Raw genomic sequence first — 72,089 nt, 5'->3', positions numbered from 1 at the left:
AGGATCCATTTGCTTGACAATATGTCCTCTTCTCAGATACCTCTGACACCGAGATAGGCACTTTTCTTCCCCTCCCTTTCCTCTTTTTCTTCCTCTCTCTTTCCTCTTTTTCTTCCCTCTGTTTCTACCTGTTCTTTCCTCCTCCACTCAGATCCTAATAACATTTATCAGCTGCACACCAGGTATTGAGGAATTTGGTTGGGAACTTTAGCATGGCTTCTCAATCAATGCATCCTTGTGTATATTATTTTCATTAAACAGATAAGGAATCTGGTTCAGAAAAAGACCTTCCTGACCATTCAAGATATCTTTACAGGTACTTTCTTTCATGACACACTCCTTACTCCTGCTATATCACTGTCTGTTATTATCTGGCTTATTTGTTTGCACATTAATTATCAGTATTATTGTAAGAAGGAAAATTCTATGCCTGTCTCCTTCACTGCTGATTGACCAGCACCTAGAACCTGATACAGAGCAGGTACTTGATATATAAAGATATGGCTGTGGTCTCCAATGATTGGAAAAGGGCTCCCTAAATATGTAGAATATATTTTGTCTGGGCTTTGAAGCATTGGCAGGATTAGAAAAACCATTCTGAGCAGAAGAAACAGCTTGAGCAAAGGTGCAAAGGTAAGAACCACAATGCTTTTCTTCGTTCATATGACCACTTTCCAAAAACACACATGAGGGCTCTGGAATACGTACATGGATTTTTTCTAAAAGACTAAGTTAAAGCCTGGTAACAAGAAACTCTTAATGGCTTAGGATAGGTCGGAGAGTAAAACACTCTTTTGAACTATACTGAGTAGAATGGAAGACAGAGTACATTAGAACAGAATTTGAAATCCTCGCTTGGCCATACATAGCCTACAGCACGATAGGGAAGTTTAGGGCCTAAAGGGACCACAACCTTCACTGTTCATGTAGACTAGTGCAACTGCCTCTGAAGGGTGTTTGTGCTTCCATTCTTGCCCCCATTCCTATGAATGCCCCATTATCCAACAGCAGCTAGAGTGGTGTTTTTAAAAAGCTGAGTCTGATCAGGTAACTTTCTTCTCATATCCCTCCAATGACATCCCATCACCCTAGAGCAAAATCCAAAGTCCCCACCCTAGCCTGCAAGACCTACATGGCCTGGCCTCTACATTGACCTTGCTATTCTTAGAACATGTCAAGCACGTACCCACCTCAGGACATTTGAACTTGCTATCTGCTCAGCCTGGAAAGCTTTCCACCAGGTGTATGCATGCCTCACTGTCTGTCTTCAATCAGTTCTTTGTTTAAAAGTTACCTCTTCAGAGAAGCAATCTCTTATTGCTGTACCTCAGGGGTCCCCAACCCCCGGGCCACGGACCAGTACCTCTTAGGAACCAGGCTGCACAGCAGGAAGTGAGCAGCGGGTGAGTGAGCAAAGTTTCATCTGCCACTCCCCATCGCTCCCATTACCACCTGAACCATCGCACCTGCCCAGGTCCATGGAAAAATTGTCTTCCACGAAACTGGACCTTGGTGCCAAAAAGGTTGGGGACCTCTGCTCTACATAAAATAGCACCATCTAGCATAATGTCCCATCAGATGCTTTGTGGTTTCCGTTGTATTTATACATCTGATACTATATTTTCACTTGTTTATCTGTTTATTGTCTACCTCCCTAGCTAACATGTATGTTCCACAGGAATAGTTCTGTTTGGTTTACTTCTGTTTAGAACAATTCCTGGCACAAAGTGGGTATTCAATAAGTAAGTGTTGAATAAGTGAATAAAACCAAACTCCTTTAATTTGCAGTCTTAGAATAAATGTATACTCTCATTTTGCCACTATTTCACAGCCGGGTGATGCCTGAGCCAGAACTTAGGTACCCTGCTTCCCAATTCAGTCTGCTTTCTACTGCCCACAGTGATCTTGTATGTGTCTTTTCTTTATCTATTAAACAGGTATAATATCTCTACTCTGCCTTCCCTGAGAAGCAGTATTATATGGATAATGAGAAAGTTTCTTGCACAGTAAACAAATGCAAGTGGTCGTATGAGAATTTAAAGAGGTAATGATGGGGATAGTTTTGATTAGCTAGAAGGATGATTGCATTCCATTCCTAAGGAACAACGATCCTATGCATTTCACCATCCAATGCATCCCAAGCTCCCGAGACTATGCTACATCTATCAAGTAACCCCTGATGGAACAGCTAACTAGGGCACTAATTGTGGAAACAAGAATAAATCCAATTTGAATGAGACATATAGCACATTTTGGGAAACATCTCAAGAATAGTTTTCAAGTGGGATGGTGACCAGCTGTTCTCCCTCTCTGCTCAGGAAGGGAGGAACTACCATGGGGATTTAGGGACTAGGTGTAGGAGAGATTATGCTGATTCTAGGGAGCTGTGGTTTTTGAGAGGCAGAGAGGGAAGAGAGGGACGTGGACTTAGCACAAGGCTCACCCTCTAGTGACCTTTATAAAGCAAATCTGGCCACTGTGCTTGCAAGTGGGAGCAACCCTTCAGTGGCTCCTCACTACCCTTGGAATAAATTCCAAACTAATTATCTTGACACTAAAGACCCGCCATTAATTGACTCCTAGCATCCTCTTCAGCCCCATTTCTTGCCATGTCTTGAGTCACACTGTACTGTCCAATATCACAGATCTCCTTGTATTTTACACACACACACACACACACACACACATCCTCATTGCTTTCTTCCTCTGTGCCTTAACTGCTGTACTTCCTGCTTCATAGAGAAACAGTTACCTCCTCTTAGCCAGAATGACTTCTTCTTATCCTTTCAGACTTAGCTCTGCCTTTATTTCCCAGTGAAGCTTCCCTGTAAATATACACTCTACAAACAAAAAGGACATGTGCTCCACAATGTCCCATGCACAGCCCATAATTGTCATAAACACATTATATCTTAATCACCTATTTTTAATATCTCCCCCTCTCTAGAATATATGGCAGAAACTGAGTGTCTCTGGCTTTGGAACTTCCTGTATGGTCCCGGAAAGAAAACTGGTCTGGGGGCTAAATGTGTATTAGCACCCCAAATACTGATTTATCATTTCAGTAACACTTAAAAAGCAGACTCTTGATTACCATCAGGTAGAATCCGCTTTCTCACAGACAATGAGATATGTGGTAGCTTTGGGATCCTCACTTCGTGACCAGTAGCTGTTCATTCCATCAGGCCTCAGGGTCACAAGCAGCCTCAGGGCCATGAGATCAAACCATGGTTCAGAAACCTTGGCTGTCACTTCAGAAACTGCTCTCTTTCCCCAAACCTTCTCCTATGGCCATTCAGTTGCTGGGGGAACTGATGCCAACAGTGGAGTTACAACCAGGTAAGCAGCACACAGTGCCCAAATGCCACAACAATATCTGAAGCCAGAGTAAAGTGGACAGACCCATTTTGTATACCTGGACATTGGAAGAGGGAGGGGGATACTCAGAATAGAAGTAGGCAACTGGGAAGAAGGGTCCATGCATGAGAGGGCAAAGTCACAGCACTTATACTACAATTCAGGGGAAATCATTCCATTCCTTGGGTGTATAAAGATTACATAAAAGCTATATATGACCTCATAAGGAGACTTGGGTTACAGGAATAAAAACTGTGGATGTGGACCAATACGTAAACTGCAATAGGAACCAGGGCTCTGTGGCAGACATCCATGAAAGGAGGGTCCCCAACCCCCGGGCCACGGACCAGTACCGGTCCGTGGCCTGTTAGGAACCGAGCCGCACAGCAGGAGGTGAATGGCAGGTGAGCAACGGAAGCTCCATCTGTAATTACAGCCGCTCCTCATCGCTCACATTACCGCCTGAGCTCCGCCTCCTGTCAGATCAGTGGCGGCATTAGATTCTCATAGGAGCACGAACCCTTCTGTGAACTGCGTATGCAAGGGATCTAGGCTGTGTGCTCCTTATGAGAATCAAATATCTGATGATCTGAGGAGGAGCTGAGGTGGTGATGCTAGCGCCGGGGAGTGGCTGCAGATGCAGATTACCATTAGCAGAGAGGTTTGACTGCACAGAGACCATAATAAATCAATTGCTTCCAGACTCATATCAAAACCTTACCAGTGAGTGGCAAGTGAAAACAAGCTCAGGGCTCCCACTGATTCTGCACTATGGTGAGTTGTATAATTATTTCATTACATATTACAATGTAATAATAATAGTAATAAAGTGCACAATAAATGGAATGTGCTTGAATCACCTCGAAACCATCCCCCACCCCCAGTCCGTGGAAAAACTGTCTTCCACGAAACTGGTCCCTGGTGCCAAAAAGGTTGAGGGCTGCTGCATTAAAGAATATGAGTTGCTGTTCGTGGTGCTGAATCCTCTGAGCTGGAATGCAACCCACCCGCGATTCTCCACCCTGTCCCTGACAAGTTGTCAGGTACATGCTAGCCCTCCATTCATTCAGGCTCCATTGTAGCAATTACCACTATTTATTATACTTGCTCTGTTCACATTCTGTCTTTCTCACTAGATATGAACTCCCTGAAGCAGAGGATATTACCATATTTACCATATTTGTTTTGCTAGAATAGCACTAAAACCATCCATCCATCTGGCACATAAATATTTTAAGCATCTACTATTTACAGGTATGGTACTCAATTCTAAGAATGCTAGAAAAAAAACAAAATATGATCGCTAGACTCAGGAATCTTACAATCCAATGGGTGAGAAAAACAAGTAAACAGAAAGTATAATACCCTGTGGTTAAGTGTTATGATTTTTAGAAACTATCTTTTCTTTATTATACTTCTTACAGAGTCACTCCTCTCTTATTTATCTCTCTTTTTCATGGTGCCTAATATGGAACCTTGAATATTTGAAGGGTTTGGAAACACAGAGGAGGCGCCATTAAACCAGTCTTTAGACTCAGAAGAGGCTTTTTGGAAGATCTGTCATATGAGTTTAAACAGTAGTATATAATCACCCATAAGAATGGTGAAACTGGGGATAGATGGGTTGGGTACAAATTTCAGGAATGGAGAATGTCAAGTGTATTGGCTCATAGGCAAGAGAATATGGGGACAGAGAGTAGTTCAGGGTGTATTGCAGAGGAGCCAATGTATTTGTGATTGGAGAGATGGCAAGAAAAAAATTAATTTTATTCTGTGTATAATTGAAAGACACAAAATAGTTTTTTGCAGAGTAATGCATGAGTAGACTAGATACTTAATAATCACATGATATGTGTTTAATTCATATTTATTGAAAGCAAGAATTAATAAACGAACAAATGGATTTATTAAAATGAGATTCCAGGAATATTTTTCCTGATACAACATGTTCGGTGTTAATATATAGTTTCTGGAACAGGATGAAAAGGGGAGGATAAGTGGTGTAGCTTAAGCTCTAGAGGGTAAATGTGGGTTGTCTTTTGGGGCTTAGCTGCTGCTTAGGGTAGAGGGCAGAGGATAAATTAAAGGACCTCATGTGTTGCCCTACAATTCAGGCATTAGGCAGCAGTATACTAAGTACAGAACACATAAAGATGCTGAAAAATGAGATGTAAATCCCCTGCAGGATAGTTCAGTTTGGGTCTACCAAAAAGTTCAAGGCAATTTGGTGATCCATATTGAATTGTTCAGTGGAAATTAGAAAGGTCTTAAACCTATTCCAAACCTCAGAGGTGGCGACCCTAAGGAAAACATATACTTGTTTAGAATCAGTCCTTGGAGTAATCCTGGGATGGTATATCATATAGAATAGGTCCTGAGAATAGCAGAAGCTGACATTAAATTGAAACATTTCCCAAGCCCCTCAAATATTCAAGATTCCGTATTAGGCACCATGGAGGACAGAGATAAATAAAATAGGAGTGACTCTATACAAGGAGTTCACAAGCCCATAATGGGAGACTTTTAAGAAACACAATTATACAACTCAAAGTCCAGGCTGAATAGAATAAGAGGGAAAATAATAATGGAAAATTACTTTCTATTAGAGGAAATAAGAATGTTTTATAGTGAGGACATGACATTTTCCTGGGTCTTTAATGTAAGATTTTGATAGACTGAAATGGTGAGGTCAAGGGAGGGCACTCTGGGTTGAGGAAATTAGGTTTGCAAAGGCACATGGTTGAGAACGCAAAGGTCCCGTGTTAGAGGAGGAAAGGAGTCTGGTTTGACTGTAATGTAGGGAGTGAGAGTGGAAGTTAAAGGCAAATGAGCTTGGAAAGAAAGTTTGCAGTCAGACATGAAGGTTCTTGCAACTCATGCTTGGTAGTTCAGATTTTATTCTCCGGTTGGTCAGGGAAGCCACCAGATGTATCTGAGTATGAAACAAACACGGCTAGAGGATGGATGGTGAAAACACTCTTGTCTTTCTCTCTGGAAGTATGATGTGCATGACTCTGAGAAAAAGGTATTTGGACCCCTGGTTCCAGTTCTATTTCAAGGAGAGAGCTAAGGCTTAGAGGTGTGGGAACTGCTGTCCACTCCCTGGTTCTCCATACAGGCGGCTATGTGAGCCCATGAATTCTTGCTTCATTACAGAGGGACTGAAGCACCAAATGAACCATCATCTCCTAATGGGTCAGGCTGCATCTGGAGTCAGCCCATCAAACAAATTTATGAGCAGCTATAGTAAGGGCTTCTGGCCCTCCTGCCTCACACATCTGGACAACAAATCAGCATCAGTGGCAGCCAGAAGCCCAGGAGGCCAGCATGAAGATGGAGGTGGCAAGAGAAGAAAAGGCCCCAAGGGAGACATCCTATAGAGTTCATGGTGAATTTTCTGTAAAATTAGAAGAGAAGGGAAGGAGAACATCTGATGTACTTCCATCTTTCAGTCCCCATTTGGGAGAAGCCACACACATTATGGGTGGAACCATGAAGTCTTTACTGGACTACAGTGGCCCAAACATTCAGCTGGGAACAATTTTCTCCAGAATGGGGAAACAGGCCAGGTGCTGTTTATCATTCTTACTTCTCGGACTCCACTTCTTTCTCCAAAGACCCAAGGGGGCCAAAATATGAATGGATGACAAATGATCCCTTTCTCCAGGAATAATTCAGAGTTTGGCCACCACTGCCCATACAGAGATTGTTTCCCTGAGGCCTCAAGATAGGATGCAAATTCAGAAAGGCAAAGCAGTCCCACCCTTTAAGGGAATTAACATCCAATCCTGCCAAAGTCCCACTCACTTTCAACTAATGGCTTTATATTTGCGCACCTATTATACGCCAGGGACCAAGCCAGATGTCATCACATACCTTTTTGCACATGAAGAAAAAGATGTAATAAAGGCTTGGTCAAGCACAAAGAAACTAGGAGAAGATCTGGAGATCTCAATGAATCCCAAGCTGAGCTGAAAAAATTAAAAAATTGTCCAGCTTGTTCAAATAAAATTCCAATTCTAGGATATATTGACAGAAAGTCATAAAGTAGACTGAAAACAATTTTACATACTAACAGACCTCATGGGAGTATTGGGATCTGTTTTAGCCTTTTTATTTTAATACAGAACATGGGCGTATTTCTAATTACAGAGTACAAGAGTCTAGACTTCTTTACTCTAAAGATGCAAAGAGTTAATGATTTAACTGGAAGAGGAAAACCAAGATGTGATAATGTTTTCCAACATGTGATGACATATTTTTCCAGCTACAGGATAGAGAGTAAACAATGAAACCCAATATTTTCTAATGTTTTACTCCTTCTATAAAAATCTCTAATCTAGCACTGCAGGACAACCCTATGTCCCTATGGACTCCATTATGACTTCAATCCATATCAGAGTGCCTCATTCATGGAAGTGAAGTGAGGTTGGGGGTCTTGACCTTCTTCTCAAGGGATACTTTACTGTGTTTCAGAATAATCCGAGGATCTTATAAAATGCATATTCCAGGTGCAACTCCAGAAGTTATACGGGATATGGCAAATTGGTAGCAGAGTCACCCAGGATTCTTGATTCCCAGTCCACTGCTCTTCCAGCCACATACTGCTGCCCAGACCTGGCCACCCTGCAGCTCTGTTCCCTGGGGTACATTCCAACGTTTCTTCTCTCCTTTTCCTTCTTATTTTTGTAAACAAGGCAGCTCCAAAAGTGAAATTGGCTCCTAGAAATCAAGCCAGGGAATAACCTATTTCTTGATGAGAAGTAATAATTACGGCCCTGGAAGGATGCAATCTGCATACATTATTGCAAGTTATGCCAACAGAATGTCAACATTTGTGTCAGGAGAAATCTCAAGCAGCAATTACTCCAGGTCCTGGCTGGCATTCTGAGACAGAGTTGGCGGTACTAATTGCAGAGGAGGTGAATTGGCAAATGGCGGATGGTGGGTTACACAGAGGGGAGACAGATGGGCAGCCACAACCTTGAAGGTCAGTGTGTGGTGGGGACAGAAATGAACTTGGGACTGGATGTGTCACAGGAATAATGGTGATGGAGCTGTTCTCTACTAAGATGGCAGGGAGGCTAGTCATAGGCACATTTACTTTTTGACTCCAGGTTTTTCCCTACTGTCAAGGGTCCACTTTCTCTTAGACACTGAGGGCATCTAAAACTAATTTCTCCTTTGTAGGGAATGAGGGCAAAGTGATACATTCCATCAGTGTATCCATTCATGAAGCCATCTGTTTACTGAACACCTACACACACCTGCCACTGTGTCAGGAGCTGGAGATTCAGAACGGAAATAGGTTCAGTCTTCACTCACAGTCCAGTGAGGAGACAGACCCATAAACAAACCATTATAACACAGTATGCTAAGTCTTAAAACAGATAAACTTATAAAATGCTCTGAGAGGGTGATGTCAAAGGGGAATTGGTGCCAGGGAGAAAGAGGGGGTACATTTTGTGAAGGCGTTAGAATTTGAGCAGCAATTTAAAGAATGAAGGATTAGAAATTTACCAGTAGCAGAATTCTTAGGAGGAGGGACGGGATTAGTTTACATGGTAAATAAAAATGCAAACTCCACCACTTTTAATAACCAATAAGAACTAAATGTGAGGATGGGCAGTGTGATGTAAAAATATAGAAATATGCATCCAGAGACGTGGCTTAAGTGGATGGAAAAAGGAGTTTAAGAGCTTACTTGTACCCCTGCCGCTGCCACATGGGAAAGGTGGCTGGCATTTACTAAGTAACTACCAAATGCTGGATATTTTACAGGCAATATCTTACTGAATAGCCATACAATCTTGTCTTAAGCCATTTTATACTTGGAGAAACTGTTTGGAAGAAGTTAAAATTTTTGCCCCAAGTAACATGGCTGAAAAAGACAAATCAAGAGCAATTTCTGGATTCCAAAGCCCATGCTTTCCCCCACTATCCAACGTGGCCTAGACAAGCCACCTAAATGCCAAGACTCCTTTTCCTCATTTGCAAACAAAATGATTACATCAGTTTAAGGTTTTTCACGTTTCTCTTAAAGTGCCACTAAACTGCAGGGAATAAGTGAAAGCTACTCCTGGGGGCCTGGGGAGAGGTCAGGAAACAAAGTAGCCTGCCACAAACAGATGCTTCTTTGAAATCTCATGTTTTATTCGCATTAAAAATTCCTGAGAGGAGCAGAGAATTAAAGCTCCACCATCAACTTGATGTACCTGCATCTGTGGAACACCTGAATAGACAACGAATCATCCCAAATTGAGGAGGTGGACTTTGGGAGCAAAGATATCTATGTTTTTTTCCCTTTTTCTCTTTGTGTGAGTGTGTATGTGTATGCTTCTGTGTGAGATTTTGTCTGTATAGCTTTGCTTTTACCATTTCTCCTAGGGTTGTGTCTGTTTTTTTTTCTTGCTATTGTTTTTTTATTAATTAAAAAAAATAATTATTAAGAAAAAAATATTTTTTTAATTTTAATGATTTTATTTTATTTTATCTTCTTTCTTTCTTTCTTTCTTTTTTCTCTCCCTTTAATTCTGAGCTGTGTGGATGAAAGGCTCTTGGTGCTCCAGCCCAGTGTCAGGGCTGTGCCTCTGAGGTGGGAGAGCCAAGTTCAGGACACTGGTCCACAAGAGACCTCCCAGCTCCACGTAATATCAAACAGTGAAAATCTCCCAGAGATCTCCATCTCAATGCCAAGACCCAGCTCCACTCAATGACCAGCAAGCTACAGTGCTGGACACCGTACGCCAAACAACTAGCAAGATAGGAACACAACCCCACCCATTAGCAGAGAGGCTGCCTAAAATCATAAAAAGTCGGGCTTCCCTGGTGGCGCAGTGCTTGAGAGTCCGCCTGCCGATGCAGGGGACACGGGTTCGTGCCCCGGTCCGGGAAGATCCCACATGCCGCGGAGCTGCTGGGCCCGTGAGCCATGGCCGCTGGGCCTGCGCGTCCGGAGCCCGTGCTCCGCAATGGGGGAGGCCACAACAGTGAGAGGCCCGCGTACCAAAAAAAAAAAATAAATAAGAAAAATAAATAAATAAATAAAATCATAAAAAGTCCACAGACGCCCCAAAACACACCACCAGACGTGGACCTGCCCACCAGAAAGACTAGATCCAGCCTCATCCACCAGAACACAGGCACTAGTCCCCTCCACCAGGAACCCTACACAACCCACTGAACCAACCTTAGCCACTGGGGACAGACACCAAAAACAACGGGAACTACAAACCTGCAGCCTGCGAAAAAGAGACCCCAAACACAGTAAGTTGTGCAAAATGAGAAGACAGAAAAACACACAGCAGATGAAGGAGCAAGGCAAAAACCCACCAGACCTAACAAATGAAGAGTAAATAGGCAGTCTACCTGAAAAAGAATTCAGAATGAGAGTAAAGATGATCCAAAATCTAGGAAATATAATAGAGAAAAAAAACCGAAACGTTTAACAAGGACCTAGAAGAACTAAAGAGGAAACAAACAGTGATGAACAACACAATAAAAGAAATGTAAAATTCTCTAGAAGGGACCAATAGCAGAAGAACTGAGGCAGAAGAATGCATAAGTGACCTGGAAGATAAAATAGTGGAAATAACTACTGCAGAGCAGAATAAAGAAAAAATAATGAAAAGAATCGAGCACAGTCTCAGAGACCTCTGGGACAACATTAAACACACCAACATTCGAATTATAGGGGTCCCAGAATAAGAAGAGAAAAAGAAAGGGACTGAGAAAATATTTGAAGAGATTATAGTTGAAAACTTCCCTAATATGGGAAAGGAAATAGTTAATCAAGTCCAGGAAGCACAGAGAGTTCCATACAGGATAAATCCAAGGAGAAACATGCCAAGACACATATTAATCAAACTATCAAAAATTAAATACAAAGAACAAATATTAAAAGCAGCAAGGGAAAAACAACAAATAATACACAAGGGAATCCCCATAAGGTTAACAGCTGATCTTTCAGCAGAAACTCTGCAAGCCAGAAGGGAGTGGCAGGATGTATTGAAAGTGATGAAGGAGAAAAACTTATAACCAAGATTACTCTACCCAGCAAGGAACTCATTCAGATTTGATGGAGAAATTAAAACCTTTACAGACAAGCAAAAGCTAAGAGAATTCAACACCAACAAACCAGCTCTACAACAAATGATAAAGGAACTTCTCTAGGCAGGAAACACAAGAGAAGGAAAAGACCTACAATAACAAACCCAAAACAATTAACAAAATGGGAATAGGAACATACATATCGGTAATTACCTTAAATGTAAATGGACTAAATGCTCCAACCAAAAGACATAGATTGGCTGAATGGATACAAAAACAAGACCCATATATATGCTGTCTACAAGAGCCCCACTTCAGACCTAGAGACGCATACAGACTGAAAGTGAGGGGATGGAATAAGATATTCCATGCAAATGGAAACCAAAAGAAAGCTGGAGTAGCAATTCTCGTATCAGACAAAATACACTTTAAAATAAAGACAATTACAAGAGACAAAGAAGAACACTACATAATGATCAAGAGATCAATCCAAGAAGAAGATATAACAATTGTAAATATTTATGCACCCAACATAGAAGAACCTCAATACATAAGGCAAATACTAACAGCCATAAAAGGGGAAATCGACAGTAACACAATCATAGTAGGGGACTTTAACACCCCACTTTCACCAATGGACAGATCATGCAAAATGAAAATAAATAAGGAAACAGAAGCTTTAAATGATACATTAAACAAGATGGACTTAATTGATATTTATAGGACATTCCATCCAAAAACAACAGAATACACATTCTTATCAAGGGCTCATGGAACATTCTCCAGGATAGATCATATCTTGGGTCACAAATCAAGCCCTGGTAAATTTAAGAAAACTGAAATTGTATCAAGTATCATTTCCAACCACAACGCTATAAGACTAGATATCAACTACAGGAAAAAATCTGTAAAAAATACATACACATGGAGGCTAAACAATACACTACTTAATAACCAAGAGATCACTGAAGAAATCAAAAATACCTAGAAACAAATGACAATGAAAACACTACAACCCAAAACCTATGGGATGCAGCAAAAGCAGTTCTACGGGGGAAGTTTATAGCAATACAATCCTACCTTAAGAAACAAGAAAAATCTCAAATAAACAACCTAACCTTACACCTAAAGCAATTAGAGAAAGAAGAACAAAAAACACCAAGGTTAGCAGAAGGAAAGAAATCATAAAGATCAGATCAGAAATAAATGAAAAAGAAATGAAGGAAATGATAGCAAAGATCAATAAAACTAAAACCTGGTTCTTTGAGAAGATAAACAACATTGATAAACTATTAGCCAGATTCATCAAGAAAAAAAGGGAGAAGACTCAAATCAATAGAATTAGAAATGAAAAAGGAGAAGTAACAACTGACACTGCAGAAATACAAAGGATCATGAGAGATTACTACAGGCAACTGTATGCCAATAAAATGGACAACCTGGAAGAAATGGACAAATTCTTAGAAATGCACAAACTTCCGAGACTGAACAAGGAAGAAATAGAAAATAGGAACAGACCAATCACAAGCACTGAAATTGAAACTGTGATTAAAAATCTTCCAACAAATAAAAGCCCAGGACCAGATGGCTTCACAGGTGAATTCTATCACACATTTAGAGAAGAGCTAACACCTATCCTTCTCAAACTCTTCCAAAATATAGCAGAAGGAGGAACATTCCCAAACTCATTCTACGAGGCCACCATCACCCTGATACCAAAACCAGACCAAGATGTCACAAAGAAAGAAAACTACAGGCCAATGTCACTGATGAACATAGACGCAAAAATCCTCAACAAAATACTAGTAAACAGAATCCAGCAGCACATTAAAAGGATCATACACCATGATCAAGTGGGGTTTACCCCAGGAATGCAAGGATTCTTCAATATACACAAATCAATCAATGTGATACACCATATTAACAAGTTGAAGGAGAAAAACCATATGATCTCTCAATCGATGCAGAGAAAGCTTTCGACATAGTTCAACACCCATTTATGATAAAAACCCTGCAGAAAGTAGGCATAGAGGGAACTTTCCTCAACATAATAAAGGCCATATATGACAAACCCACAGCCAACATCGTCCTCAATGGTGAAAAAATGAAACCATTTCCACTAAGATCAGGAACAAGACAAGGTTGCCCATTCTCACCACTATTATTCAACATAGTTTTGGAAGTTTGAGCCACAGCAATCAGAGAAGAAAAAGAAATAAAAGGAATCCAAATCAGAAAAGAAGAAGTAAAGCTGTCACTGTTTGCAGATGACATGATACTATACACATAGAATCCTAAAGATGCTACCAGAAAACTACTAGAGCTAATCAATGAATTTGGTAAAGTAGCAGGATACAAAATTAATGCACAGAAATCTCTGGCATTCCTATACATTAAGGATGAAAAATCTGAAAGTGAAATTAAGAAAACACTCCCATTTACCATTGCAACAAAAAGAATAAAATATCTAGGAATAAACCTATCTAAGGAGACAAAAGACCTGTATGCAGAAAATTATGACACTGATGAAAGAAATTAAAGATGATACAAATAGATGGAGAGATATACCATGTTCTTGGATTGGAAGAATCAACATTGTAAAAATGACTCAACTACCCAAAGCAATCTACAGATTCAGTGCAATCCCTATCAAACTACCACTGGCATTTTTCACAGAACTAGAACAAAAAATTTCACAATTTGTATGGAAACACAAAAGACCCTGAATAGCCAAAGCAATCTTGAGAAGGAAAAACAGAGCTGGAGGAATCAGACTTCCTGACTTCAGACTATACTACAAAGCTACAGTAATCAAGACAGTATGGTACTGGCACAAAAACAGAAATACAGATCAATGGAACAGGATAGAAAGCCCAGAGATAAACCCAGACACGTATGGTCACCTTATCTTCGATAAAGGAGGCAAGAATATACAGTGGAGAAAAGACAGCCTCTTCTATAAGTGGTGCTGGGAAAACTGGACAACTACATGTTAAAGAATGAAATTAGAACACTCCCTAACAGCATACACAAAAATAAACTCAAAATGGATTATAGACCTAAATATAAGGCCAGCCACTATCAAACTCTTAGAGGAAAACATAGGCTGAACACTCTATGACATAAATCACAGCCAGATCCTTTTTGACCCACCTCCTAGATAAATGGAAATAAAAATAAACAAATGGGACCTAATGAAACTTAAAAGCTTTTGCACAGCAAAGGAAACCATAAACAAGACGAAAAGACAACCCTCAGAATGGGAGAAAATATTTGCAAATGAAGCAACTGACAAAGGATTAATCTCCAAAATTTACAAGCAGCTCATGCAGTTCAATATCAAAAAAAAAAAACAACCCAATCCAAAAATGGGCAGAAGACCTAAACAGACATTTCTCCAAAGAAGATATACAGATTGCCAACAAACACATGAAAGAATGCTCAACATCATTAATCATTAGAGAAATGCATATCAAAACTACAATGAGATATCATCTCACAGCAGTCAGAATGGCCATCATCAAAAAATCTAGAAACAATAAATGCTGGAGAGGGTGTGGAGAAAAGGGAACCCTCTTGCACTGTTGGTAGGAATGTAAATTGATACAGCCACTATGGAGAACAATATGGAGGTTCCTTAAAAAACTGAAAGTAGAACTACCATACTACCCGGCAATCCCACTACTGGGCATATACCCTGAGAGAACTATAATTCAAAATGAGTCTGTACCAAAATGTTCATTGCAGCTCTATTTACAATAGCCAGGACATGGAAGCAACCTAAGTGTCCATCGACAGATGAATGGATAAAGAAGACGTGGCACATATATACGATGGAATATTACTCGGCCATAAAAAGAAACGAAATTGAGTTATTTGTAGTGAGGCGGATGGACCTAGAGTCTCTCATAGAGAGTGAAGTAAGTCAGAAAGAGAAAAACAAATACTATATGCTAACACATACATATGGAATCTAAAAAAAAAAGAAAATGGTCAGAAGAACCTAGGGGCAAGACAGGAATAAAGATGCAGCAGACCTACTAGAGAATGGACTTGAGGATATGGGGAGATGGAAGGGTAAGCTGTGACAAAGTGAGAAAGTTGCATGGACATATATACGCTGCCAAATGTAAAATAGATAGCTAGTGGGAAGTAGCCGCATAGCACAGGGGGATCAGCTCAGTGCTTTATGACCACCTAGAAGGGTGGGATAGGGAGGGTGGGAGGGAGGGAGATGCAAGAGGGAAGAGATATGGGAACATATGTATATGTATAACTGATTCATTTTGTTATAAAGCAGAAACTAACACACCATTATAAAGAAATTATACTCCAATAAAGATGTTAAAAAAAAGAAATCCCTGAGAATTTCGCCATCTCGTCTATACTATACACTTGTTTGAATATACACGTCTTAGTCTGCATATGTCAACTTAGTGCCCAAAGCACTGAGTAAAACTAATGTTTCAGGAAGTGGTGGCCAGCATCTACAGATGTGATGGAGGAGGAACCAGCAGGACCATTTCGCCTGGTGCTCAAGTTCCAGGGAGCCTCAAATTTTGGTTGCTGTGTAGCAGCAAAGCTGTGCAGGGGAATAAGGTGAGACCGCATCACAAGAGGAGCTTCCAAAGGAAATTCATCAGTCCCTAAAACTCCCTGAATCAGAGGTTGAGAGACTAGGATGTCCTCAAGAGTGAGGGCCTTAAAAACAGAAAACCTTGCCAGGTCTCCCTGAAGCTCTCAGGAGCCCAGGCATAACAAGCTCATCCTGTGACTCTTCCCACGTCCTGGGGCACCATGCAGATTCCTGTTGGGAACTCATCTTCCAGCTGGAGGAGTATGGCCCCAAATGATCTAAAAAGTTCCTGGCAGTGATTTGATTCCCCATCACTGTGAAAGTCTTTCACTCTTCAAGGTCCCTGGGATAAAAACAGTCATAGTTCTGGGGGAACAGTTACACTTAAACTCACTGGGATGAAGAGGCATGAAAAGGGAGACAAGAAAACACATGTTTCCATCACTGACTGTAACCTTACCTCTTGGAGCTTCAGCTTCTTCTCTGTACAGGAAAGTACGCAAGTCACATGATCTTGGAGCTCCATTCCAGCTTTAGACGGAGATGATCAAACATTAAATCTACCAACTAAGCTGTGATTCTGTTCTGGAAAAGTGGATTTGTGTGGGAGGTAAGGGCACTTAGGAAGCTGAAATAATTTCACATGAGTGGCTACTCATGTCAAGTTTATCTCTGGAGTCAAGGATCAGGGTTTGAACTGGATGGTGCTGCCACCACTTGTCACAGACGCCAGACCGTGCTAAGTTTAAGAAAGAGACTGAACAGAAAGAGAAAAACAAATACCGTCTGCTAACACATATATATGGAATCTTACCAAAAAAATGGTTCTGATGAACCCAGGAGCAGGACAGGAATAAAGACGCAGATGTAGAGAATGGACTTGACACGGGGAGGGGGAAAGGTAAGCTGGGATGAAGTGAGAGGGTAGCACTGACATATATACACTACTAAATGTAAAATAGATAGCTAGTGGGAAGCAGCTGCATAGCACAGGGAGATCAGCTCGGTGCTTTGTGACCACCTAGATTGGTGGGATAGGGAGGGTGGGAGGGAGACGCAAGAGGGAGGGGATATGGGGATATATGTATACATATAGCTGATTCACTGTGTTATACAGCAGAAACTAACACAACATTGTAAAGCAATTATACTCCAATAAAGATGAAGAAAGAAAGAAAGAAAGAAGGAAAGAAGGAAAGGAAGAAAGGAAGAAAGGAAGGAAGGAGATTGAATAGTAGGACACAAGGGGATCCACAGGACTAACAATTATATCCTCAAGCCCAGTGGAAAGAATGACGAAATGAGGCTTAATTAATGACCCATCAGTAAGTACTAGATGAGCAGAGAAGCCACCAGGACCACTGCAGCTTCCTGGCTGTGACATCCTCACAAGGGTCAGGGTCCAGCAGTGGCTGAACCGGGCAGTGAACATCTGTGATGCAGCATGCCTACTACCTTGGCTGACACTTCTTGATTGGTTTCTGTCACTTGGACTTGGGTACTTTTCTCCCCAGGACATGTGTTCAATTCCTTCAAAGGGAGCAGCAAGTGGTAAGGAAAGGCTTTATAATGATCAGTAGTTGCCTCAAGTGAGGTCAGGCTGTTGACTTAGAAAATTACTGTTTTTCTAGAGTCTGAATAAATCTAGTACCAGACCCAGGCCTTTCAGGTTTAGAGAATTTAATTTAGAGCAACTGATTTATCCATTGTGAACAGGTAGACTCTACAAAGTATTTTTTGGACAGGATTTACAACAGGTTTTTTTCCCCACTAACATGGTTTAAAAAACACAAAACAAAACACAGTTGCTGACAAACTCTCCGGATCTTTGCGGGAGCCATGTTCCGTCAAACCGGGCTCATGTCAAGAGATAAAGAATAGAAAATGGTGTCACGGATAAAGAAAAGAGAGGGAGGGGCAGCTATCTCCAGCCACCCACAAGAGGGAGCATGATTTGGTTATGGAGGCAACTGGCTTTGATTACTCACATGTTTTCTTTGAATCACAGCCAGCACACCAATGAAACGAGAAGAAAAATTACAAGTCCAGGAAAAATTCAAGTTCCTTGTTGATTTCTTTCTTTTTAAATTAGGCAGAGAATCAACATGAAAATACAGTTAGGATTGGGAGGATGGGGACAAGTGTGTGGACTGCAGGTAAAAAGTCATAGGGCCCTAAGGTAGGAAGAAGATTGAGAATATTCCAGACAAAGTTTGAATGACTGGGGAGGGCCAAGCAATAAGAAAGATCATCAAGAGAGGCGGTCAGAAGACTTTCTCTGTGAAGGTCCAGATAGTAAATATCTTGGGTTTTGCAGGCCAAACAGCCTCTGTTGTATCTACTCAACTCTGCCACTGTCGCATGAAAGCAGCTACAGACACTACATAAATGAACAGGCATGTCTGTGTTTCAATAAAAATTTAGTTAACAATACAGGTGGCAGCCAGATTTGGCCCACAGGTTATAGTTGGCCAATCCATGATCTGAAGTAAGTGATTATTCCATTTTCCCCTCCTACCAAATAGGCTATTCTATCAGGTTTGGACTATCACCATATCCAATATAGTCGGCCCTCTGAATCCTCGGTCCCGCATCCACGGATTCAACCAACTGCAGATCTTCCATGCAGAACCCGTGGATAGAGGGCCAACTAGATATCGCTCCCTGGGAAAGATCCAACCGGGGAGTAGCACCACGAATTTAAGAGAGGAAGCAAATAATCATAACCATTCATTGAGCATTTCTTATGTGCCAGGCATTCTGCACATATTATTTCTAACATTTGCCACCATATGAGCAAGGAACATATTATTACCATTATTCACTGAAGTCTGGATGCCCTTGGCTGCCAGTAAACAAGAAACCTTGCCCTGCTTAAAGTTAAGGTGGCCATGGTTAAGAATGGCCATGTGACTTGCTTTATCTAATAAGATGTGAGCGCTTGTAATAAATGCCATTACTGAAGGAAACTTTTTTTTTTTTTTGCAGTACGCGGGCCTCTCACCGCCATGGCCTCTCCCGCCGCGGAGCACAGGCTCCGGACGCGCAGGCTCAGCGGCCACGGCTCACGGGCCCAGCCGCTCCGCGGCATGTGGGATCCTCCCGGACCGGGGCACGAACCCACATCCCCTACACCGGCAGGCGGACTCCCAACCACTGCGCCACCAGGGAAGCCCCTGAAGGAAACTTTTTAATCATAGTGACCAACTCTCCACAGCCAGCTGATGTGCATGTGCATAAGATGGAAGCAACCTGGACAGCTGAGCCAACAAGGGTGGATTCTGCATTGGAGGACTGTACGAAGTCTTCAGGGGACTTCAAATGAGAATTAATTTTTGTTGCATTAAGCCATTGAGATTCTGGGTAATTTTTGTTGTTGTTACTGCAGCATAATTTAGCCTGACCTCATTGATGGGGAAAAACTGAGAGTCAGCAGGGAATGAGTAACTCACCAAGGATATACAGCAAGTAAGTGGCTGGTGTAGTATTAAACCTAGATCGTTCTGACTCTGAAAGTCTGGTTTCTTCTCTGCTGTGAAATATAAAATATAAAGAAATTTGTATTCTTCCAGAGAAAAGGAGCCACAGTTATCTTTTTCAAAATGTAATTTACATTTACTTTGAAGTAGAATCCTTGCCATGTTCTCTAGGGCCTTATATAATTTTTCTTTCATGCATCTTTCCACCTTCCCTCATCTTGTCCCACTCTGTGCTTCTCTTGCTGTGCTCCAGCCACCCTGGCCTCATCTCAGTTCCTTGAACTTTCCAAAGCCTTCTTCTTAGGGACTTCACATATATGGTTCCCTAAATCTGGGTTGGTTTACCTCCAATCTTCTTTTAACCTTTAGAGTCAACTTAAATGTTCTTTCCTTGGAAACACCTTCTCTAACCACACTCAGTAGCTCCCTCTCCCATAGTCCATATTCTCTGTTACTGAACCCTCCTTCATTCCTTCTTAGTCTTTATTCCAACTTGGATTTGTATATGTGTTTGGTTACTTGCTTACTGTCTATCTTGCCCAGGATGGTCAGCACTCTGCCAAATCCTTTTAGCCCTGTATACAAAACTTTGGCAGAATGCAAGAGGGAGGGGACATGGGGATATATGTATACGTAGAGCTGATTCACTTTGTCATACAGCAGAAACTAACACACCATGGTAAAGCAATTATACTCCAATAAAGATGTTAAAAAAAAAAGGAAAGAAACTTTGGCAGAGTATCCAGAGCACAACAGGCCCTCATAACTATTTATTGGCTGAGTGAAGGTCAGTATCAAATTTAATATTTATTTCAGATATAGATAAATGGAAAGATGGATTCAGAAACCCAGCTTTTCCATTTGATAGTTATGTGATTCTGAACATGTAGGTTTATGTCAATTGTTCATGATCCTCTGGTGACAGAGAAAAAATAACTTCTCTGATGAGTAAGAGGTTATCGTGGACTGGCCCCTAACCCCGGAATCAGGTAATGGGGGTCTGCTTCCAAAAATCAAGCATGTTGGATATAGCCAGTGTTACTTTGAGGGGAATAAATAATTAAAGTATCACCTCCATGATAAATAACACCAGATTTGTATTCATTCAACATCTATTAAAGGCATCACTAACCAGTTATTGATTTTTTTTAAAAAGACCATACTAATTGAATAAAAATTGAGACCAAACGAAGCAGCAAGGCTTAGTGGAAAGATATCTAGATATGGAAGCAACTTTTGAGAGGTATGAACAGGGAAAAGATGAATCTGATGTGTGTGTGTGTGTGCGCGCTTGTGTGCATGCACATGCATGAGTATTTAATCTACAAAAAGAAGATGACATCCACCTATATCATAAACAGTAAGCAATGGTGAAAAGACTAGGTAATTGGAGAAGTTCCTGAGAGAGGCAATATGGTATGACTGCTCATGGGTTTTGTAATTCACATACTTTGGGTGGAAAAGTCAACTGTAACACTTACTAGCTGTATGACACTGATTAAATTATTTAACCTCTCTGAGCCTTGTTTTACTTATCTTTACAATGGGAATAATAACCACTACCTCATCTGGCTCTCATAACAATTAAAGATTACAGATGTGAGGTACGTGGCAACAAGAGGACACTTGATACCGTTTGTCGTTGTAATGTAAGACACCCATTATACAAGGGTGACTAAATACCATGGTAGTGCGTAGCTTCAGACTATGGATTTGTTGGGCCCTGGAAGAAGTCACTTTCTAGGTTCTCTGGAGGTCTGGCTGATGCTCATCTTAATCAGCAGTGCTTCCTCCCTCCTTGCATCTGAGGCAGTCCACTCTGACGAGGACATATGCTACTTCCAAGTCTCTGCTCCAGGTCTCCCGGGAAGCAGCAGCATGGCAGTGTGGGAGCTGGACAGCTTCTTTTGCATGGCCCTGGAAAAGAGCTCTGTGTTCCTTCTGCCTGAGAGGTGTTATGTAAATAGGAAGCTTTAATTACTATAATTAGCTCAGCCTCTGGCTCCTTAACAAGAGTGGTCACACCTGACTCTCCAAGGCAACCGACTCTGAATCTGGCCATCTGAGCCCTTGGAGGAAAAAACATAAAAGTAGGAACGATGGAGGGAACTGGGTCGATCAGTGTTGCCAAGTGGTCAGGGAAGCAAATATCTGCCTCCGGCTGGGGGCAGCACAACAGGGTGGAAAGGCAAAGCCCACCACTCAGTCATTGTTGATAATTCCTCATGGCAGGGGACACCTGATGATTGATAAGACATCTGGATGATGGCAGCACAAGTTTCATGCTGCAGGAGATGCCCAGAATCATAGCTTTGGGTAGAATAAAAGAATAAAAGCTTTGGGTTCAGACTTGCTCCAGATTTGCATACAAGCTCTGCCACTTACTAGCTGTGTGTCCTTGAGCACATCACCTCTCTGAACATTTTTCCACTGCACGGGGATGATAAGAAGATTCAATGAGAAAATGGATGCAAAGGGCTGAGCATACACATGGTCTCTGGAAATGATGTCGTGCATCACTTTATTTAATCTTCACAGCAGCCCTCTCAGTGGGGACCATCATTCCTATTTTACAGGCTTGAAAACAGGCTCAGAGAAGGTTGTAAGTTCCCTTGGCCACAGCTTGGGTAAGGTTCCAGTCTCCACTGGGCATACCTCCAGGTGATGGGACTAGAGAGGACAAGGACTGAGAGTAATGACCACAACAGAAAACAGTAATGCTAGTTATAACCACCATTTGGGGGTAGACCTCTCTGTACCAACCTCTGTTATAGGCACCATATAAAACTGTATCATATTATCTTCCCAACTACCCTATGAGGATTATAGCACTTAAATCAGTACCTCTCAAACTTCAACGTGCAAATGAATTACTGGATATTTTAAAATAGAGTGGGTCTGGGAAGGACCTGAGGTTCAAAATCTCTGATAAGTTTTCAGGTGATTCTGATACTGCTGGTCTGAGGACCACACTTTGAGTAACAAGGGCTTTAAGTGACTAACCCAAACTCACGCAATTATCAACGAGCAGAGACAAGATGTGAACCTAGGTCTGACTCCAGAGTCTATGTTTTTTTCTCTACCTTAATAATCATGGTAGATTTTACAGAGGAAGTGGCTCTGGAGAAGGCCCTTGAAAAACTGCCCAAGAAGATAGGTCCCCAGCCCCCAAGACTGCTTTAATGGATAGATAAGACTTATTTTTAATGAAGAGCATCCATCTACTTTCTAATCATGTACTCAGTTTCTTAAAAGCCATTGGTTTATGTCAGTGGGTGAACTGTCTCCTTTGCCGCTTTCTTTACACATTTGCTTAGCAAGTCCTTTTACTTGCAGTGTAAAAAAATTACAAACCTTTAGTTATCAGAGTGAAAATAAGAACTTTTACCATACCCAATGCAGGCTTGCTGCAACACTGATGTTGGATCCCCTGTCCTAGCTCAGGACTGTGGGTGAGATCTACAGGTCCAACCTAAAAGGTGGCATTTGATAGCTTATAATTGCAAGAGACTACTTTCTTAGTCAAAATCAGGGTGAACTTCACACAAAGACTGAACCTCAGTAAGCCTTAAGCTCTTGTGCTTTTGTACCTTGCACACCTGCTGTGTCAGAACCAAGACAGTCTTTAAATAAGAGAATGTTAAACCAAGAATGGGCTTTAAAAATATGCCATCTACAAGAGGTATATGGTAAGCCCTAAAGCAAACACTAAGAAAATAAGAAAAAAAATTAAGAAAAAATATTTTAAAAATTAAAATATTACACTAAAAAATATTCACTAACTACAAAAGAAAGCCATAAAACAGGCACAGAGGAACAGAAAAGCATGATAAATAAAAGAAGTGGATTTAACCATGGCAGTGCCTTCATGGACTTATCTTGCAGTGATCAGGAAGAAAACTTTACCTTCTTTTGTTTTGATTTTTTGAGGAAAGTCTTATTATGCACACTATCCCACTGGGATAGCAAACATAATACGTTCATCATTAATGAAACTTTATAAGAATAATCCTAAAGGTTAGTTGCATCCCCTAATATTCAATATGATCCTGAAAGATATTAGCCAATGCAATACTATGAGAAAAGTAAGAGTCAAATGTTGGAAAGGAGGAGACAAAATAATAACAGAGAAGCAAAGTGGCCTAAGTGGTAAACAGAATGGATGATGAAGCCACATTTATCAATAGATTTAAACCTTGGCTCTCCCACTTACTATCTGAGAAACCCTGGGCATGTTTCTTAACCTCTATGTCTCACCTGCTCCACCTATAAAATTAATATTTTGATGATAATAATAGGACCCACTCATAAGATTTGTGTGTGTATTAAATACCTATAAAATGCTTGAAACATAACTGCATGCATAAGCATTTACTCTTACTCAGACAATATGATTATCTTCACAATTCACATGAAAAATCCAAAGGATGCAATAATCTAATCACTAGAATAACAAAGGACCCCAGCAAAATTTCCTGATACAACATCAACACGAAAGGACTGACTGTGTTTCTTTACGCTTGAAATAATTAATGCAATCACAATGCAATAACAAAAAGGACAAAAGAAGAGACATTGACCTGTTCATACTGGAAAGATGCTGGAAGAATCTGATTCTGAGTAATCAGAGAATGAGTTAAACTAGGAAGTGAGGAGAGAAAAAGGGTGATGTTGCAGAAGTAAGTGTTCCCTGTTTACTCAGTAGAGACAGAAAAGGGAGTCCAGAGGGTCTGGACTGCATCTAACTTCTGAGGCTGTTTACTGGCAAGCCAAGCTCACATGACCAGTGAGTGTGTCAATAACTGGAAACTGTCCTCGCCATCCCCAATGCAGAAACCGTAATAGGAAATGTGTATGTCTTACCGTGCTTCTTTCACTGTCCCCATAACCTCATCCTATCCATCCCACACACACCACACATCCTTCTTCTTACCCTGATTGTTTCCTTTTCCCCTTGGCCATCTGACAGATTCCTTCTTATCTTCCAAGATCGCAAATGACACCTCCTCTGCAAATCCTTCCCTGGCTCCCCCATGCAGAGTCCAAAATGCTCTGCCTTGCTCTATGCCATATTATATTTGTATTTGGCTGAAAGAGGAATTAGAGCCTGAAAAACCTGAACAGACATTTCTATTCACCAACTAATTGCTCGATTTATTCCCTGACCTTCTTTCTTCAGATTAAACCAGAGAGATCCAGAAAGCATCTCCTATCTCTCCCAGAGAAAGCATAAGTACTTGGCATGAGGCCAATCTCTCAATACCCCAGACAAGAGAATTCTCCCCTGAATTCCTTCTGCAAGCAACTCCCAGATGAGGATTTGCAGAATGTTCTTAGCTTCATGGGAACACAATGGGAAAACTCTTCAGTGAGGAAATGATGTAAACACAGAAATAGAGACGCAATATTGTCTTAAGTCCCGTTTCCCTAGGAATTTGGATTCGGAGCAGATGTTTGCAAAGTAATCTTCAGCTATGAGAACAGGAAAATGATGAACTATTCCTGCACAACCCAAGGAAGACATGAAATGCCAAGGGATGTGCTCAGCTTATTCTCATGCTGCAGACGCTTGGGCCACGTTTAGCAAATCCAAAATAAAAACTGCTTTGGCTTCAGTAGTGAGAGAGCTGAGAATGGTGCAAGATAATGATGCTTTCAGCACCAAAAACTGAAATCACCTTGCCCTTTGAGTTAAATGATTAATCTACAAAGATCTGGATCCCAATATTCAGCTGTTCAAAAAGTTTCTCTTCTCCTTTCATTCACTCATTCAAAAAATATCTAACAACCTTATAATGGCATGTAAGGAGATGGGGATATAACACTTGACCTCCTCGCTTAGCTTACTTACAGCTTAGCAGGGTCAGAAACAAATGAAAGATCTAAAAAATAACTGGAATTACAAATATGATCAGTGTGATGAAAGAGAGGTACAGGGGGCAATAAGAGTGTACAATTAAGGGATTAGCCTAGTTCAGAGGTGGGGAGAGACTATAGAGGGACAGAATCCCTGGGAAATGATATTGAACCTGAGACTGCAGAATAAGAGGATTCATGCAGGTCAAGAGTGGGGTCAGGGTCATTCTAGGCCATGAGTAGCATGCAGAAAATCTCTAAGGTAGGAGGTAGTATGGCAACTTCAAGAAATAAGAGGAAGTCATCATAGCAATAACAGCAGGTACTCGGTGTAGTGGCACAACTGAGGTTGAGATTATACCCATCAAAGCCTTAGAGACCTTGTTAATGATTATGGACATTATCCTTAGAGCACGTAAAGCAATTACGCTGGAAAATGACATGGTCAGAATTGCATTTCAGAATTTCTTCTCAACAGTGTCCTAGTGCAATGCTCAACTAGGGATTCCCAGTCCTACTGAAGCCCCAAAACTATTCCTTTTCACACATACATCTCAGCTTTATCACCTTCCATGGCACCTTTTTTTTCTCTTTTTCACTCCTCAACCCAATTCTTTAAATTATTCTATCTTATATTGTGTTATTTTTCAGTGTAATAGTTTTGCCTTTTTGTGAGATGTGAAATTTCCTTAAGAACAGGAACAACTGACTTTTTAAGTTAGAAAATACCTAGCAATCATTTAGCCCCAATACCCATGCAAGTTAAAAATGACCTTGAAACATTTCTGAGAAGAGATGATGTTTTCTCTGCTTGAATACTTCTCAGTGATGGGACACTTCCTGCCTCTGATATCTCTGACTGAAACACTCCTTTTATGGTTTTGCTTTGCCATATTAACATTACATGAGAACACTACCCCATAATGCTATCTTCAACCCTTCTCCCATTGGAAGATGATGAGATCCACTTTTTTTTATATTGGAGTATAGCTGATTAACAACGCTGTATTAGTTTCAGATATACCACAAAGTGATTCATAAACATGTATCTATTCTTTTTCAAATTCTTTTCCCAATAAGGTTATAACAGAAAATTGAGCAGTTTCCCTGTGCTATACAGTAAGTCCTTGCTATTTATCTAAATACAGCAGTGCATATATCTATTTTAAATATAGCAGTGTGTACGTGTCAGTCCCAAATTCCCAATCTATCCCTCCTCCCCACCTTTCCCACTGGTAATCATAAATTCATTCTCTTATCTCTTAAGTTTGTGAGTCTGTTTCTGTTTCATAAATAAATTCATTTGTATCATTTTTTTTAGATTCCACATATAATAGATATCATGATATCTGTCTTTCTCTGTCTGACTCACTTCACTTAGTATGATAATCTCCAGGTCCATCCATGTTGCTGCAAATGGCATTATTTCATTCTTTTTAATGGCTCAGTAATACTCCACTGTATATATGCACATCTTTTTTTTAAATTTATTTATTTCATTTATTTTATTTCTGGCTGCATTGGGTCTTCGTTGCTGCATGCAGGCCTTCTCCAGTTGTGACAAGCGGGTGCCACTCTTCACTGGGGTGCATGGGCCTCTCACTGTGGTGGCCTCTCCCGTTGCAGAGCATGGACTCCAGGCGTGTGGGCTTCAGTAGTTGTGGCTCACGGGCTCCAGAGCACAGGCCCAGCAGTTGTGGTACATGGGCCTAGTTGCTCCATGGCATGTGGGATCCTCCCAGACCTGGGCTCGAACCCGTGTCCCCTGCATTGGTAGGCGGACTCCCAACCTCTGCGCCACCAGGGAAGTCCCACATCTTCTTTATCCATTCATCTGTCAAAGGACATTTAGGTTGCTTCCATGTCTTGGCTATTGTAGACAGCACTGCAATAAATATTGGAGTGCAGGTATCCTTTTGAAGCATGTTTTTCTCCAAATATATGCCCAGGAGTGGGTTGCTGGATCACATGGTAGCTCTATTTTTAGTTTTTTTTTGAACCTCCATACTGTTCTCCACAGTTGCTATACCAATTTACATTCCCACCAACAGTGTAGGGGGGTTCTCTTTTCTCCACACCTTTCCAGTATTTAATGCTTGTAGACTTTTTTTTGGGGGGGGGCATGCTACTCAGCATGCGAGATCTTGGTTCCCTGACCAGGGATTGAACCCGTGCCCTCTGCAATGGAAGCTTGGAGTCTTAACCATGGACCGCCAGGGAAGTCCCTGTAGACTTTTTGATGATGGCCATTCTGACTGATGTGGGATGATATCTCATTGTAGTTTTGATTTGCATTTCTCTAATAATTAGCAATATTGAGCATCATTTCATGTGTTTGTTGGCAATCTGTATATCTTCTTTGGAGAAATGTCTATTTAGGTCTTCTGCCCATTTTTTGATTGGGTTGTTCATTTTTTTGATATTGAACCCCATATTTTGTAAATTTTGGAGATTAATCCCTTGTTGGTCACATCGTTTGCAAATATTTTCTCCCATTCTGTGGGTTGTCTTTTCATTTGTTTATGGTTTCCTTTGTTGTGCAGAAGCTTTTGAGTTTAATTAGGTTCTATTTGTTTATTTTTGCTTTTATTTCCATTACTCTAGGAGATGGACTGCAAAAGACACTGCTGCAATTTATATCAAAGAGTGTTCTGCCTATGTTTTCCTCTAAGAGTTTTATAGTATCCAGTCTTGCATTTAGGTCTTTAACTCATTTTGAGTTTATTTTTGTGTATGGTGTTAAAGAATGTTCTAATTTCATTTTTTTACATATAGCTATCCAATTTTCCCAGCACCATTTATTGAAGAGAGGCTGTCTTTTCTCCATTGTATAGTCTTGTCTCCTTTGTTGTAGATAAATTGACCATAGGTGCGTGGGTTTATTTCTGGGCTTTCTATCCTGTTCCACTGATGTATATTTCTGTTTTTGTGCCAATACCATCCATACTGCTTTGATGACTGTAGCTTTGTAATTAGTCTGAGGTCAGGGATCCTGATTCTTCCAGCTCCATTTTTCTTTCATAACAATGCTTAGGCTATTCAGGGTCTTTTGTGTCTCCATACAAATTTTAAGATTGTTTGTTCTAGTCCTGTGAAAAATGCCATTGGTAATTTGATAGGGATTGCACTGAATCTATAGATTGCCTTAGGCAGTATAGTCATTTTGACATTACTGATTCTTCCAATCCAAGAACATGTTATATCTTTCCCTCTGTGTCATCTTCGATTTCTTTCATCAGCATCTTATAGTTTTCTGAATATAGGTCTTTTGCCTCCTTAGGGAGATTTATTCTTAGGTATTTGATTCTTTTTGTTGTGATGGTAAATGGGATTGTTTCTTTAATTTCTCTTTCTGTCTTTCATTGTTAGTGTATAGGAATGCAACAGATTTCTGTGTATTAATTTTGTATCCTGCAACTTTATCAAATTCATTGATGAACTCTAGTAGTCTGCGGGTGGCATCTTTAGGATTTTCTATGTGTAGTATCATTCATCTGCAAACAGTGACAGTTCTACTTCTTCTTTTCCAATTTGGATTCCTTTTATTTCTTTTTATTCTCTGATTGCCATGGCTAGGACTTCCAAAACTGTGTGGTGAAGGTGGACAACCTTGTCTTGTTCCTGATCTTAGAGGAAATGCTTTCAGCTTTTCACCATTTAGTAGCTGTAGGTTTGTCATATATGGCCTTTATTATGTTAAGGTAGGTTCCCTCTATGCCCACTTTCTGGAGAGTTTTATCATAAATGGGTATTGAATTTTGTCTGCATCTATTGAGATGATCGTATGGTTTTTATTCTTCAATTCATTGATGTGGTGTATCACACTAATTGATTTGTGGATATTGAAAAATCCTTGCATCCCTGGGATAAATCCCACTTGATCGTGGTGTATGATCCTTTTAATATATTGTTGGATTTGGTTTGCTAGCATTCTGTTGAGGATTTTTGTGTCTATGCTCAACAGTGATATTGGCCTGTAACTTTCTTCTTGTGTGTGTGTGGTATCTTTGTCTGGTTTTGGTATCAGGGTGATGGTGGTAGCCTCATAGAATGAGTTTGGGAGTGTTCCTTCCTCTGCAATTTTTTGGAATAGTTTCAGAAAGATAGGTCTTAACTCTTCTCTAAATGTCGGACAGAATTAACCTGTGAAGCCATTGGTCCTGGACTTTTGTTTGTTGGGATTTTTAAAATCACAGTTTAAATTTCAGTACTTGTGATTAGTCTGTTCATGTTTTCTATTTCTTCCTGGTTCAGTCTTGCAGGATTGCACTTTTCTAAGAATTTGTCCATTTCTTCCAGGTTGTCCATTTTATTGGCATAGAGTTTCTTGTAGTAGTCTCTTAGGATGCTTTGTATTTCTGTTGTGTCTGTTGTAACTTCTCCTTTTTCATTTCTAATTTTATTGATTTGAGCCCTCTCTCTCTTTTTCTTATTGAATCTGGTTGAAGGTTTATCAATTTTGTTTACCTTTTCAAAGAACCAGCTTTTAGTTTCACTGATCTTTCTATTGTTTTCTTTGTTTCTATTTCATTTATTTCTGCTCTGATCTTTATGATTTCTTTCCTTTCACCAACTTTGGTTTTGTTTGTTCTTCTTTCTCTAGTTGCTTTGGGTGTAAGGTTAGATTGTTTGAGTTTTTTCTTGTTTCCTGAGGTAAGACTGTATTGCTATAAACTTCCTTCTTAGAACTGCTTTTGCTGCATCCCATAAGTTTTGGATCATCATGCTTTCATTTTCATTTGTTTCTGGATATTTTTTGATTTCCTCTTTGATTTCTTCAGTGATTCATTGGTTATAGAGTAGCATATTGTTTAGCCTCCACGTGTTTGTGTTTTTTTAAAGTTTTTTTCTAGTAGTTGATTTCTAATCTCGTAGCGTTGTGGTTGGAAAAGATGCTTGATATGATTTCAATTTTCTTAAATTTGCCAAGGCTTGCTTTGTGGCCCAGCATGTGATCAGTCCTGGAGAATGTTTCATGTGCCCTTGAGAAGAATGCTTTTGGACAGGATGCTCTATAAATACCAATTAAGTCCATCTGGTCTAATGAGTCATTTAAGGCCTGTGTCTTTATTGATTTTCTGTCTGGATGATCTGTCCACTGATGAAAGTGGGGTGTTAGAGTCCCCCACTATTATTGTGTTACTGTCGATTTCTCCTTTTATGGCTATTAGTATTTGCCTTATATATTGAGGTGCTCCTATGTTGGGTGCATATATATTTACAATTATTATATCTTCTTCTTGGAATGATCCCTCCATCATTATGCAGTGTGCTTCTTTGTCTCTTGTAACAGTCTTTATCTTAAAGTCTATCTTGTCTGATGTGAGTATGGCTATGCCAGCTTTCTTCTGATTTCCATTCTCATGGAATACCTTTATCCAACACCTCACTTTCAGTCTGTATGTGTCCCTAGATCTGAAGTGGGTCTCTTGTTGGCAGTGTACACACAGGTCTTGTTTTTGTATCCATTCAGCCAGTTTATATCTTTTGGTTGGAGCATTTAATCCATTTATGTTTAAGGTAATTATTAATATGTATGTTCTTATTGCCATTTTGTTAATTGTTTTGGATTTGTTTTTTTAGGTCTTTTTTCTTCCCTTCCTCTTTTGTTCACTTCTCTTATGATTTGATGACTAACTTTAGTGTTGTGTTTAGATTCTCTATTGTGTGTGTATCTACTGCAGCTTTTCGATTTGCAGTTACCACGAGGTTTTGATATAGCAGTCTATATATAAACAAGATTGTGTTAAGTTGCTGTTCTTTTAATTTCAAATGCATTTCCAATATCCTGCATTTGTACTCTCCTCAAGATTGCTGGTTTTGATAACATATTTGTGTGTGGATGACTTCCTACCTTTACTGTATATTTGCCTTTACAGGTGAGCTTTCCATTCATAATTTTCTTGTTTCTAGTTGTGGCCTTTTCTTTTCCACCTAGAGAAGTTCCTTTAGTGTTTGTTGCAAAGTTAGTCTGGTGATACTGAATTCTCTTAGCTTTTGCTTATCTGTAAAGCTGTTGATTTCTCCATCAAATCTGAATGAGAGTCTTGCTGGGCAGAGTGTTCTTGGTTGTAGGTTCTTCCCTTTCAGCACTTTAAATATATCATGCCACTCCCTTCTGGCCTGCAGAGTTTCTGCTGAGAAATCAACTGACAACCTTATGGGAATTCCCTTGTATGTTATTTGTTGCTTTTCCCTTGTTGCATTTAATATTTTTTCATTATCTTTAACTTTTGTCAACTTGATTACTATGTGTCTTGCATGTTCCTCCTTGGGCTTTTCCTGCCTGGGACTCTCTGAACTTCCTGAACTTGAGTGACTATTTCCTTTCTCGTGTTAGGGAAGTTTTCAGCAATTATCCCTTCAAATATTTTCTCAGGCCGTTTCTTTCTCTCTTCTCCTCTGGCACCCCTATAATGCTAATGTTGGTGTGGTTAATGTTGTCCCAGAGGTCTCTTAGACCATCCTCATTTCTCTTCATTCTTATTTATTTACTTTGTTCTGCAGCAGTGATTTCCACCATTCTGTCTTCCAGCTCACTTATCCGTTCTTCTGCCTCAGTTATTCTGCTAGTGATTCCTTCTCCTGCATTTTTCATTTCAGTTATTGTATTGTTCATCTCTGTTTGTTCTTTAGTCCTTTTAGTTCTTTGTTAAATATTTCTTGTATCTTCTTGATCTTTTTCTGAGGTCTCAGATATCTTTACTATAATTACTCTGAATTCTTTTTCGAGTAGATGGCCTATCTCCAACTTCACTTAGTTGTTCTTCTGGGGTTTTATCTTATTCCTTCATCTAGAACATATCCATCTGCCATCTAATTTTTCTTTCTGCAACTGCAGTTTCTGTTCTGCAGGCTGCAGGGTTGTAGTTATTCTTTTTTTTAAAAAAAATTGGGCTCCTTTTACATATCTGACATGGCAAATGTTAAATCAACTTTGTTACATATTCTTTTTTTTTTTAATTAATTAATTTATTTTTGGATGTGTTGGGTCTTCATTTCTGTGCGAGGGCTTTCTCTAATTGTGGCAAGCGGGAGCCAGTCTTCATTGCAGTGCGTGGGCCTCTCACTATCGCAGCCTCTCTTGTTGCGGGGCACAGGCTCCAGACGTGCAGGCTCAGTAGTTGTGGCTCATGGGCCTAGTTGCTCCACAGCATGTGGGATCTTCCCAGACCAAGGCTCATACCCATGTCCCCTGCACTAGCAGGCAGACTCTCAACCACTGCACCACTAGGGAAGCCCTGTAGTTATTCTTGTTTCTGCTGTCTGCCCTCTGGATGAGGCTTGTGCAGGCTTCCTGGTGGGAAGGACTGGTTCCTGTGCACTGGTGGGTAGAGCTGGGTCTTGTCCCTCTGGTGGGCAGGGCTGTGTCAAGGGGTGTGTATAGCAGCCAACTGTGTGCTCAGGAAGACTTTAAGCAGCCTGTCAGCTGATGGGTGGGGCTGTGTTCCTGCCCTGTTGATTGTTTGGCCTGAGGTGTCCCAGCACTGGAGCCTACAGGCTGTTGGGTGGGGCCAGGTCTTGGAGAGAAAATGGCAGCCTCCAGGAGGGCTCAAGCCAATGAGTAGTCCCCAGGACTACCACCGTCAGTATCTTTGTCCCTGCAGTGAGCCACAGCACCCTGCTGCCTCCACAGGAGTCCCTCCAGTACTAGCAGGTAGGTCTGGCCCAGTCTTTTATGAGGTCACTGCTTTTTCCCCTAGGTCCTGGTGCTCACTAGACCTTGTGTATGCCCTCCAAGAGTGGTGTTTCTGCTTCCCCCCATCCTATGGAATTCCTGTGATCAAACCCACCTGACCTTCAAAGCCAGAGTCTCTGGGGGCTCCTCCTCCCAGACCCCCAGGCTGAGGAGCCTAACAAATTGCTTATAACTTTCACTCCTGTGGGAGAACTTCTGTGGTATAATTATTTTCCAGTTTTTGGGTCACCCACCTTGGGGGTATGGGATTTGATTTTATCATGACTGCACCCCTCCTACTGTCTTGTTGTGGTTTCTTCTTTGTCTTTGGATATAGGGTATCTTTTTTGGTAGTTTCCAACATTTTTTTGTTAATGGTTGTTCAGCAGTTAGTCGTGATTTTAGTGTTTTTGTAGGAAGAGGTGAGCTCGCATCCTCCTACTCTGCCATCTTGTCTCCGTCTCTGAAGATATCCACTTTTAACCCATTCTAATCATGTCTCCATACTGCCAGTAGTATAGCATTTCCTATACTCAGTTCTGATAAACCTCTTTGTGATGGATTTGTATTATGCCAACTTAACTGGCACTACATTTCCCAGAATTCCCTTTACTGGATACTTCAGGATGAACATGGGTCAGAAGATATATCTTGCACAATTTGGGAGGCAGAATTTAAGACGTATCCATATTCTTTTTATATTTGGAAGATCATTATAGGGTCCAAGGTGCTCTTGCAACTTTTGATAGTTAATTTTATGTGTCAACTTGACTGGGCCACAGAGCACCCAGACATTTGGTCAAACATTATTCTGGGTGTTTCTGGATGAGATTAACATTTGAATCAGTAGACTGAGTAAAGCAAATTGCCCTCTTTAATGTGGGTTAGCTTTATCCAATCAGTTGAAGGCCTGAACAGAACAAAAAGGCTGACCCTCCTGTGAGTAAGAGGGAAATCCTCCTGCCTGATAGCCTTAAGCTGGGACATTGGGCTTTTCCTGCTTTCAGGCTCAAACTGAAACATCAGTTCTTCCTGGGTGTTGAGCCTGCTGGCATTCAGACTGGAACTATATCATTGCATCTCCTGGGTCTCCAGCTTGCTAACTGAAGACCTTGGAACTGTCAGCTTCCATAATCCCATGACTCAATTTCTTATTTTATGTGTATGTATACACACGTATGGTTCTGTTCATATACTCCTAATGGTTCTGTTTCTCTGGAGAACCCTAATACACAGCCCACACATGTTGTGCTTGTCAGCTCACCTGGTTAGTGTAGGGTCACAGACAGGCACACAAGCTCCTCCTGCTTTCATGAATTTCCTTCTCCAGCCTCTCCCATTCCTGGGACAGGTCTGTGTTACCTGGGACAAAGAATGTCATCCTCTCCCATCAGAAATGGAGACTAGGGGCTGTGAGAGGCTAACATGGTTTCCAGTCTCTCCACCAGGAGCCTCACTCTTTCTTACAGGTTTCAGTTTGTCCTTGCCTCCTCTATTTTATGTTCATCTTTACTTCCCAGCTGCCTGCCCTGTTAACTTCAGGCTCCATCAGCAGACACAAAAGGAAGAGCTTCACACAAACTGTTTAACCAGCTCCCAAGATTGCATAAGGTCCTATCCCTATAAGAAATATTCTGCTTCTCTGATCAAATCTTGACTGATATTTTATCTTAATGCATTAAGGCCAATATCCTGAATGTGGTCTAAAGAAGGACCTGCATGTGATGACCCCCAGACCCTTCCTGCTTCATTTAATACTTCTCTTCAGCCATAATGGCCTTCTATTTTTCTGTTCCTTAAGTATATATGCCTCAACGGCCTCTGTGTTTCTACACATGCTGTTCCTTCTGCCTAAAATATTCTCTCTTTTGTCTTCTTCTGCACCCTTCAGGTCTTAGCATAAACATCACTTCCCAGAGCAATCTCCAAAGAATCTATAGAATTAGGGGATTATCTCCTTATAACACCCTATAGCATACCACCTTACCATGTAATTACTTATGTAAACATATATAATTTTATTTTTTTATATTTTATAATAAGAAAAAATTTTTGATGTATCCCCAAGTGTCAAAAAAAATGTTTTCAAACAGTTATAATTGGTATGTTTTATATAAACACTAAACACACTTGAATAATGTGTCAATCAACTTTATACACACTCTGCTTTGTAATAATCCTACCAAAAACAATATCAAATACATCACTTAAGAGTAGGTATGTTGGGCTTCCCTGGTGGCGCAGTGGTTGGGAGTCCGCCTGCCGATGCAGGGGACGCAGGTTCGTGCCCCGGTCTGGGAAGATCCCACATGCCGTGGAGCGGCTGGGCCCGTGAGCCATGGCCGGTGAGCCTGTACGTCCGGAGCCTGTGCTCCGCAACGGGAGAGGCCACAGCAGTGGAAGGCCCAAGTAACGCCAAAAAAAGAAAAAAAAGAAAAAAAAAAGAGTAGGTATGTTAATATATTTTTTCCCAACTAGATATCTGACAGATGCTTCTGTTTAAGGGTTCTTCCCTAGATAAACAGGAACACGCCACAATCCACCATAAAAAAAAAAAAGTTGGGAGGAAATTTGCACTCCACAAGGGGCAGGGTGCTAAGAGATAAGGGTTTTGTTCCACCCTCACCAACTAGCCCATTTGGAAAGAAAATGCTCCCAGCGGAACGGGAAGTACAGCTAAGATAAGTCTCACAAGCTGTTTAATTCCCACCTTCGCATCTTCAAATCCTTCAGGTATTACCTTTTAAAAGATCCAAACACACTTCCGAAATGACAGGATGGGTAAAAGAGAAAGATCCATTATGCAACGCTTCCAAACAAACTACATGGAACAGGATCCATGAAGATGGAATCACACCCAGGCAGGAGTCCCCGCAGAAGGGGATGGCTTCCCAGCTGAGCCAGAAAACCTTCTCCATAAGGTTAGGCCTCTAAGTGAAGATTCGCAGGCTGCGGTTCTGACTGGCTAATTGGGTGATCTCAGGCAAATCACTGAAGCTCTCAGAACCTCTGTGTCCTCGTTATTTTTAATGCAAGACAGCATCTATTTCACAGGTCAGACCGTAAGTGGGAATGTGCGGTAAGCCCAGGTGCTGATCCAAATCACTTAGTCGCCAGTACACTATGGACGGCGTTCCTGCTGCAGACCGAGCAGTTAAAGGGCAACCCAAACCCCACTCTGCACCAGCTGAAATGCCAGTGGTCCCTATTACACGGCCAGTGCCCCATCACCAACGAGCAGAAACAGTGGTTACTGGCATCGGAAATCCGGATCAAAAATATTATTTAGACAATCTAAAAAGCTTCAGAAAAGATTCCTAATAGGATCCTTTTCTACCGCAAGACACAGATTTCACTTGATAAAATTCTGACATATCCTATCACATCATAGAACTGTGAACTTTCAGCCAACTTCTCCTGTTGGGACCATCCTTCCTGCCCTGACACTGCCCGCTGCTGTCTGGCCACAACCTGCCGGGCACGGCTGCCTTTAGTATTTAACTCCTCTGTCCAGGACAGAGAAGGAAGTCCGAGCAACCAGAGCCAGAAGGGTCCGGTATCCGCGTCCTAACCAGTACCCTGGCCAACGCCACAGAGCCGTCCCCGCCAGGCCCCCTGGGCACCCCGCGCAATGTCCCTGGTGCAGCCGGCCCCGCAGGAGGACCTGGACCCACGGCCTCGCGGACCAGCGCCGGGAACAGCCCGGACCCGGCTGAGGCCTCCCAGAAGCCGGGACTAGCGGCCTGGGGGCCAGAGGCAGCGGCCTAACGGTGGACGGCTTCCACCCCGAGTCGGGAGGGGCCGCACCCGCAGGAGACCCACACCCGACGGCCGCCCCCACCACATCTAGCTGAGACCAGCTTGAGATGTGCACACTCACCGTCAGGAGGCCGTCTTGTCACGGAAATGCCTGAGGGGCGGCAGAGGGCCGGGCATCGGGTCTGAGGCACGAAGGCGCTCGGCGCTTGGGCCTAGCGGGCTCCGTCTTGGCTCCGGAGCACTGCGTTAGCGTCTCGCCGGCGCCTGAGGTCCGGGTTACGTCTGGCACCGGAGTTTACGTAAGAGGGGGGAATGACGGGAGGGCTTACCACACGGGCGTTTACGACGGGAGGGGTTTACGACTGGACGCATGGGTTACGTCTGGTTTACGACTGGCGTGTTTGTTTACGTCTGATCTCCAGGTTTACGTCCGGGGGCGGGGTTTGCCTGGGAGGGTTTATGCCTGAGAGGTTTAGGGTTGATTACCGCTGGTCTCCGTGATTAGCTGTGGGCCTGGGTTTACCTGTGGGCCTGGGCTGACTTCTAGTCGTGGGGTTACGTCTGGGCCCAGGGCCTATCTGGGGTGTTTACATCAGGCCCGAGTTTACGTCTGGGCCCCCTGGGTTTTGCACTGCCACCAGGGGCCGCTTGTAGGTCATCCAATTCTGTTGGGCTCGTGGGAATCACGCTCCTGGGTCCCTCGGCATTGTATAGATTTACACACTTTAATAGTTCTGCCTGAGGATCCAGCTTCCAACCTGAATCATGCTGCAGACTGAGATCCCCTTTTGAGGTGCTGACGGGACTTTGCACACCCTCAATCACTGGGCACCACCGGAGGTGAAGTACACTGCTTACACAATCACAAAGCTTTGAGAGACACCCAAGGGGCAGAGCAGGGTGGAGCAACAGGGTTCATCTCCTACATCTACTCCTTCCAGACTGGGAGAAGAGCTGTTTCACCTAATGCACAGAAACCAACACAGAGAGTCCAGCATATTGAAGGAGGAACAGAGCTGCACTGATATCTTGGATGCCCTGGGAGTAAGACCCTGACCAAAGTGGGTGTAACTGCTTGTTCTTGCTTGCACTTCTGGGCCCACGAGCACATCTTGACTTCAGAATCTTGTAACAGCTTATATTTAACCTTTTTGTGTATAATGCAGGTGCTGAGCTCCTTGGGTCCAAGATGCTTCCAGTGACATCTGATGGATTCATCTTTGTGCAAGGTAAGGCCTGCCCCCACTGAGAACTGCTTTCTTCCGAGCTCAGTATCTTGAGCTTTTCATTGAGGAGTTTGAAGCTGGTAAAATGAGATGTAAATGAAAGGATATAACTCTGGAGAAGCCAGATGGAAGGGATGCATAGGACAAAATGTGGGGAAGGGACTCAGTGCTTCTGTGCTCTCCAGGTGCACCACTCTCCCCAAATCTCCACGTGCTCACCATCCCAGAAGCACTCCAAACCCCCTCTTTTTGGGGGGCTTCATTACAAAAGGAAGATTAAGTCATTGGCCATTGGTGACTGATTCAACCACCAACCCCTCTCTAAACGTATATAATTTTACATATATATCTTCCTAAACAGTCATGTCTATTCTTTCTAACTGCAGCTGTTCACATCCCCTTAAACACTCAGTACCCAGCACTGATGGAACAACTGTGGATGCCTAGTGCATTCATTGTTAGTCTTCTCCTTTGTTGGATAAGCTAAAAATACACCCTACAACTGTTCATAGTGAATTTTATTTATCATTTTCCTTCCATTGTGAACACATCATGGACTTACTGTTTACATTTTGTTGTTAACAATTTCATGATGAGAGTTGAACATTTTGTTTGACAATTAACTTGGTCTTCCAATCAGTCCAATTTCTGAACTTCTGACCAGAAAAAAAAATTGTTGATTTACTCAGCCTTGAACTCACAAGTTCATTGACCACTCTCCCCAGTTCATCCTACCTAACCTTGAATAGTAGCTGTGTTGACTTCATCCAGAATGTTATGAGAATAATATTACTGCATTGCCTGTTTTTCTAGAGATTCAAAAATGTGTTTTATGGAGGAACGTGCAAGAAATATGACTGTGGCTCCATTAGCAGCCATTTTAATAGTTTATGATTATCCATAACAATTATATTTTCTCTATTTTATTTTTTAATTATGATCATCAGTAGAATGCCCAGATTCCATATAGTTTAAGTTTGTTTTCTTTTTTTAACTTTGAGAGTGCTACTGGGAAGAGTAGAATTCAGTAGACGGTCAATGATTTCAGATATTTGGAAAGAAGAAAGAATTGTATAACCTTTTCAGCACGTCTTCAACTTTCTGTTTTTCCCTCACCTCGATTTCTTACACTCATGTTTCAAGGGATTTCTTTAAAAAAATAAAAAGCAATTGCTTTCTAGACGTTAACCATTGGGGAATTTGAAAAACCTTCCAGATGGGAAATATATATGAAAAATCTCATCTCAGTGAAGAATAAATCCCTCAAATAGAGGCATGTAATGAAACACCTAATTCACTCCAGCTATACTGGTCATATTGCTGCAGTATTATAATTCCAGATGACTCTTTTAGCACCATGGACAACAGCTGGCCTTCCATCAGGAACGTCTGAAAATGAATGCAATACTATCATTTTCCAGTAGAAATTTGGCTGGTATTTGAAGTCCACTGCATGGCATACTCCTCATATTCATGCTCAGCAATTAGTGATTTTTAATAAGATGTTTTAAAAGTATTTTATTGTGTTTATTCTCCAGATATCTAGATTGCTATCAAAGACTGAAAAACTCCTTCAAGAGTCATCCAATTGCAACAGCAAAAATCATTTTCCCAGTCTTTTTTGTGACCTCTCTGAAATTTTGCCACTAACAATTACGTCCCTTGTAGCAGAATTTTTTTCCCTTTAGCTTTTTTCTCCCACAGCCGTAATATACATTGTTAATCTGCACTCCTTCCTTTCACCCCAACTCCCTCCTCATCTTTTTTCATTCCTTTACTTATTTTAACCTCTTAAATTCATTGCCTTCCCCAAAGCATGTTATTTTCATTATTTTTCTCCTTCTAAGTACTCTTTTCTTTGGAAATCTCTTCCAGTTTCATGGTTTCTATCATCACCTCTGTACTGATGACTCTGCAATCTCCTTCTCTACCTTTGACCATCCTTCTAAGCACCATTGTTACATTTCCAACAACCTGCTGGATCCCTTCCAGCTGGGTGTGGCTGATACTGCAAATATGTCTAAAATGAAGCCTATCATAGTCACTTAAAAACTTGCACATCTTTCTCTGTTTCCCACTTATTTATTTCTGCTCTCCTCCTTTGATTAAACTCATTTAAGTGGCTAAAAGTTATTTTTTACTTTCTTCTCTCACATCCAAACAAATGACAAGTCTTTTTCATGTGACTCCATAATAAGATTGTCCATGCTAACCAAAACAATTCATAAGTGACCTAGATTTCATTTCCCATAGGGAAAATCACATATGCTTTACCATACTGTTATTGTTCATTGGGGGTTGTGTCTAGCTCCAAGGTCAGGGAGCATCTCTTCTCACAGAAGAACTGCTATATGCCCATCTTAGTGTTTCTACCCTATTTCAGAGCTCAGTTCCTTTTGCCTATTCTCTTTCAGTAAATCAGTATAGTAGAAGGAACTTAAGACGAGAACCCCCAATGTGAGTTCTAACCTCTTACACTGACTACGACTGTGTGAATTCTGTTGGCATCAAAATTGTCCCAGATATAGAAGTGGAGATGGGAATAAAAATATCATAGAAGTGTCATAACAATGAAATGAATGGACACAGCAAAGTGATTAACCAAATGCCTAGTACATAGTAGGGCTTCCACGAATATTACTTTCCTTCCCTTTCCCATTCTAACATGGATCTCCGTTTCCAGTCTTTGTATTCTAATCAATATTAAGCAGTATTGCCAAACTGATCTTTTCATACTGCTCTTCCAGTAGTTCTATTTTGGTCTCACTGACTGCTGAATTATATTCAAATTCCTTAACTTCATTATCAGGTGACTAGCCCCAATCTGCACTTCCAACCTAACGTCCTATTCTATCTGGTTGAAACTAAAATAAATACTAGCCTAAACTTTGCATTTCCTAACATCAAGCCTTATTCATGCTGCTTTTGTCTGTTTGTTTTCTTAAAACCAGGGATGTCCTTCACATCTCCAAATCCGTGTTTTAAGTCCCAGTGCAAAAACTACCTCCTTCATTATTATATCCAGGATCCTTTTGCTAAGTAAGATCTCTTTTTTTTTTTTTTTTTTTTTTGCGGTATGTGGGCCTCTCACTGTTGTGGCCTCTCCCGTTGCGGAGCACAGGCTCCGGACGCGCAGGCCCAGCGGCCATGGCTCACGGGCCCAGCCACTCCGCGGCATGTGGGATCTTCCCAGACTGGGGCACGAACCCGTTTCCCCTGCATCGGCAGGCGGACTCTCAACCACTGCGCCACCAGGGAAGCCCAGTAAGATCTCTTTTTATTCAGAATTTCCATAGTGATTCAATGCCAAGCTTTTCACATGGCATTGAATCTGTTTTACTTTCTTGACTTCATATTTATGGTCATTATTCGTATTCCCAACTGGACTGTATGTTCTTGAAGAACAGGAAGCATGTGATCATCATTTCCGTATTATACACTCTACGTAACATGACACCTTTGCATTGTAAGCATTCAGTAAATACTTGGTATAACATGAATATTCTGTCAATTCTCTTCATATTTATTTATACCATCTCATTAGAGAGAAACTCTTGCAATCAAGAAAGGGCCCCAAAGGTGAAGAAGCAGTTGAGGTAAAATATCAGTAATCCTGTAGACCCGTCCTTGTTATAAGGAGGTCTCATAGCTTGAGGAATGGGCTCTGAACTGCTGCCCTTCTCAGGTCAGGATGATTCTGGCTCAGATTGGTCATATATATACAAAAACTCTCCCTCTGCTCCTTCCTTTCCCAGCTAATTGAATAAACTTCTTCCATTAAATAGACATGTTCCCCAACCTTAGAGCCAGATACAACCCTGGTGAACAAAACAGTGTGGTAAAGGGGAAGCATGCGTGCTTTCTCCTATGGGGAACAAAATCTAGGTAAGAGGGCTTCCCTGGTGGCGCAGTGGTTGAGAGCCCGCCTGCCAGTGCAGGGGACACGGGTTCATGCCCCGGTCTGGGAAGATCCCACATGCCGCGGAGCGGCTGGGCCCGTGAGCCATGGCCGCTGAGCCTGCGCGTCCGGAGCCTGTGCTCCGCAACGGGAGAGGCCACAACAGTGAGAGGCCCGCGTACCGCAAAAAAAAAAAAAAAAAAAAATCTAGGTAAGAGATGAATTGCTTTGGTTAGCATGAACAATCTTATTATTTTTTTTATTGGGGTATAGTTGCTTTACAATGTTGTGTTAGTTTCTGCTGTACAGTGAAGTGAATCAGCTATATGTATACATGTATCCCCTCTTTTTTGGATTTCCTTCCCATTTAGGTCACCACAGAGCACTGAGTAGAGTTCCCTGTGCTATACAGTAGGTTCTCATTAGTTATCTATTTTATACATAGTAGTATATATATATCAATCCCAGTCTCCCAATTCATCCCACCCCCCTCCTTGGTGTCTATATGTTTGTTCTCTATGTCTGCATCTCTATTTCTGCTTTGCAAATAGGTTCATCTGTAGCATTTTTCTAGATTCCACATATATGCATTAATATAAGATATTTGTTATTCTCTTTCTGTCTTACTTCACTCTGTACGACAGTCTCTAGGCCCATCCACATCTCTACAAGTGACCCAATTACGTTCCTTTTTATGGCTGAGTAATATTCCATTGTATATATGTACCACATCTTCATTATCCATTCGTCTGTTGATGGACATTTAGGTTGCTTCCACGTTCTGGCTATTGTAAATAGTGCTGCAATGAACGTTAGGGTGTATTGCTTTTATTTTTGAAATGTCATTGGATACAATAGAATAAAAAAGTTATTATCCCAACTCTCCTTAGAATTTTGCCTTCTCCACTCCCATCTTTTTGTCTTCAGGAGCATGCTAGTATTTTGTCTCGAGGAAGATTAAATTGGAAAAGGAGCCTCGAAAAGTTTAATTTAAGAAATCATGGTAAAAGAATGTCTCTTGAGACAAACTTGGACTAGGACTCAGTCTGGTTCTACAGAGTGGGAGACAAATAAAACCAGTAAAATCCCCTAGGATTTTGTTCAGTCTGTATTTTTTCAAGTACAGTCAGCCCTCTGTATCCACAGGTTCTCTATCCGTGGGTTACACATCTGTAAATTCAGTTAGTGCTTGGTTGACTCCGTGGATGCAGAACCTGCGGATGTGGAGGGCAGATTTACTAAGCCATTTTATATAAGGGACTGGAGCATCCACAAATTTTGGTATCCATTGAGGTCCTGGGACCAGTTCTCTGTGATTTCCAAAGGTCCACAGCCACAGGGATGAGGGTCCTATTTGCTATATTATCAGATGGTATTAATAAAGGTAGAAGTAACCATCAAGTAAGTGCAGGGCAGTCTTCGCAGTTGGAGGAGGAAGAAGAAAAGGAGAAAATTACCTCATCCTTGGGATAAAGGTTTAACCAACATTTTTTCCTTACCTGCTTAGGTGCAGGAAATAAGACTGAGAGGCAGGGCCTATGGAACAGTGACTGAGAGCATGAGACATCCAGAAGCAGATAAGTTCTGAAATACTTTGCTGAGATATTCTCAGCTATATATTCCATGGTACCTAAAGGTCTCTGGACAGGTCTTTTCTTTTTCTTTGTGCTGCCTTATTTTGGTCCAGGAATACCTTCAGTTTAGGAGATGCATTTACTTAGGGATGGGTGGAGACAATGCAACTTTGTTTAGAGGACACAGGGAGCTGTATGCTGGGCTTCTTGTGGGCCACAGATGGGGAGCACCTTGCCTTTAGGCTCCTTCTAGATGGCCCAGAACTGTCCCTAGGAAAGGAAGCCAGAATTGAAGTCAGGACTGTGAAATGTTTTCTTTTTCTAACAGCGTAGCCTAATGTTTAGAAGATAGGTTCAAAAAATAGCCTGCTAGGGGACTTCCCTGGTGGCGCAGTGGTTGAGAGTCCGCCTGCTGGTGCAGGGGACACAGGTTTGTGCCCCGGTCCGAGAGGATCCCACATGCCGCGGGGTGGCTGGGCCCGTGAGCCATGGCCGCTGAGCCTGCACGTCCGGAGCCTGTACTCCTCAACGGGAGAGGCCACAACAGTGAGAGGCCTGCGTACCACAAAAAAAAAAAAAAAAAAAAAAATAGCCTGCTAGGGTTTGAATTCTGAATATGCCACGCATTAGCTGTGTGGCCTTGGTCAAGTCAGTTAGCCTCTCTGTGCTTCAGTTTCTTCAGGTGTAACATAGAAATAATAACAGTAACCTACTTCTGTGAGTTGTTGTGAGGCTTAAATAAGCTACTTCATGTAAATCACTTGGAACAGCGTCTGGTCCTTAGTAAGTTCCATTAGATTTGTTTTCATTAGTTACTTTCTTCCTCATTATTCTTTGATGGTATATGGTTGGAGTTTAGCAAAACCAGGGTACAAAACAATCCTCCAGCAGAAATTCTTATTACACTTGAACAATCATTACCAAATTTTGTGTGAGTATGGCTTTCCTATAGGTATATTAAATCAGGATCTGTTTGCAAATTTTTGACCCCTCATATCTTGCATTTTACTCAAGAGATGTGTTGATGTCCTCTCCCTTGTAATCAACACCAATTAAACGATGATCCTTGAAAACAGAAGCATAAATGAGACCCTCATGCATAAATTGGTAACAGTCCATCCATTCTGTGGACATATGGGCTTTAGTTGCAATCTAGTTCTTGGAAACTGATTTATAATTAAACCATTTTACTTGCCTAGAAAATATTTCAACTTGTGTTGACTTGAATCACAATATTTGGAAAGCACCAGTTAAAAAACAAACTGTGTTGTATGCAAGGGAAACTAAGTCTCCCTGGCATAAAAACAACACAGGGGTGGAGAGTTAATCAAGGGGTGTGGTCAGTTATATGCTCAGTATGACCCCTCTAGTACCTAAATCCACATTTCCTGAACCATCGTGGTAATTAGGCTAGTCTCTGAATTTGGGCTAAATGATGTGGGTAATGGTGACGGAAGCCTTTTCCTGAGGGCAGATTTACACTCTCATCTTGGCAGAATCAACTCTTTGCTTTGTGATTGTGGAAACATTTGGAGAGAAACATTAATTTTCCATCCATTAACTTTGGTGGATATGAACACCCCAGAGGGAAAGATGTGTGAAGCCGCTTAACAACCTTTTGGCTGTTGGGAAGGTAAAAATGTTTCGAAACATTTTTTCTTTGCAAAGGAAAAAATAGAAAAGGAAAAACAATGATTGAATTGGGATATTTTGTCTTATAGTGGTTTTTTGTAAATGTTTGCACCACCTCAAAATGCATCACTTTTCTGTAGGCATGACCTATTTGGTTTATTTGCTACTTAGGTATAAATTAACCCAATGGTCAGTCCAAGTACTTAATAACAGGTCTGCTCTTTTTAATTATACATTTTTCTCCTCCATAGGCCAGATACATTATGTTAATAATGACTGAGCAAAGGAAAAAATGGTGGGTTGAGAAGAAAAATAAGTGGATAAAATAATAAAATTGATTTTATTTTTGCACTGCAACCTTTAGTCTAAGTAAAGCTGAATCCAAATCCATAGGGTCTTGGAACTGATTGTATGTGTATTGGAAAAGAGGATACTACAGTGAGGGAAGATGGGGTGATGGAGGCAGGTCAAATGATCTCTGTGCTCTGGGATGGAATGAACCAAAGTCAAGGTAAAGCTGCATAACCTGAATATTTGTTCATTCCACCAACAAATAAATACAGCATCCTCAAACAGCCGATGTACACTAAGCCCCATGCCCAACACGAAGGATATTTTAGTTGAGGGAGACAGATGTGTTCCTTCATCTCCCTATGGCTTACAGCTTAGCAGAGAAATTAAACAAATAACTAAACACATGGTAAAATAATAACCATTATGACAAGTGCTACAGAGAAGAGAAGATGCTATGTGAAAACATGGACCAGGGTGGCCTGGCCTAACATGGACATTGGGAATGCTTCCCTGAGGAAGGGGTGTATAATTTGAGGTCAAGGGGTTCTTAAGTGTGGTTGAGTGTGTGGATGTGGGAGGTGTGTGGAGAGGGTTGATGGGAAGAAAAGAATCTGAAAACTCCAGGGAAGGGGAGATCCATGCAAAGGCACTGAGGCAGAAAGGAACTTTACATATGGAAAAGGGCCATGGGAATGGAGACAAGAAGAAGGACAAGAGAGAATTAAGTGGAGTTTGGGACCTGGTGCTGGGAAAAGGGTGTAAAAGCCCCCACCTCAACTCTGCTCCATTCTCCCAGAAATAGAACTAGGTTTTCCTTTGAAAACCCAACACATTACTGACTTTTACCCAAACCCTTTCCTATCCAAGTCACTTTACTCACCTGCCACCATGATATACCAGGAGGCTCACACACTCACTAATAATTCACTTTCAATTTTGTTTTGCCTTTATTGGTTTGTACAAAATCAGAAGTAAACTCCCTGTTCCTGTTTTCAGGAATGGCTAGGAAATACAAAGTTCTGGTTAATAGGGAAATGCAAAGCATGCCATATGAGTCTTACTGATTTTCAAAGACATGGCACGCAACATGTCAGAGAGAGAGAGTGAACAAAAGATTTAAAAGTACCAGGGGGCAGACTGATGGGTCTCGCTTGCAGCTCTGTCATGATGCTGGATTGAAACCTTGGACAAGTCACCAGTCAGGTTAGAAAGAAGTTGAGAACACGGATTTGTGGAGTTCAATGATCCTGAGTGTGAACGCTGCTCTCCTAGTGAGCCTGAGCCTCTACCTTAACCGCTTTGAGACTCAGTAACCTCATCTGTGAAGTGGAGATAAAATGCCCGCCTCACATGATCATCACAGCAATTAAGTGCAATCACACATGGGAAGTGCTGAGTAACTTACCTCTAGCAATTATTTTTCTGTGAATTTTGTTTTCTCACCTGTTCTCTAAAGATAGTAACGCTTTTCCTGCTTCGGGGAGTTGCTGTAGGGGTCTCAAAAGTGAATGCATGTAAAATGTTGTATAATTTTTAAAAGACATTATGAGAAAGTCATCCTTATTAGTATTGTTATGCTATTATTTGTGTGTGTGTGTGTGTGTGTGTGTGAATAGACCCTAGAATGTTGTGGTCCCTTTAGTTTATCACATAGCACCACTGTACTGTAGAGGTGGCTACAGAAGGTATGTGGAATTGAGTTAACTCCACGCTAACCCCAGGGCATATCATGAAATCTATGTTCTCAAGATAAATCCAGGTTATCAGCTTGTTGACTTGTAACTTTTTTTTTCTTTTCATTTTTCTATAAAAGCAGAATATAGACAACGGCAAATGCATTCTTGCCAGGTAGTAAAGGGTTTGGGTTATGGAACAGCAGGTGAGCTGGCTTTCACTGTACTGTCCATGTGCAATTACCATCTATAAAATATCTCTACTTAACATGTACTTCTGGATATGGACTTGTCTCCTTTATGATTCAGTCTATCCGAAGATTTGTGGAAGGATCTTTCTTGACAGTTAGGCAGGGTTGGGGGTCATCATGTGAATTGATTTGAAAGGCACTGACCGTGTTCCCCAATTATCCCTCCCACGGCTTTCAGTCCCTAGAATTTAATCATTAAAATTGATTCCTTTGGGTCTTGACAGGATTTCAGTGATAGAAATAAAATGCAAGAGCTAGAAGTGCCTTAGATATCATTTGATGCAACTTCCTTATTCTATAGGTGAGAAAACTGAGGCCCTACAGGAAGATTCTTCCTTTGCTCCAAGGTCAAATATTAAATGACAGACTGAGTCCAATCTAAATGTCCAGTCTCTCGGCGTCCTGTCTGGCAAGCATCCTCCTGACCAAACAACTTTCCTGATGCTTGGAGGTCCCAAGAACCCAAGAGGAGCCTCCGTCTGCATTCATCCCTGAGAAAGTAAGAACTTCAGCTTATTCTTTGACTATTTTTGGTGCCCCGACTGTCCTCAGGATGAAGTAGAGATGCTGATGTTTTATGTTTCTTTTAAAGAGAGAGCCCGACTTGCTGAAACATAAAAATTAAAAAATCACAAATATAACAGCTTTTTATAAAGGAGATTATCTAGCAGAAAATTCATTCCCCTGCAGGGGAAATGGGATTAAACAAGTGATGAGGCAAAGGCATGAATCAGCAGTGATCGTTTTTAAACAGAGAAGTGGACGGGTTTGTGCTCTGCAGAACGAAATGCCAGGTGAACTGTTATCAAATGCAAAAATACGTTTCCTCTGCAAGTACAGAAATGCAATCTTGCCTACACATTGAAGATGAAATGGAGAAATGCAGAGAATCTGTCAGTAAGGGAGTGGGGAGATTGTACCAAATAATAATGGTTGAGATGTTGCACACCTACTGTGTGCTAAGAACTCCATATGTGAGACCTTAATTATTGCAATAACAGTATTGAAGCCTATGTCCTAATTATCCTCATTTCACAGATGAGAAAACTGAGGCTCGGAAACTTGACCAAAGTCACGAAGCTAATGGTTGCCAAAAGAGGCTATGAAACCAGATCAATCTGATTTCCAAAACCCCAGTAATCTGAAAAGCTTCCAAATAAGCTTTCTTCGTCTCTTAAATGGGTATCGTGAAGATAAAAATGAGTCTATGAGGATGAAAACATTGATAGGAGCATGACACAAACCACTGCTATCATACTACAATATTTGTGGGCACATCTCACTAAGAACAAGATTGACATAGAAAATCATGTTTGTGTGTACATTTGGAGGAAAGATTAGAAAATCCTTTGAAAGGCTTTCTGTAATGGTCATTAAGTAATATGAGTAATAGCTTCTGCAGGAAGAGAAGTTGCATTTAGGTATTATTAAATACATTTTAATCACATTTAACTCACAGGAAAAATATCCAATTTGTGAGATAGAACTGTATTAAGGGAACGAATTTTTGCTTTCTTTGGTTATACAGATTGGCCAACAAGGTTCAAAGGAGAGAGACATGGGCCAAAAAAAAGAGCCCTGGGCTTCCCTGGTGGCGCGGTGGTTGAGAGTCCGCCTGCCGATGCAGGGGACACGGGTTCGTGCCCTGGTCCGGGAAGATCCCACATGCCGCGGAGCAGCTGGGCCCGTGAGCCATGGCCGCTGAGCCTGCGTGTCCGGAGCCTGTGCTCCGCAACGGGAGAGGCCACAACAGTGAGAGGCCCGTGTACCGCAAAAAAAAAAAAAAAAAAAGAGCCCTGGGCCAGGGGGCACCTTGGTTCTGCTCCCAACCAACTGTGTGACTTGGAGCAAATCCCTTTGCCTCTCTGAACCTCAGTCTTTTCATCTTTCATCGGGTTAAATGCTTGCTCAGGTCCATGCAAGTCAAAGTTCTACAAAATGTACCAGCTCATTCTGCTGATCTCTCTTTAGCCTGAAAGCGGTAGCCAGCAAGTGGTCCCATACATTTGTGAAAAAGGCACCACGCCAAGCTCTGAAGGGGTCCCTGAGATAAAGGAGGCAGCATCCAGCTGTGTTGATTGCTGGAGCAGAGGGAATGCAAAGCCCCACAAGAAACCCGTTGACTTGGAAAAGTTTCTTGTCCGTGGTCATTTTCAGTAAAAATATAAAAGAATCTCAATTCGTCTTCTCCCTTATTATTTTCTTTCTTCCCAAAGAATTGAAAGGCAAGACCAAGGAGCAGCGTTTCCAGGGGCGAGTTGTTACGCAAGAAGAAAGAAGTATTAATACTTCTCACCTGTTCCAACCTGCAGAGAGCATCGCTGTCTTCCCAGCAGGTACAGGGGAAGCAGGCAGGGGAGCAGAGTACAGCTGGACCCCCTTGCTTTGAAAACTCATTTCTGAAGTTATAAATCAAGGTGGACCAGACAAACCGCAGACCCAGTTATTGCAGGAGCCAATCTGGCAACAAGTCCTGATCTCCTTCCCTCCTCTTTTCTTTCTCTACCCGTTCTTCTGTTCAACTCCCTCCTTTAATTCCCTGCTCGGCTGTGTTCTTACTGTGTTTCCATCTCACTGTCCCTGATAGGACCCTCCTCTCTCTTCCTGCTTCCCTCCTCCTCTCTTCTGTTTTCTCCCTCTCCTCCACCCTCTCTCCCCCGCCTTCCTCTTTTTCTCCCTATTTCTATTCTCTCCCTGAACTCTGTGTCTCCATTTGTCTTCTTTTTTATTCCTCCTATCTCGGTCCCCTCATCCTCAAATTTGCCTTTTTCTTCTCTCCCTCTCTCCATCCCTTCAATGCAATTAACACTATTACCTTGCTGCATCTCTTTAAGTGATGCTTAACCTAAGACATGTATCACTGATGGCAATCAGTGAGTCAATATGGTAATTTGTTAGAAAGTCTTTCCTTTATTAGTAATACTTTAACCAGCACCCTTTGTATTCCCTGAGATATTTTCATCCCTTAAAATTTCACAAAGCTAAAGCATCTTCACTCTCCTTTCCTTACAAACATCACACATTGTGACTATCACACATTGTGAATGCAGACATTTCATAAAATATGGCCACATTGAGTCTCCTAAGGCAGTAGGGAAATCCAGGGGTTCTCAAGTTAGGAAATATTCACCTGGTCTACACTTAACTACTTTAATTGTGGGCAGTCGTGTGCAAATGCATGTGTGGATTTGCTATTTCCTTTCTGGAACGTCAGTTTGGGGACATCTTCTCTTCGGAATTTGCCAGCAGAAAAGGAAAGTGATGATCGAAAGATTTCGTATGACACCTATTCATTGCTGCACTCTGGGTTAGACATTAATAAGTAAGCCTCATACAGGTTATTTTATTTAACCCTCACAATTATCCCATGCATGGATATACTTATTATTTCCATTTTACAGATGAGTAAGACTTGGGGAGATTAGAAACTTGCCCAAGGTTAGACAGTTGGGGGATGACAGAACAAAAGACGGTCACTCGTGCAACTGAGACCAAGCCTACCTGAAGCAGTAGTTAAATTGAGTCTAACAGCCCTTTCTGTGAAACCTATACCTAAGGGGCTACACAGCTTAACTGGGTTCTTCTCTTAGGTGGAGCCAATTAGTCTCGCCAGGATTCAGTTTTTCATCGGCAGCATGGAGTAAAGAGAGCTTACGTTACCCCACAATAACATGGACTGTTGGCTCTTAGCTCGTGGCCTGCAATTTCTAGAAGTTCCTTCCTTTGGTCACAGAAAACCCACAGGTGGATTCAGGCACACAAATCTTAGCTGACTTGGCCAACAACCAAAGAAATCTTGGAAATAGCACAACCCAAATACGTTGACACAGAGATTGAATCTCTTCTCACTCTCTCTCTCTCTCTCTCTCTCTCTCTCTCTCTCTCTCTCTCTCTGTGTGTGTGTGTGTGTGTGTGTGTGTGTGTGTGTGTGTGTGTGTGTGTAGAGATGGATACAGAGAGAAAGAAAACAAATCATCTATCATTTACTGAATGATATGTACTAAGAGCTCTGCTAGAGATTTTTAAATCCATTATCACATTTTATCATTTTGATGACCCTGCAAAATAATCATTATTCTCCCCATTTTATAAATAATAAAATTGAGGTTTAGAGAGGTGAAGGAACTCTCCATAGGTCAAAGAGATAACCATGGGGTTCCAGGGTTCTCCCACTCTTCTTCCTGCCTCAAAGGCCCCCGGCAGGAAGCTCTTCCTCAGGTTGGAAATCCGCCCTTATAACCCTTTGTGTTCTCACCCTTATTTCAGTCTACAGGCTTGGGATTCAGAGAAGTTAACTGAGTTGCTGAAGTCCACGTGGCAGGTGAGGGCCAGCTCACATGCCTACACACACACACACACACACACACACACACACACACTCCTGTTTTGATTCCTATGGATTGAGGAGAAACTGGAGAGAGATTGAAAACAAACTTTGGTCATTTTTAATTTATCATCTTTGAGAATTTTTACAACATTATATAGTATTTTCCCCTCTTTCTTACACCTAGAATTGCAACAAGCCAAGATCAGGGGAATGGGAGAAAAATCTATTAAAAACAAGATCCTTGCTACTTTATGGTACTTAAAAGCAATAAATATTCTTGCCCACAATGCTAAAAATCTCAAATAGCCAGTGGGTCAATACTGTTTCCCTGTTTAGGATGGTAATAAATCTTTATTCCTTCTGAGTCAAAATAAGGAAGGGGTTTTATTCATGAATTCCATGACCTGGGACTGCGACATTTTCAAAACAAACACGGCTGGAATGAAGAGTTTCTCCACCAAGAATGTTTATGTGCCCTCCTCCCACCTGCTTCCCACCCAGCAGATCGTCTACGCTTGCGCGGTCTTTTTATTAATGCGACAGCGACCTCCTGTTCCTGTGCCACAGTGACAGGAGGTGTCGGGAGTCACTCTTCTCTTCACCATCCCTGCAGCCGACGCATTCTCTCTTCTGGTGGAAAACAGAAGGATTTCATTCTAGGCCTCAGACTCATCTTCTTTCTCAAAAGCTGTTGCTTGACGTGGAAGACTGTTATCACCCATCACGACTGTTTTTTTTTTTTTTTCCTTTTTAATCCAGTCTAACGTCTTCATTATTATCCTTTTGAAAATGGGTGTTTTTCCAAATTCAGATCTAGCATTGACTTTGTGTTCATCTGTAATCAACACTGCTTCTTTCAGAAGCTGGATTGCCTCTGGCCCCTTTGCAAGTAGGGATATAGAGTCAGACTTTCACACAAATGCAGGCGAAGGCAGAACTCATGTGTTGAGCCTTTCCCTCTGGGGGCTCGTTCAAGGGAAGCTGTGTGACCTTCGGGAAGTCATTTCATTCTCTGGGCCTCAGTTTTCTCATTTCTACAAATGAGTGGATTTTCAGAGCTCTGCTATCTTTCAGAGCTCCACTGTCCCTGTACACTTTGTATCAACTCCTGTTTGGTTAATCAGTCCTGGGGGAAAGTGGAGATATGGTAAAAGCAGCAGCTTCTTGAAAGTTGAGCTGCTCTGATAAACCCACTCTCCTCCCTTTGGCAAGAAGCATGATCTTCCTCTGCCTCTTTAGAATTGATTTGATACGTAAAGCTTATGCTAAGTTCCATTTGCCTCAAAAACACCACTCTTGTTGGGGTGACTCTGGGGTGACTTTAATATTTAGCTAACACAGCACAATGTGTATCAGGCTAGCTTAGAGATAAACACATGAATGTTCATAAGACAGAATCAAAAACAGCAACATTCTGAAAGATTTCTGGTCCAAGTTACTTCTATGCAACAATGCACATTTTATTTTCTATGGGGGAAAAACACCTCAGAGAATAGGCTTGCTGAATAAGATAGACCCTTTTCATGCTTATTTATTGAATCACAGGTAGGCTGTGGGATGCTTTATGCTAAAAAGGGCTCAGGGTAAAGAGTGAGGAATGTCAAGAGTAGCTGCATACCTGTGAATAACACTAGAGAAAAATTGCTTGTTAAAATGAAGACTACATAGCAAACCTCATTGCTTGTATGTCACTATATACCCAATTCATTATTCAGTGCCACTCTTGTAAATTTGTACTACACTGCATTATTTTTCTTTAGGAAACCTAGGCTGGGTGAGAAGGGGTAGGGGTATACTGAATTTGGAATTCATGAACAATGGTGGGTCTTTACAATGGATGGAAGGCCAAGCTAGGACTCAGAGGCAGTGCAAAGCTCCTGCCCTGGTTTCAGTGGACAGACTGAACCTGGGTCAGAGAATTCAGGATCAGTTGCGAACATTCACAGTGGATCCCTGGACTTGTGAAAAGTGTTGGGTCTCAGCAACTGTCAATAGGTCGAAGGCACAGATCTGACTACCCAAAGCAAAATCTCAGTACTTCTGTTTAGCGGGGGAGGGAAAAAAGAAACAGATGATGGAGAGATGGATGGGACAAGTGAGCACAGTGACACAAGCCCACATCACACTGCTTTTGTTTCTGAAATTACATCCTGATGGAGAGGGATCCTAACTCATCATCTGGCCTCAATTCCAATGAGATTCTACCTTATTCTAAAGAGTCAAGAACAGCATTCATGGTTATATACATAAATATTGTATCAACGGGCTAAAGAAGAAATATGATCAGGTGCAGAAAAACATTTGACAAAAATCTAACCCCCATTCTTGATAAAAGCTCTCAAAAAGCTAGAAATAGAGGGAAATACCCTCAACTTGGTAAGGAACGTCTGCAAAATCTTACAGCAAATATCATACTTAATTGTGAAAAACAATGCTTTCTCCCTAAGATGGGAACAAGGAAATAGTGTCCACTTTCACCATCCTTATTCACAATAGTACTGAAAGTTCTAACCAGTGCAATGAGGCAAGAAAAAAAATCAAAGGCATACAGATGGGAAAGGAAGATAAAACTACCCTTATTTACAAATGACATGATGATCTACATAGAAAATCCCACAAAAAACTAGAACTAATAAATTAATTCAATACCATCACAAGAGACAATGTCAGTATACAAAGATCATTCCCATTTCTATGTATTAACAATGAACATATGGAAACAAATTAACAACAATACTTCTTACCATTTGCTCCAAAGAAAATGAAATAATTAAATATGGATCTAACAAAAAATGTACAGAATCTGTATGTTGAAAATTACAAAATGTTGCTGAAATAAATCAAAGAAGATCTAAATGAATGGAGAGATATTCTGCTCTGTGAATGATCCAGCATAGAGAATCAAATGACAAGGTATAGACTGGGAGAAAATATTTGCAAACAATGTATCCTACAAGAATATTTTGTCTAGAATATATAAGAAACTCTCAAAATACAATGGTTAAAACAAAACAACCCAATTAGAAAATGGGCAAAAGACATAGACACTTGACTGAAGAGTGCAAATAAGCACATGAAAAGACATTCAGCATCACTATTAAGGAAATGCAAACTAAAACCACAATGAGATGTCTCTACACACTTATCAGAATAGCTAAAATTAAAAATAGTGATAACACCAAATGCTGGCAAGGATATGGAGAAACTAGATCACATGTACCTTTTGCTGGTGGGAATGAAAATTTTACAGCCTCTCTGGAAATGAGTATGGCATTTTCCTGTAAAGTTAATCATGCACTTACCAAGAAACCTACCAACTGAACATTTATCTCAGAGAAATGAAAACAATTTTACACAAAAACTTGTACATAAATGTTCATGGCTGTTTTATTCTTAATATTATTACATATTCAAAATAATCCAAACCTGGAAACAATCCAAATGTCCTTCAGCAGATGAATGATTAAACAAAATAGAACAAAACAAAACTCTGTTATAGCCATACCATGACTATACCATAGCAATGAAAAAGAAAAACTATTGGTTCACAAAACAGCTTAGATAGATCTCGGGGGAATTGTGCTGTGCAAAAGAAGCCAACCTCTCAAGATTACATACTGCATGATTCTATTTATATAACACAAATTGACAAAATTATAGCACTGGAGAACAGATTAAGGGTTGCCAGGGTTTAGAGAGAAGGGAGGGAAAGTGGGAGGAAGGGAGAGACAGAGGAGGCTGTTTTTTTGGAGAGTTTTCCTTGGAGATTGGTATGTTCCACTGGTGATGGCAGGATTTCAGCTTGGGAAAAAAACAGTTCTGAAGGCTACAGCCTTGAGGGACTATGGATCATGCCGTAGAGGAAGGACAAATGGCATCCTGGAGAGTGAAGGAAGGTCATGTAACCAGATGGTGTGAACTTTAGAGGTTAAGGAAGGTACCTTAGAGCAAAACAGAATTCCAGTCCTGTCTCCCGTGAGATAAGAGGCAGACCATGTCAGATAGAGCAGTGTTTCCCAAGTGACAGTGATCCCTACACAGTCATCAAGATATTTGTCCAATCTACATTCTACCTCTACTATTTTTTTAAATTTATTTATATTATTTATTTATTTTTGACTGCATTGGGTCTTCGTTGCTGCATGTGGGCTTTCTCTAGTTGCGGTGAGCGGGGGCTATCTTCGTTGCAGTGCGCGGGCTTCTCATTGTGGTGGCTTCTCTTATTGCAGAGCATGGGCTCTAGGCACACGGGCTTCAGTAGGGCTCTAGAGCACAGGCTCAGTAGTTGTGGTGCATGGGCTGCATTGCTCCGCGGCATGTGGGATCTTCCTGGACCAGGGCTCGAACCCGTGTCCCCTGCACTGGCTGGCGGATTCTTAACCACTGCACCACCAGAGAAGCCCACTCTACCTCTACTATTATATCTTTAGTGTCTTTGTTCACATTGGCTCAGATCTAAGATAATAAATATTTGCATAAAATAAGAATTCTGCCTGTGTACTACCTAAAGCCATCTGGTGCCCCATCAGTTGTACATATAACACACTTTGTGATAAAAAAAAGAGAGAGAGAGAGAGATTCAGAGAAAGGGCAAAGGGCATTCTGAACAGAGGAAACAGCCTGAGCTAGAGCACAAAAGCATGAAGGAGCATGATGTATTCAGAGCCAAGAGTGACTGCAGCACGCTTACAGGAGGGGAAGATAAAAGATGTGGTGGACGATGGGGCTGGAAAAGAAAGGTCAGGGCGGATTGTGGAGGAAGGGATCGAAAGAGTCAAAGTCCACTCCACTCCTTTTGTTCTCTCTCGCTCAGGCAGAAGGACTGGGCAAGAGTCCTGGGGACTGTGTGTTCTCCTTCTCTCCCTGGACTGCAGGAGTGTAGGCAGTCATGTGTAGCTGTGTTAACACTACATGAGTAAAACCAATCCCCCAGTCCTCGCCGGCTGCACACTTCGCCGCCTCCGCCGCTTCCATATGCTGATTTGCATCCAGGCAGGTTGTGTAAACAAGGCTGTTAGGGGACTATAAATAACCACAGTCTGGACTGTGGTTCAATAGTCTGGTCTGGGGAAATCAGAATTTCCAGTTATCTCCCATGCCAAGATGGAGCCTCTTAAGTGCTCATGGGGCTCATACCCTCTCGCTCCCAGGATGCTGATGCTGATCCTTAGGGCGGGATGGCTTCCTCCTAATCAGCTCCTCCTCCACTCCTGCCTTCACAACCAGATGCTAACTTGCTGAGCTGTCAAACAGAAACAAGCTCTGTGCTTACTTTGCCTGGGAGGGCTGGGCAGGCAAAAAATAGGCTGTGCTCCCTGAAAAGAGATTCCTCATCTACACATTGACTTTCTCAAGGTCATGAACTGAATCTTACTCCATCATGTGTACCCCTGTGGCTGACCCAATCTCTGCTTCATGTAGGTGACTATCAAAGTTGTTCAGGGTCTATTTAGCCTTGAGTCTGAGTTCAATTCCAGCTTCACTGCTTTGTGACCTTGGGTAAGTTACTTAAACTTTCTGAGCCGTCATTTTATTTTTATCTGTAAAGTAGAGATGATAATTACACCTACCTCTTAGAATTATTGGGAGAAGGAAATTTAGTGGTGTATGCTAAATGCTTAGCATGTTTCAGTAAGTGCTAGATAAATTGTAACTATTTTGAGAACTGTTCTGATGATGGTGATGAGGAGGAGGATGCCAGTGCTGACTCACTGAATTAATTCAATGTGTTGATTCCTACACCCATTGTCCCTGTAGACCCACTTATAAGATCAGTCTAAAATGATAGGAGGAGAGTAGGGCACAGAAGAATTGAGAGGCATCTTCAGTGTAGTGGTAGAAACTCAGGGCCTGGATTGGCAGGTTCAACTCCTAACACAACCACTTAAAGTTACAAGATTTCTATCAAGTGCTCCAAATTGTAGATCTGTCAGCCGTAAAGCAGAAATACCAATAACCTGCCTCCTGAGGTTAATGTGAGGACCAAGTTAGATGTAGTTTTTGAAATCTCTGCAGTAAGAGTTATACCATTCGGGACTTTAATGGTAGCGGACTTGTAGGGAACTCTGGATATAAGAGGTGTAGGAAGCACCTTGAAACTTGAACTTCACTCTGCAAAGTGGAGGGACCTGTAGCCACGCAATCTCTTTTTGATGTTTGTAGGGTCCTCTTCATAGTCAGCTCTGGATTTGGCCTCTGCTCATCACACTCCTTCTCTCCCTAGCCACACACCAGTTACATGAGCCTTCTCCCTACTCTTTGAATACTTCAAGCTCATTCTACCTCAGGGCCTTTGCCCTTGCTCTCGTCTCCCTGTCTGGAACACCTTCCCCCGGATCATGACATGGCTGGCTCCTTTACCATTTATATCTTGGTCCAGTTATTACCTCCTTGAGCATCCTCTCTTGATCCCCAAGCCAATAGGCTTCCAGTCATTTCTTTCACCTTGCCCCTTTTGATTCTCTGCATGACTCTTATCATCTGAACCTGTCCTGTTTATTCATTTTGTTACTCATTTTATCTGGCTTTCCCACTGAAAGTTAAGCTTCATGAGAGCAGGAACTTTGTTTGCTTATATGCTGCCTACATCATGCCGGGCTGCTCCAGATATGGGTGTTGAAGGGATTGAGCTTGGAAGTAGAGGGAACAAAAGAGAAGGCATTGACCTTTCCCTGGATAAACTTGCAGTCTAGATGAAGTCCTAAGATTTACTCAAATTAAATGAGGTGTGATACCATGCAATGAGAAATGGGTGAAATTATATTTGTCTGAGCTTTATTGTCATGCATCACTTCTGCAGTCTCACCATCTTTTTGCATTTGGAGAAGGGCACTCAAGAGGGAAAAAAAAAGGGACCTTCATTACTAGTGGTGTTATTCATATTTAACAGGACATGAAGAGAGGAAGGAAGGGAGATGGCGTCAGTGGAAAAGGGCTCTTTAAAAACAATGCTACTTTGTCACAGGAGTGCAGTCAGAATCCCTCCAATTTGGAGATTTCATTTGTGAGACAGTTATTCTGTGGCAGCTGCTATGCTAAGCACATTTTTATTCATCATCTCATTTAATTGTCACAATATCCCTGTGATGTAGATATTATCTTCATCATCACCATCATTACCATCATCACTACCGTCGTCATCATCATCACCATCATCATAACGACCATCATTATCATCATCATTGCCATCATCATCATCATCACCATCACCATCATCTCCACTCTACAGGTAAAGAAGTGATTCCCTCACTTCTAAAACCCATTATATTAACCACCAGTCTACACTGCTTCTTCTGCCTACTGAGTCCTTCTACCCTAACTTGATCATTCTGTATCCCTGCTTTGACCACATCCCAAATTTTAGTCACACAAATACAAAAATGTATCAATCAAAGAAATTTGTTTTAAGAGGAAGCACAAGGAGGAGGAATTAACATTATTTACCTCAAGATGTCTTATGTAAAGTTCTAATAAAACAAATTCCTCATTGAATTTCTTGGCATGCCAAAACCTTATTCATTCAGATAAATATATCTTTTCTTTAGTAACATGATATTGTATATACTATATTGTATGTTGTGTTTCCCTTTTCCCCCTAGCTACCAGGGAACTCAGAATTAAATTTAATATCTGATCCTAGAAAGTATATTCAATCATTCTTTCATTCATATAGTCATCCATTTAATACCAGCAAAACAAAAGCAACAACTGTAAATCAATGTACAGATATAGGTATATAGCATAAACAACTTGTTAAGCACTGTATTAACAAAATAGGTTAACTAGAAGTCTGGCAAAAATTTATCTTCTGCTCATTTTAATGTGTTTAACTCTGTCTTTACATTTATTTCACCTGTTCTTCTATTTCTTAAATTTGTCACTAAAATACTTAGGAGAAGTTGGTAGAACATCAACCCTAAATGAACAAAGTTATAATATTATGTTATAATGACATACAAGTAAAAATAGTTTAACCTCATAAGTCCTAGTGTGACAGAAGCACATGTGTAGCATCCTATGTATGTGATTTTATTTTTTAACATTAACAGCCATTTCTTAACAGCAGTCTCATTAGTCAGAGAAGCCTAGAAATTCGTGCTTCTTCAGAGATGGAGCCAATTCACATTTCTTAGTAAAGTGAGGATGTTGGATGTTGAGTAAATACTGACCAATCATTAAAAGTGTATTTGCTGAGAGGCAGTGTGTAGCTGGATGTATGGGAATGTGTATTTCATCACTAAATGACAACAGGCAGCTCTTTCCATACCAGTTGGTTGCCAAGTCCTATCAACTCTATTCTGAAATGAGTCTTCTGTCTGTCTTCACCACCACAACTTTGGTTCACACCCGCTGAGCTATACCTGTGGCTTCCTGTGCTTAGTCAGTACCACCCCCAGCCCCCAATTGCCACACTCTGACCATTTCCTTATTCAAACAACATCTTTCGTTCCCAAGAATAAAATCTGTGTTTCTTAACTTAGCATCTAAAATCCTGCGCAACCAGTCCTACCATGTACGCCACCCTCAACTCACCCACCCTTTGTGGACCAGCCAGTGGTCCTTAGCTCTAGAGAGAGGAAGAGATGTCTGGGATCCCAAGCCTAGAATCTTTGATCTTTGAGCAACTACCTAAGGTGGTTGCAGATTCCAGATACAGATACAGAGGAGGCTAAGGACACAGGCTGTACAGTCCAGTGGTTTCACTACCCTCTGGCTGGGTCAGCCTCAGATGCCTATATTTTCTCCTCATAAAATGAGGATAATAGGGCTTCCCTGGTGGCGCAGTGGTTGAGAGTCCGCCTGCTGATGCAGGGGACACGGGTTCGTGCCCTGGTCTGGGAAGATCCCACATGCCGCGGAGCGGCTGGGCCCGTGAGCCATGGCCGTTGAGCCTGCGCGTCCGGAGCCTGTGCTCCGCAACGGGAGAGGCCACAACAGTGAGAGGCCAGTGTACCGCCAAAAAAAAAAAGTATGAGATTTGCTATAAATGAACTTATCAAAATGTCATGAGAGAACAATGTGGGAGATTGAGCCTATATTGGGTGGAGGTTTTCAGGTTAGGCCTCCTTGAGGAGAGACTTGAAAGTCAAGTAAAGTTAGAGAGGTCAAAGAAGGCAAGGGTTTCAAGCAGAGGAAACAGGACATGCAAAGGTCCTGAGGGTGGAGCCAGAGAGAGAAGGCCACTGAGGCTAGAGAGTGGTGGGCAGAGAGCAGTGGGGCAGAAGAGGACCCTGGGGAGAGAGGCTGGGAGAGATTTCCTATTCACATGCAAGTTGCAATTTGAGCGTAACTTCTTCTGTGAAGCTTTCCCAGGCTACCACCCTGTCAGAAATTACTTTGCCTCTTCTGTGGGTCATATCTCAGTTTTATTTGTTTTCTAGAGTGTATGGGCAGTGTTTGGCATGTCTACCTCCTAGTTACTAGAGTGCAAGAGACTTAAGGCAAGGAATTAATCTGCCTCCTCCAGTCCCTCTTACATAACGCCTAGGACAGAATGTTCAATGAATGTCTGCTGCATTTCTTTTTGAGATACAATGTCAAAGTACAAGTGACTGAGAACATAGAGAGATTTTTAAAAATAGTGTAGATCAGAGTTTTGCCACTCTTACAGGGTGAAATGTGTTCCATGTTTCCTTATAATTGCCCATCACTCACTGTTCTTCTGTTTTCTTTCCAGCTGTGTTGCCTAATTAATTTCTTATTAACATTTTTCAATCTGAGTAGCTACTAATAACCACCACACCACAAATTACTTGTTTCCAAGATGGCCGTTTTATAGGAGGGAGCCATTGAGTACACTGAAGATTAATAAATAATGAATGACCACAGGGCATTTAGAAGGTAGTAATTTAAAAACAAAATATGGGCCATAAGATAGATGGAATCACCTTGAATCATCAGCACTGATATCTTTCTACAATGAAATTCTTGTGAATATTAAAATCATTTTTCCCAGTCACTGAGTCTGGTGAGAGGATAGCTACGGTGTGGCAACCTGTAGCCAATATTGGAAAATTCCTCTAACTAGCCATCAGCCTTGCCTGAATACTCCCACTGGCTGTGTGACAGTCTATGGAGAGGATAAATTTTGATTCTGAAAGGTCAAGGGTCAGAATATGGGATGAGGCCATATTTCCCCAGTGTTTCATGAAACACTGGTGTAACATTTGATAAAAATGGATGCTCATATCAATGAATGATCTGTGGTCTAAAAAATGAGAAAATTCTAATTTAAACAAAAAGTAGAGTTTCTTTTCCTGTAAGGCTTTTAAGAGTTTTTGATATCCCACTATGTATTATGAATTATGTAGATGGGGATACAGTATTCAATGTTTCACAAATATATTTGAACCATAGTTTATTTTTCCAGTGTATGTAGATCTATCATAGTGACTCATAATATTGATTGGAACAGTCACAAGGTCTGAGTATTTTAATCTCTAAAGTAACGACATAAAGTAGAAACATCACAGGCTTTGGATTAGAAGGCCTGGGTTCAAGTCCCTGATGAGCCATTAAAAAATATGTCCTTCAGCATGTCACTTAACCTTGAAGACTCAATTTCCTTACCTGTAAAGTGAAATCATCAGTTCCAATTTCATTGGCTTAATGGGATGATTAAATATGTTAATAGACATTAAAGGCCTTTTAAGAGGTGTAAGCACCATATAATTTTTGTTTTTATTATTAATAAAGTTTGATATAAAGACTAAGCATCCAGAGGAGGATAATAGCAAGCTTACCAGAGTAGGGAGATTTAAGGTAGAACCTAGGAAATGAGCAAGGCAGTATTAGGGCTATGAGTACACATGGGCTCATGTGTACTATTCATGTCAGAAACATGAAGAGCTCCATCTGGTGCTACTGCTCTCCCAGACACCTGAATTCCTCTGCTGGGTTCTGTCCTAAGGGAGCCCACCCCTACCTTCTTGGTTTACTCCTCTGGCCTTAATAGAAGATGAGATTTATCCAACAAGGAACTACCATGGCTCACATGGAAGGTCAAGTCTACCTAAAAGAACACAAAGTTTAGAAGGCCTGTCAGTAACCTTTAAGGATCTGGTTGAGTCTGGTGATTGACTTTTTCATACCAGGTATTTGGACCTCTAGCCATATCTATCATGAGTATATCTGCTTTCCTTGAAGTCTTTGGTATGAGGATTGCAAGAAAGTTTGTTCTTTGGCCTCGTCTTGAATCTCCAAATGCTTTGCTCCTTCTCTCTTTCTTACTCAGAAAATTTACTCTCCCACATTCATCTTGGCCTCATGGATACTTGAACTACTGCCTGTATTTCAATCTCAACACTGATATCTTTGGTTAAGCCAACCAGAATGGTGACAAGGCCTCCCCATTCCTAAGTCCCATTAGATCATGTAAGTAGTAATCCTTGTCCTGACATGGATCCTTAAAAAAACATCAGGGAGATGTCTGGAATATGCATAGGATTTTAGTTCAGTTAAGTCTGGATGTGTGTGAAATAGTAGGATCACTGATACACAATTTCAAGTATATTGAATAGTTCCTTCCAAACAGATAAGGGAATTCATATTATGTTCTCTTTATAGACAGCACTAAAAGGCTGTCTATAAAGTATGGAAATTATTTACCAAATCTACCTTTATATACTCTATTCTGTGATGTCAGATCTAGGGACTCTACAAACTACATTTCCTGGACTTCTTTGTCAATTCCCTGGCTTTTTGCTAGGATATGACAATGGGAGGTACTGGAAGGAGATTGGAAGAAATAAGGAGGAGGAAAGGGACCACTTTCCTATTTGTGCTGTGGCCAAAGTCATCTCAGTGGTATTTGCTCCAGCATCAAGCTTCTTTCTTCACTTCTTGGGGCAGTCTTATCATGCTTCTTCAGAGGTTGTATGGTACTTCTATTTTCAGAGGTCTGACTACCAGCTCTGAGGAGCCCCTCCAGAGAGCTCCAAGATCCTGGTTACGCTAACCTCTTTCCTTCAGTTCCCCATCCCTAAACTTAGTAGCTTCTCTCAACATTTATTGTCTATGAAATATTCTTGGTGTTCCCTTGTTTTCTTGTACAGCTCTCTAAAACTGGTAGAACTAATTCCCCATGTTAGATAGCCTTTGCTGAAATACATAGTGTGGTTTCTGCTTTCCTGACTGGATCTTGACTGATAAAGTGTATGAAATTATCAATCCCTTCAAACTGTAGCTCAATATCCAAGGCTATAGGATTATACAATTTAGACCCTCAGTGCTTTTTAAACTTTTTTATAGTCATGCACTCATTTTGGAAATACAATGAATGTTATGGACCCTCCCCCCAGAAACCAAATATAAACAAAATTTTGAATGTAGTACCAAGGGGTTTATGGATTCTTTAAAGTGCCCCCTGTTAATTTCCAGATAACACCCAATCTTAAGAAAAATAAAGGTTTCCAAGAAGGTCATGAAAATTTTAAAAAGGATCATCCTTAATTTTCAATGTAACATTTCTTTAGGCATACACCAAAATGTCCCTATTTTAGAAACTATATAAAACCCTTTACAGTTGAGTCACAAGAGTAATTTCATATTTTGATTGCTCACTTTGCTTGATCTTATTTTCTCTTCATGACAATTATATAGGTAAGTCACAGAAAATGTTATATTATTTTATAGTTTATAAAATTCTAAGAAATGTTATGTGAACTACCCATACTCATAAAACTAGAAATGGCCAAGCCAGTGTTAGATATTTTTTTAAAAAGACAATAGTTCTGCTATTCTAGAAAACTGTATTACCATAAATACATAGATAGATAGATAGATAGACAGATAAATAGATAAAACTGTTTATTTTAGATTTCCAAGTCTTACTTCATATATTCTGGTGTCTGTAGAAAGTATTAAAGATACTGGTCTACAATCCTTCTGAAACTAGACCTAAACTAGGTCCCCCATAGGAAGACCTGAACTTAGAAGAATGGGTAGATTTTCAGGAAAGGAGATTCCATCATGCAACTTTTTTTTTAAACATGGGCTTTGGGATTAAATAGATCTGGATTCAAATCAAGGTACTGATATTTATCAGCTGTGTTTCCTTATGCAAATGATTCAACATCTTTATCTTCAATTTTCTAGTTCTGTAAAATAGATACAGTAATGTTTAATGATAATTAAGATTTAAAAAGTGTGAAAACATTCAGCACAGTGCCTGGGACACAGTAGGTTCTCAGAGCTCACCTCTGTTTCCTTGCCCTATCCTTTCTAAATCATTGCAATGATAATTCGGGGATAGGGGCGGGATTCAGTATATCCTCACGTTAATAATTGACTCTGCAACTCCAAACTATGCCCTGTTGTTCCTTTGTAAAAGCAGATGGGCAATTCTCTCAGTGTGGTAGTCATTATAATGCAGACTTTAATCTTGATATTTTAGTTTCTTTCTTTTTTGTGCTGGTAACACTGGAGCCTCTTCCAGGGGAATGACTAATGTAACTCAATTCAATATGGAAACACTTCCAAAATGTTTTTCATTTCCCTGATGAGACTCTTACTCTGCTTTTCGTTCCCACCCTCTTTTACAAGAACCTCCAAGGGGCCATCCTTAATGGAGTCCCTGCAGATATGGTGTTCCGTCAGGGGATTCTTTCAAGCGCTCCACAAATAACACAGGAATGGGTGAACAGCTCAGCTTTTCCAGGTCATTAAACATTGCTTAACTATTTTTCAGAGGTTTTGGCATCACTGAAAACAATCTCAAATGCTTTTGGGGCCAAGGACTGGTTGCATTAATATTTTACACTCTGAATGTTTTAAGGGATTCATTTATTCTGAAGTCATCTGTCAACTTTTCTCTAAGAGCTTTTTGATGCCCCCACAAGCTCCCCCAAGCTCTCTGTGGAAATTTCTAAATTTCTTCATCCATCCCCACCTATCCCCTAGCTTCAGACACTATAGATGATGCCAGGAGCTGGGTGTCTAGACTTAAGAATAAATAAAGACCCTCACAGCAAGACTAGCTCATGGCAAAATTGTTAAGAATATTGTTGAGATCTTTATAAATGAAGAGTTGTGAATTCTGTTTGATTTTCCAGGATGAAAGGATGGGATAAATGGACTGTTTCCCTAATAAGATTGCTATCTTTATGTAGGGATGTGCCTTTTTAATACCAGAAAGAATTTGGATCCTAGCCCAGAAGATCCTACTTCTGAGAGCTCCCTGGAGCAAGCAAGTCTAATAGATGAAACCGTGGGGTTCTGGCCAAGGTGAAAATTTCAAGGGTCTCTGGGAGGAAGGCTTCTTTGTTCCCATTGAGGATGTAATTTGTACTCTTATTGCATGTGGGCTATCTGTGTGTAGGCTAATTTTTGGCTCAGGTATCAGATATAAGTACTGCTCAGAAAATCATGTCCAGGTAAAAGTGCCCAGTTACACATGGAATATTTCTCCATCATTTTGTTCATCCTCAGTGAGTAATTACCTTGAGGAAAACTGAAGGGGGGACCCTAACCTTCCAATTTCTCTTGTACCTTCCCCTTAAAGGAGAAAATATTTTTACACGCACACACATACATGTGCACGCACAGCTTTGTAGGGGGCCTCACTAAACCAGCATCCAACTGTCATCATCTCTCAAATGCCTTAACCCAGTAAGAAAGCACATGTCTCCAGAAAGCTGATCAAGATTTAATGCTAATATAAACAATGGCAGGATGATAAGAAAACACTTTTGAAGACAGCAATGTCATTCCTCAAATTAGGTAACATGGAAGCCCTGTACCAAGAAAAGCACTGTACTAGAAACTAGAAGGCCTGGATTCTAATTTCAGCTCCCTTGTTTGCTAGCTGTGTGATCTTGAGTATGTCACTAAACCTCACTGAGCCTTGGAATTTTCATGAGGAAGTTGGGAAAATAATTTCTGAACCAAAAGTGATGGTGGATCTTTGGAAAAGCTTTGGAATTTAGAATGTAAACTACAGTAATAATAATCTTGTGACACCAGTCGGGCAGATCGTTTTATTCCCATTTTACAGATTGAAGAAATCAAAGCTCAGAAGGATAAAATTATTTTTTAATAATTCAGAACTACCAAGAAGCAGAACTGAGACTTGTAACCACACATCCTGAGTTTCTTTTGAATCTTTGCATTGTAGCATGCTACCTTTCTCCCACAAAAGAAACAAATTAACTGCGATGTGACTTTCTTATTTTTGTTACTTGTTTTGTTTTTATTGTCATAAAAACACATAATATGAGATCTACTGTCAACAAAATTATAAGAGTACAATATAGTATTATTAACTGTAGGAATAGCATTGTACAGCAGATCTCTAGAATTTATTTAACTTGCATAATTCAAACTTTATACCTGTTGAATAGCAACTCCTCATTTCCCCCTCACCCCGACCCCTGGCAACCACCATTCTACTCTCCGCTTCTATGAATCTGACTATTTAAGATACCTCATATGAGTGGGATCATGCAGTATTTGTCCTTCTGTGACTGGCTTTTTTCACTTAGCACAATGTCCTCAAGGTTCATCCATGTTGTCACATATGGTAAGGTTTCCTTCTTAATTTTTAACCACCTCTTTGTTTCATTGATTTTTCTACTGTTTTTCTACTCTCTATTTCATTTATCTCTGCTCTAGTTTTTATTATTTTCTTCCTTCTACTAACTTTGAGCTTAGTTTGTTCTTCTTTTTCTAATGCCTTGAAGTATAAAGTCAGGTTGTTTATTTGAAGTTTTTCTTCTTTTTCAATGTCGGCATTTATTGCTATAATCTTCTCTCTTGGTACTGCTTTTGCTTCATCCTCTAGATTTTGGTGTGTTGTGTTTTCATTTTTGTTTGTCTCAAGATATTTTAGAATTTCCCTTTTGATTTATTTTTTGATGCATTGGCTGTTCAGAAATGTGTTGTTTAATTTCCACATATTTGTGAATTTTCCAGTTTTTCTTCTGCTGGTGATTTCTAATTTCATCCCACTGTAGTCAAAAATTATACTTGGTATGATTTCAACATTCTTAAATTTGTTAGGACTCATTTTATTACTTAACATGTCATCTGTCCTGGAGAATGTTCTTTGTGCACTTAAGAAGAATGTATAATCTCTTGCCATTGGGTGGAATGTTCTGTATATGTCTGTTAGGTCTGTTTGGTCTATAGTGTTGTTCAAGTCCACTGTTCCCTCATTTTCTGTCTGGATGGTCCATCCATTTTTGAAAGTGGGTCAATTAAAGTCTCCTACTGTTATTGTATTGCTGTCTGTTTCTCCTTTCAATTTTGTCAGTGTTTGGCTTATATGTTTAGGTGCTCTGATGTTGGGTGCATATATATTTATAATTGTTATATCTTCCTCGTGAATTGACCCCTTTATTATTATGCAGTGTCCTTTTTGTCTCTTGTGAAGTTAAGTTTTTATCAACTTAAAAATAGGCTATTATAACTGCAAGATGTTTTACGTAAGCCCCATGGTAACCACAAAGAAAATACCTGTAGAAGATACACAAAAGAAAAGAGAAAAGAATTAAAGCATATCAATACAAAAAAATCAATAAAACACAAATAAAGACACAAGAGAGGAAAGAAGAACAAAAGGACTACAGGGAATATAGAAAACGATTAACAAAATGGCAATAGTAAGTTATTCTCTATCAATAAGTGTAAATGGACTAAACTCACAAATCAAAAGATATAGAGTGGCTGAATGGCTTTTTTTAAAAAGATTCAACTAAATACTGTTTATAAGAGACTTACTTTAGATTTAAGAACACACATAGGCTGAAAGTAGAAGGATAGAAAAAGGTATTCCTTGCAAATAGTAACCAAAAGAGAGCAAAGATAACTATATTTATATCAGACAAAGTAGACTTTGAGTCAAAAATTGTCACAGCTTCCTTATTGATGCCTCCCTTGCAAGATTCACATATGCTAAGAAATACAGAGTAACTCAGTTGCTTCAGGTAGATAAAAGCTTTGGGAAATTTTTATTTGCCTTATTCATCTCAGCATGGCTATAAAGGAATCTCTGTTCATGCAGGTGTTACTCTTTAAGCAGGCCTTTACGGCACAGCCAATTGGAGGTTTGGCAGCTACAGGCTTAGGGATGAACCATGGCATGGGGATGTGAGGAGACCTAAAGACACCATGAAAAAGGGGGTCGATCTTATGCATGAATCAAGCTTTAAGGAGAGGATCAGGAATGGGCTGAGGATGATTTCTTTTCACATTAGTGTTCAATAGAAATAAAAGCTGAAGGTTTAAAGGTTTCTATTTTAGACCACATCAAATTGTTTGCAAACTTATAACATCAAAACAGTCACATCAAAGTGTCCTATTCTCATTTTTCAATACTCTTCTACAGCTTGTGAGATTTTATAAACCTCCATAGATGTTACTCCTCCACCAGCCCATCCCCTTCCACATGCCCACACTTCCACAGAACCACCCCACACTCCAGGAAACCTGCGGACATGGCCTGGACATTCTGCTGCTCCCTTTGTTTTTTCCAGAATGCATTGCAAAATCCATCCCATTTATCTCTATTTTCTTCATCCCCTGATCTCTTCACCTATTCTCAAGTATCCTTATTAATTCTGGTATGAAGAGAGCTACACAATATTTATGCTTTAAAAAATTTCAGTATAGTCTAAGCACACAGTAAGCAGTCAGCTGGTACTGAGTTAAAACAAAATTGAAGTGAATTACAAGATGCCCTCTCTATGAAAACACCTCTGCTCTTGGGACATCTGCCTGGGTCTCTCCTGGAGTCCGCAGTCCTTTTTGTACCAGAACCGCATACAAACGCACACCACATACTCCATTAGGAGGACACAAGGTGTGTGTGAGTGTGTGAGGGATAGTTTATTTCCAAAACAAGCAGAACCTCAAAATTGCTTCAGAGCCTATTGCAGCAGGAGCTTCAGCTGCAAGATAAAGGACAGGCAAGCAGGGATGTGAGTGAGAAAAGAGAAGAACAAATCCAAAGAAGAGAGAACACAAGTGAAAGAAGAAGGGACCCCGGGCTGGGCAGGAGGATGGAGGGAGAAGGACACAGATGAGGCTCCCTGCATTTCCACGTCGGAGCAAGCCACAGACATTGCTGAAGAAAGAAGGCAGCTCAAATCCATAAATCAAAATCATAACTGGAGAACGTGTGTTCAAAAAAGATTAATGCAAATTTGTTAAAAAGGTGATGAAACTGTTTCTTCCTCCAAAGTGGAAAATCCAGGGAGGAAGAAATTCAGGACTGGGACTGGCACCACGCTGCCCATCAAGTATGAATGGCAGAGAGTCTGGTACGTGTGTTAGAAGCTTAGGAAGTATTTATCAGCTTGGACTATCCCATCGGACAAATCCAGGTCCAAATCTCAGCTGTGGGACCTGGGGCACATTACTGGCCTTTCACTTCACCTGTCTGAGTGCCCCCAGCCCTAAAACAAAGATAAAATGTCTTCCTTGTGGGATTGATGCCATAATCAAAGGCTATCTTGCAGAGCCTGACACTTAGAAAATAAATACCCAGTAAAACTAAGGCAAACCTTAAAACAAATGGGAAAACATTTCAAAGCCTTCTGCAGAGATGAAGAAAAAAATAGTAAGATAATAATCTCCATTCATGAAACTTTCTGGGTTTTAAAAAGCCCTTTGATAGCTAATGCTTACAAGTGCCTTGTAAGGTGAGGGACATAGGGATTATTGTTGGTGGTGATTATGAGCAAAGAGTACAGAGCTGGGCTCCACCTGAGCTCAAAGCTTGCACTTGAGACCTGTGGGCTGCAGGGCCTTGAGCACCTCCCCACCTGTTCAGCTTCTCATCCATGAAGTGTGGTTAACAATAGTTCTCACCTATGTTACAATAGTTCTCACCTATGTCTCACAATTGAGGAAGAGATCGACTGCTCAATAGTTCTCAATCCTATGTTCATAGGATTGTTGAAGGGATGAAATGAATCAATACTAACATGCTTAGAATAGTGCATGGAATTTATTAAGAGCTCAATAAATATTAACTCTTATTATTATCTTTCACATTTTATAGAACAGGAAAAACAACTCTCAACTTCTCTTCACTCTTCACCTACCTAAATCCTACATGTCTTTAGACATATCAGTTGGGATCTCCCAAAAAAACAAAACCAATTGACAATTGTGTGCATGTGTGTTTGTATTTTTTTCTATCTATCTATCATCTATCTATCTATCTTTCATGGAATTGCCTCCTGCAATTGTAATCTGCTAATTCCATAATCCATAGGGCAGGCTGACAGACTGGAAACAGGCAGGAGTTGATGCTGTAGTCTTAAAGCAGAATTTCTCCCTCTCTGGAAACCTCAGTTTTTGTTCTTAAGGCCTTCAACTGATTGGGTGTGGCCCACCCACATTATTCGGGGATAGCTCCTTTACACAAAGTCAACTGATGATAGATGTAACCACACCTACAAAATGCCTTCACAGAAACATCCAGAGTAACGTGTGTTTCAGTAACTGGATACTTGAGCCTAGTGACATTGGCACATTCAGTTAACCACAGATGTCAACTCAGACGTTCCTTCCTTGTGCACACCTTCCCTGGCCCCTCAGACTAGGTCAGGTCCTCCTATTGTACTTTGATGGAAGCCTGTGGTTCTCCTCCAAGATATGCATTAAAATAATCATAGTAATTTATATGATTATTTGCTTATGGTATAAGTACCACTGTGGCAGGGACTGTCTCTGTCTTCAGAATTCATGGAGCCTAGTGCACTGTCTGGCTCTCAGTGCGGATTCACATTTCGCTGAATGCATGAAAGTTCACCTTTTTGGAGGATTGCTCTATAGAGGTCATGATGGCAACTTACAAATGGATGCATGGGTCTGTCTCATTCTAAAACCCCCATTTATTCTCTTTAAACCTGCTCATCACCTTCCAAAAATTTTATAAAACAGATAGGGAGAAATGTTGTTTCCTTCTCAGAAAAAAAGAAATCTGGCCAATTGTTTTCTTCCTTGCATGGATGGGAAGCTTGGCCTTTGGGGAGTTATCAGAGCATGGTAAGAGGGGTGGTGTCAGAGTCTGGAGAGAAATGTTCCTACCAGTTTTTTTCCTTCCTTTTTTCCTCTGCACTTGGATAACTCCTCTTCATGTATTTATTGCCTGATTGGTTCCTTTGTTCCTTGAACATTTTTAGATCCTCAGTTCAGAGTAAGTTCCTGTGTTATCAGTGTCAGCAGGGCCTGAGTCAGGGTTTAGTGCAAGTTTGGATGACTTTAATCCTGGCTTCCTGTGGGAAATGGCTGAACGGTGCTCTGTTTTCAGTGTTCAGGATGATATTTCTCCATTCTTCAGGGAGCAGAATTCATAGATGTGATGGCGTCTCACCAGGCAAAAGGAGGAGACCAGGAGTGAGGGTTATTTAACTGAACATGAATGTGGGTGAAGTAACAGTTATAGAAAACCTAGTCAAATTTTATAGACTTACAAGTTACCTTGGGGGACAGTCAAAAGGGGGCTTTCTTTAT

Source organism: Hyperoodon ampullatus, assembly GCF_949752795.1.
Source record: "Hyperoodon ampullatus genome assembly, chromosome: 6".
Lineage (NCBI taxonomy): Eukaryota > Metazoa > Chordata > Mammalia > Artiodactyla > Ziphiidae > Hyperoodon > Hyperoodon ampullatus.
Note: the sequence above shows the minus strand (reverse complement) of the source record.